This window comes from Ambystoma mexicanum, chromosome 7q (assembly GCF_040938575.1).
Source record: "Ambystoma mexicanum isolate Mex_15411 chromosome 7q, UKY_AmexF1_1, whole genome shotgun sequence".
Lineage (NCBI taxonomy): Eukaryota > Metazoa > Chordata > Amphibia > Caudata > Ambystomatidae > Ambystoma > Ambystoma mexicanum.
The window spans coordinates 94869979-94942067 of NC_090941.1; positions in this window are offsets into that span (position 1 = coordinate 94869979).

Here is a 72089-nt window from a genome sequence, read left to right on the forward strand (position 1 = left end):
ATTATATTAGAGCATGGGTATTTGATTATAGCTCATACACAAGGCCTTTGCTGCAAGCCCTGAAAAAGGCACAGGCGAATCAGAAAACATTGAATGGACTGAGGAAATGGAGGAGGGGTTTGATTAACTAAAAAGGTAATTTGCACAGCTCCAGTTTTAGGGATTCCCAATAATTCTGAGGATTTCTTTTTATTTTTGCACACAGTCATGACAGCAGTTCTCCCACAGAGAATTACATTGGGTTACAAGCCCTTAGCATATTACAGTGGGATTGTGGATCCAGTTATGAGGGGTCACTTCCCTTGCAAACAATCTTGGCAGCAGCCACATTTGCAATTGAGAAGTCTGCCACCATAGTGATGTGGTGTTCCATGATGTTATTTGATGAGCATGCTTTGTTTGCTAATTTGGAGAATCCTAAGAGTACACTTATGTCTCAAAGAGCTTCTGCTTATTAGGTGTTTATATGGAATCCAGCAATTAAAATAGTTAGGTGTAAAATGGTGAATCATGCCATGTTTGTAGCTGAACCACTGGCAGAGGATGAACAAGTGCATGATTGCTCAAACTATGAGGAGTTCTAGGACGAGATCCCGAGGGTAAAGGCGAATGCTCTAGCAGCTGGAGAGGTTCTCTTTATTGATGTTTTTTTCAAAGATCAATCGAACTGATGGAGAAAGGCATTCGGGATCAGTTGTGGTAAAACACAGAGCCAATGGGGAAGTTGAAGTGGTAGCAAGTGCAAGACTACCGTCTCATTTTTCAGCACTGGCTGCAGAATTGGTGGTGCCTATTGTCACACTCGAGAATCACGCAGGGCAGGAAGTGACAGGGTGCAGTGTCTCTGCCTATGTGATGTCAACTGTGCACGCAGCTTTAGCATGTTGGAAAAGGAGGGGCTACCTCCAAGTGGACGGCACTCCAGTGCAACATGCTGCGTTATTGGATAGGCTTATTAAAGCACTACAACTCACAGTAGCCATTGCCATAGTTAAATGCGCAGCACATACTAAGAGAGCTGACTTTATTTCACACGGAAACCAGGCTGCAGATGAAGAGGACAAAAGAGTTGCATGTTTTTCTGATATTTTTAGTTTTGAAACTCCTAATGTGAAAGAGAAAATGGTTGTGATAATGGTTGTGAATGAAAGCTTTAATCACTTATCAAGAACACAGTTAATGGAAGTTCAAGTTGGAGCTCCACAGGAAGAGAAAGAACAGTGGACGCAGAGGGGGTGTTTTTTATCCCCTTCAAAAACACTGTGTCGAAAAGATAGCACTGGTAAACCGGTGATGCCTGTAGACTTATTAAGGGTGACATTAGAACAGCTACACTACCCTTCACATGTCACTAGAGAGAGCTTTGCAGCAACCATTGCAGACGACTGGTTTGTTCTGAACCTGTTAGAACACGTTGCATTTTATGTAGTAAATTGCATCGTATGTCAAAGGTTTACTGCTGGGCACACGCTGCGAACAGTCAGCAGAGTAATTCCTCAACCAAATGGTCCTTTTCAGCATTTACATATCGATTATGTTGATATGCTGCTGGTCTGTAATGGATATAGGTATATGGTAGTGGTAGTGTGCCCTTTCTCAAGGTGGATTGAAGCTAGTCCATGCACACATTCTGACTCAATTTGCACTGCAAAGTATTTAGTCTGAGAAGTATTTCCTAGATGGGGAGTATGTGAGGTGCTGAGATTAGATAATGGCCCCCATTTTATGAATGAGGTATTTGAGCAAATTAGCTTATTGCTTAGCATTAAACAAAGTTTTCTTCTGCTTATCACCTGCAAGTGAATGGGATATGTGTGAAAATCAACGGTCTGCTCAAAGACAGCATAGTTAAGTTGGAACTGACACTGAAAAAGGGGTGGCTACATTGCCTGCCCTTTGCATTATATGCGTTGAGAAATCAGCCTGGCTCTGACCACCACCTCACACCCCACGAACTAGTCACAATGAGAAAGAGAACGCCTTTAAGTCCTCCATTGAGGACTAGGAGTGATGCCCAGACAACCACAGAATTGTTAGGAGATGAGTTGCGTGCGTACTTAACATGTATGACCACTAGTAGTCTGTCATTTCAGATCAAGTCAAGCGGACAGGGTGTCGGTCTCAGAATTCAGATGAAGACCATACAGCAATCGGACCTGAAGGACTATGTGTACCTAAACTTTTTGCTGGAGATAAGGTTTTAATCAGGAATTTCACAAGAAAGTGGCACAAGCCCCGATTCAGCGGCCCTCTCATTGTAGAGGATATTATTGCGTCAGCAGTCAAGGTCCTAGGGAGACGCGATTGGATACACCTAGAAGACATGACATTTTAGGCTGGATAGAGGACAACAAACTCCCAACCCATTCAGAAGCAAGTCAAGGTGAAGAAGTTCAGCACATGCAGACTCGGTCAATGACAAGGAAGAAGGACGCAAAGACTGTCCAGTAGACAGATAAAAGCGTTAATTTTGGACTGTGGCTCCCCTGAAACACTCTTTGTAGCTGCTAAGCAAGGAGTTAGCAAGTTACTGTTCTTGAGCCACAGGAGTTTGATACCATTGGACTGTAGAGTGTGGAAGTAAACAAAAAATGCAAGATTTTGACTTTCTGTTCGACGATTGGAAGAGGGAGCAGTTCCCCGACTCGTTTCTCACTGAGTTTCTCTTTGGAAGTGTCTATGGTGTTATCAGATGTTGACATACACAGACTTCTTCTTGCTGTCTTTATATTCAGAGCTTACCCTGATCTTGTTGGGAGGAGCACTGACATACATACTTTTATCCAGATCCTAAGAATAGCTCAACGATTAGACATTTATTGGCAGCAATTAGAGAGCACATCAGACTATAACCTGAACATCTTTCCGGACATACAGATGGTCCTATCTACCGACAATGCCCACAAACTACTTGTTATGATCTTTTACTATTTGCTTCAAGTACACTCTTATTTTGTTTGGAAAAACACCAACACTTTTGTGTTTATGCAAGATCCCATAAATCATTCAGCAATCAGCCAGCTACTTGTGGAGATCATAGGGCAAATTTGATAACTACCAGAGCATCTGACGAGTTTGCCTGAATAAAACAAGTTTTTCCCTCCTTAAAACTAATTACAGGCAAACATGTGGTCTATAGAGCATATTGCAGTTCCAGAAAGTGAGCAGAGTTAACGACGTATGGAAAGACATCGATGGTGGAGCCAATGTATTGGTGCATAATGTATGCCTGTTCAGCATCCGTCATTGTTTTCCTGTTTCTATTGAGTCACGCTGTTTACTTTAATGGTTCCAAAAGGGACGGTGTTCCGTTAATCCTTCCTACCCCAGTCACCTTGGTAGAACTAGACACTGTAAAAGGCAGAGGTCTTATGTGATTTTCCCTACTTCAGTAGCTCATGTGAAGTCACCTATTTCCCTAACGAGTGTCCCTATGATTCCTCCAGTAGGAAGAATGTATACTGATGTGTTTCATGAGTTGCTTACATGAGCTCATTGGCAAGAAAGAGACCCACAAGAAGTACAAGGGAGGATGATTATGAATTAAATAATTATTTAGACAGTACAGCACATTTGGGGAACAACATGTGGTATCAGCACATGGAAGAGTTTGGAAAGAGGACTTCTGAGGTGGATTGCTATGCATGTTCACTCCTGCTTTATGCTATGGGAAAGTCTAAAATATTCATAGCCATTGAAATAAATGTGCAGACAGCTCATTGTCTGACTCACCTTGCACTCTGCCATAAAAGAGGTCAGTTCCAGGGTCGAACGGCATCCTTGATTTGGATGACAGAATAGACAGTACCAGATAAAGATGATTATGTTCAACATATAAAAACAAGAGCGAGAGCACACACCAGAAATCATGTGCTAAGATATTAACAGCCTGGTATGAAGGGAGCAGGAATTAGATGGGAAGTAAAAAGAAGACTTAATTGTCAAGGTAAGACTGAAGAAGAAATTTGAAGCTGCAAAGAAATACGCCAGATGCAGATCTGGGGAACAGTGCTTTACCCAGACAGATGGGAGGAAGCTGTAGTCATATGCAGAGATGTGGCAGTAACGGGTCATCGCAAACCAGTTATGGAACGAGTGGAAAATGCATGCAAACCTCTATCGTTGAGGCTTGTAAAACCTCTGACGTGGGCGGAAAACAAACGAGACCCATTTCAGATAGTGCCTCTGGCTTGTGCAGAGCTATGTTTCAGAAACAATGGCACGAGAAAAGTTGGAGAGAATCAATGGTGCGGATGGATCTTTGATGTGTCAGAAATGAAGGATGAGACAGTAGTGATCGTTGATCACTACTGGGCATGTGGATCCAGAGCTTACATGAAGCTGCCCTGTGATTGGGGAGCACTATGTTCTATAGTGATTGTTCATGTTCCAGCTTTGGTGATTCCAAAGAGTGACCTGAACATTAGCGAGTTTATGAAAGCAGATGCTCACCTGAGGAAGAAGAGATCGTCTGAGCTCTTGAATCAAATGAAGAGAGAGAGCTATTTCTCAGCTAAATTGACAGAAGCTTTTGATGCCATTCCATATTAGCACCAATTGTTCAGTCAGACTTTAGAAATATTCACAATAATCTTTATATCCAGGTGATGTATGCCAAATGGTTACAGATAACCAGATGGGAGCTTTTACAGATTATCAACCCCACTATAAAGGTATTCAATGCTATCAAGGAGGAACAGGGAGCCATACGACTGATGACCCTCCAGAATATATATGTCTTGGATATGGTTACAGCTATGGATGGAGGTGTTTGTGCCAAAATCGGAGAATCATGTTGCACGTTCACACCATTTATTTATTTATTTGTTTATTTATTTATATAGATTAATAGAACGCGCAAACAGCCCATGGGCATTGAGGCGCTGTTACATGCTATGAGCTTAGTATGGGGCATCAGAGACGCCTTTGCAGTCAATACAGGTTAGTTACATACATTATACATTTTAGGCAGGCAATATATGTAACAGGCAGTAGCATGTGGTGGTATTTAGATGAAAGGTACCTTCTCACAATGACGAGAATGGCACCTTGACAGAGTCCATAAAAATGCTGACAAACCTACACGTCAAGATGGAAGACAAAATGGAAATCATTGCTGATGAGAGCTGGTTTGCGTCAATCTTCTCATGGGTTCCACAATGCATGGCGAATATTTTCAAACTCCTTGGAGACCTGTTTGAGATGATCATGTTTGGATTCTGTGGGAACAGGATAATAATCACACAATACAAGAAGACTGCAAAGAATGCAGTGAGAATGAAGATTGTGATTGATGTTGAATCAGGATTTCAACCTAAAGAGTTTACAGATGAAGAAATCAGAGACTATGTAAAACCCAGCATTCATGCACCTGAGGGAATGACGTTGCTGTACCCACATAACCACAAGATGCATGTGGGGAGATGGTTCTACTGCAGTCCCAATGGACAATGCAGCCATATGACCTAGAGTGTTTACGAGCATGTGAAAAATATGGGTCCCAAAGAAGCATTTCTTCAGACGAGGATGTCTTGATGTGAAGAGTGGTGAGAGAGTGGTCGATGAATCGCCCAGATGGGGGAGTGTAGAGGAAGAGCCAAAAGCCCCTACCAAAAGCTCTGCCCTCATGTTGCCTATATGTTGGGAAGCGGAAATTGCAACACATGCAGTAGCAGTGAGGATGCATGTACCGCAAAGAATTCTTGAAATAAAGTATCCACTAAGAAAACCCTCTATGCATTCACGAAGATATGATGGCCTTTTGGATAAAGTCCCGGAAGAAGTGTGAAAATGAGTGAGAAAGAACAATGGTGATGTCATGTGGAGAAGAACTGGCATGCCCTGAAAAGACATGAAAGACAAAAGACAAAAGAACATAGACATTCTATAGGATCTGAAGAGGAAGTTCGAAGGTGAGTAAAATTTCGGGCTGGAAATGAAGATGCATATGCAAAGAAACGCTGAAGAAAATGCAAAATCATTTTACAATTGTACAGATGCAGTACCACAAGTAGACAGAGTGATCTTAACACTGACTACGTAGTGAATAGATTGCAGCAATGCGCCAATGTATATACATAGGAATCTATAGAACCTGGATGTTCCACAATGCAATTCAGAAAGGCTTGAACCCCATGATTGGAGAGGGCTTTTAGTGTGGCACAGTTGAAAAACAGCTAGTGGCAAAGGAGAAATTCAAGAGCGGCTTGTCTGGCCAGCACCAAGAGTCGAGGCCACTGTGAGCTTGTTTGTCCATCCAGTAGTTACATGAACGTGAGAACGAAACAAACTTCTGTTTGAAGCGGAATGAAAAAACACTGAAGGCGTCAAGAGTTCAACATTTAATAATATTAAATAAAGCAATGAGATTTAAAACGTGGTTTCCAATCACATGGTCAGATTGAAACAGTCTTTGGGTCGAGCTACACCGAAACCAGAACATAAACCATGCCACACTCCCTTTTATTATCAGGCACAGAGATCTTGTGCAAGGCCGAGTTCAAAGCCGTAATTGAATGGCAGACCGCAAGAGTGATGATGGATGTCAGACTAATTGGGTGGGAAGCTATGGTCAAGAACAGCCCACAGGCACCTGGAGTACCAGCCTGCGTGTTGCTGGCATGTGGAATATTCCAGAAGGGTACAAGTGTGCCAACCAATTGTAGAGGGCCACGTATCAAAGAGCCCTATAGTTTGTATAACCAATAGATCATCGTGTATTTTATGACGATGAAGATGACTTGCACTAGAGGAGGGCTTAGCTGTCCACCTGATGTTAGAGTCCCAATCACTACACCCGTTGGTATGAAGCGTATACTCATATGTTCCCTGTAAGCCTATCACATCCCCAAGTAGGTTTCTGTGGTATGCCACGTAGTTTGACATCATTAATGATGAGTTTTGACTTTAAAAATTGGGTTTTTATGAAATGCGCTGAGAGAAATTGAGTGAATGTCCGTTGATGTCTGTTGTAACTCCCTGTTTAAGATAATTGCAAATAAAATAGCACCTTGTTTTGCCAACTTCCTAACTCGGGTTGATTATCGATGTAGGAGTATAATCTGCATCCCTATACATCTCTAAGTATTGCTACCTCGTCTTAAAGGGCCCTTGGTCTATGGGTTCAAATTGCTAATGGGTGATGATTATCGAGCAACACGAAGGGGCAGAAGTGCAAGATCTGGGCTACATTTGAGTAAAATAATGTTTTTTAAAAAATGTGTATTAGTGTATTTTCTTATACTACAAACCTTCACACACTTCACACAAAAATTCCAAAATACAACAAATATTACATTTCATGAAATAGATAATAAACTACAATAGGTTAGCACATTCCATTATTACAATAAGACACCCTCATTTGAATGTTTCAAATCCATTACATATACAAAATGCAGCAGCCATCACTACTAATGAATCACCCGAATAAATATTACTCCACAATTGTTCAGTACCGATAGACCTAAGGTCACTAACCAACCATGTATAGCTCTTAATATATTTATCATATAACAACGGACAGCCTGCAAAGACATATCTCACAGTTTCCACTTTAGGTTTACATATTCTACACTTCCAACAATCATACGGAATCTTGGACCATGCTCCCAAACCTTCAAAAGTGCCTAAAACATTATATCTCAAACTGATGATAATCCTCCTAAGAGAACCACAATGGGTTTTATATAATGTAAGAAAAAGGATACAGGGAAAGAAAACGTTGCCCAGCACATGTACAATACTTTGATTTATTCGAAAATTTCTCCACCAACCACCCTCTATCCCAGAGCCGTACTTTACATTTCATTTGTTTTAAGCAAACACCCAGGTTGAAATGTGTGTACTTCCTCAATAGAATTTACAATTACACCATTAGGTTTCAAAATGCCTTTCAACATCGGGGTAAACATACTAAGCAGTGAGTTTGAATCCTCTTGGTCTAACATTTTCAAATAAAGGGAACTATTCATCATCCTCCATTGAGTCAATAAGGAGATGAGTCCTAATTCACAGCAAATTGCTTCATAAGGTAAACCTAAATTACTTTTCCAGATGTTCCCTTTGTTGAAGCCATAAAACCTCCTGTTGCACAAATATCTCAAGTGCATACAAAATCGAGGGTACTATACTAGTTTTATACAAGGTTAAAAGTCCTTCTACCGAGTACCCTCCCTTAGTAGATATAAAGGACTTAATTAAACGTCAATTGTTGATGATTTTTGGAATGATCAGTCTAGATAATGCCATGTGAGACACTCGTAAATAATTAATGAGGATGCCCAGGAACATATATTCATCTCCAGTTTCCACCAGGACATCCTCGATTTTCCAAGTGATATTCGTGGGCTTCTTATGGCTGCCCCAATTACCATAACTTTCGCTTCTGAAGCATTCAATGGCAACCCGTTTTCCTTAGAACAACATAAAAGGGAATCGCTTCTCCATTGGAGCCCAATAGACGCTCTATCCACAAAGATGGTGTCATCAGCATAAGAAAGCCAGGGCACCATGTTGGCACCAATAGGAGGCAGAAAATCCATACAGCTAGTTAACCAATCACCCATAGCTGTCACATATAGATTATAAAGTGATGGTGCCAGCACGCCTCCCTGTTTTACACCATGATTCTTTTTTTATGTCTGCTGATAGACGCCCATCCAAATCAAGCTGAACATTAACAGATGTTCCCTAATGTAGTTGCTTAATAATATAGTATAGATCGATCAGAGCCTCAAGCTTCTAATTTGTTCCATAAACGAGTCCGTGAAACAATATCGAAGGCTGCAGCATAGTCTACAAGCATATATATAACTTGGAGCCCTTCGTTGCCAAGGTTTTTCTGAACAAATACTATAGGCTCCAAAGATTGTACACAGTTCCATGACCTTTTCTAAAACCAGTCTGTTGGCAAGATATTAAGCCTTTTTCAGCGACCCACTTATTAAATGTAGGGAGGATGCCAATAGTGAATATCTTAGTCAATGAATCAGTTAAGGCCAACAATCTATTATTACTGGGATTCCATTTATGTCCTTTTTTAAACAGTGCGGACAGGTTTGCTCTCTTCCAACTCCATGAAACAATACCCAATGCAGCCACATTAATACATACAGCCTGAAGAACATGAGCCGAATAAGATGCAAAATTTATAAACACTTGGTTTGGTAGGCCATCTGGCACCGGTGCCCTAGAAGGTTTCAAATTCAAAATAATTTCTAGCAATTCCTCAACTGTAAAAGAATACCAATCGCTATTTATTAGGTGGTATGTGGAAAATCAGCCGGGCTATCATAACCAACCACTTGCTGCTCTTTATAATAAAGAGATTTCACATGTTCGGCCCACGCGTTTTCTGTCTCAATGTTCATTTCTAGGTTCTTTCCACCCTTGTGTATTTATCAACAAAGTGCCAGAATGTATGTCTGTCGCAGTTTCTAAGCACAGCAAAGACTAATTACCAATTTGCATAGTGCATTGATATTTTATGCGATCAAACCAGCTTCTTATATTTGTTACGTGCCAACTTAATGGATCGTTTTATCAAAACTGGGCCAAACAACCAACTTTTATAATAGCTAACGAACTTCTAATCTATAATCACTTTTCCTTGCAGCAATAGCTGCATCATATACCAAGTCAGAAATTATATTACTATATAGTGCTCTATTTTAAGTTTTTCCAGTATTTAACCTCAATTCTTCAGTGACTGAGAAAAATTCCTTAAATTCACATTCACTGATCACATCGTCACCCCTTGAACCATCATCTAATGGAATATTGTTTTGCAACATCCGGATCAAAACATCTTACTGACCAACAAGGCCTATTGCCAGCGGAGTTACAATCCACATGAGTTCGTGTTTAATCACCTCATTGGAAATCTTAATCTGACATTTTAAGGCCACGTGGCCTTAGGTTCCACTGGAATATCATTTGGGAGGATCTAAAATCATCGGAAATAAAAATATAGTATTTTCTGGATTCGTGTTGACCCATTTTTCCACCAAATTATTATTGCCGTGCCCCCACTGAAATTTCTGTTGCTGGCACCGCTCAAATACAGTGAAGTATACTATTAAAATCAATTCCTGTACTCACTTTTTTATAGAGACTTGCACTTCCGGACATCTTTCAGGCTCCCATAAAACATAAACTTAGCATGTCCGTACAGCGTGTCATTTTAAAATGCATCCTTTGGTAACTGCATCTGAGGATTGAAGATTGGCAGTGGAAAAATTATTGTCAGAACACTTTTATTTTATTATTAGGCTTAATGAGTTACAAGTCATTCACATATAACTTGCATTTGATATCATCCTCCCTGACCATTATTTCACAAAGCAAACGAAATTGTGCAGCTTGTATATTTAGCAGCACTGCAAAAAGTGATTATCCACGTCATTTAATCAGCAGTGACCTTTAATTGGACGTTTGCGCTAGGGATCAGAACAACTATTTTGTGGAAATTGCTAGAATCAAAGTGCACCGTTCTTCAAGGAAATGCTGTTAAACATGTGGGCACGACAAATGCAGGATAGCCCATTTTCATGATTCTATAATGATGTTAATTGCATTGCTTAAACCTCGGTGGGGGCTTCGTACAAAATACCACGCAATCCTGCGGGAAGGGCCCGTAGCAGCGTTCGGCTTGGTTAGGCAGCAGAGGATACGAACATTAGCTCCATACCCACTGTTGGGAGCGATCACCGTCCGTTTGACCAATCATCAAGCCCGCTCGGAGGAGGGCAGTCTGAATAATGCAGATCATAACATTCCTCAGAGATGCTCAATAGGTTATCCCAGCCCTGTCATCCTTTGGAAAACATGGCAGATCTGAGCCCCGCTGCAACGTTCAACTTGTAATGCTAGATTTTAAAAGGCAATCAAAGCGTTGGTCTTTCATTTGAACATCACGGATGTTTCTAAATGCAGTCCTACACTTAAATCGATGCACAGCAGACGGCTGTATTTTAACCAGTAGGGCAGAGTGTCTTCCAAACAAATATGGGAACGATTTATAGCACTACGCTAGCTTGCGGTTGCAAAGTATGACTGCACATGGTATTCACAAAGAAGCAACTATAAGATATGCATACATTACATCGTACATACATTTAATGGGTTGCATAATCGTTACCTATAAAAGAGCACTTACATCTGAGTTGGAGACCCCATGGGCCCGATTCATGGAATCGGACGCAGAAATGGCGCATGGGCTGCGCGCCAAGGACCCTGCGCGAGCCGTGATGGTGAAAAAAAAATGGTGCTCCCCGCGTATTCATGGATTCAAAGGGTGCATTACTAGCCGTCGTGCAAGGTAAAATAAGCTGCGCAAGGAACGGCCACATTTTTGCTTGTTTTTGCTCATTCCGCATGTTCCTTCCCTTTTTTAGGTGACTGCGTAGGCACGGCCAACCCTCCTCTTGGAGTCTTGCGCAAGGCGTTTGTCGAGTCGCAGTGGTGTGGTGTATCGGCACGGATTCCTTGCAAGTCTCGGGTGAACCCCGCGCATTGCTATACATGAATCGGCGAACAGAACAGGAATCTTCACGCGATTTTGCACGCAAGCCTCATTCCATGAATCGGGCCCCATGTGTCTATGAATTCAATGAGAATGATATTCACTGCTAGAGATTCAGAAAAGTGAATTTGAGGTGCACACTTTAATTTCTTCTTTTTCTCAAGGTTTACATTTTTGTCCACGGTTATCCTTTTCTAGAACTAGTCAGTCCCAGGTAAATACCCTTAATATCACTGATATAGTTTTACAGGGGTCCCCTATACAATTCAGAAACACAAGAATATGTGTTGAGTCATTCAGTGGCTTCAAATGCTTATCATACATCTGTGGTAGAATTCACCCTCCCTCCTGCCTCTGGAATGTTAATTTTATTTTGAGCCCCATTGGGAGTTGGAGCTCATCTGTTCAGCTCTCCTTGAGGACGTTATTCAGTCAAGCCAGCAACACATTTGGTTATTCAGTCGCGGATCACTAGGAAATTCATTTGTTTGGCGGTTGGACCAAGATTGTGATTTCATTTTTAGAAATGTGACTGATATCGATGATAAGGGTGGTAGAAGTGTACAATGCATTATAGGTGATTGTAATGCTATGTTTGAGCATTTGTGTCGTATATGTTGGATCCTTGGCAAAGATGACGCATGCCACATCTCCAGACTACTTCTATCAATCATCAACATGGGAATGCTTTGCTGATGGGATTACTTGTTGCTGGTATTGGAATGAGAGCATGTGATGGACATCATCATTTTATTTTACAGAACATAATCCCACGAGTCATTTGGAGTACATGCAAGATATTTGGATTACTTTCAAATAGATTTGGCCCATTGGTCATTGGCATGTGGTTGCACCCTATGTTGAAAATGATCGTGACACAGTTGTGCTATATATGAATGTGGATGTAACTAATTGTAGGGGACCATTTACTCTAGTCACATTTTAGAAATTAAAAACGGCTGTATCATTTGCAATTTAAAATAAAACAAATTGATTATGAACGTCTGGCACCTACGAGTTGCTCCACAATGTTCCCATGATTATGTTTATACATTCTAATGATGGTACATGTAACAGAGAAGGGTGCACATTCTACCAAAGCATGGTACAAATCATAAGAACAAATGTAACATGAGTATATTAAAAGCCTCGTGTGCATGCAATAAAGAGCAACAGTGGTGATAACATATATTAGAACGTATGATAAAGAATGGATTCAATCAAAGAAAAAGAATGAGATATTATTAAGATGGCAACAGCTGCACACAACCACAAGGGAGCATAATCAGGCAGCTCTTGGGAACATTGTTGCTCATGGTAGCCCTAATGCATCATTGGTCCCTACGATAGAAATTTTAGATCACACACGGTCTGATTATTTTATGGCATATACAATATATAGGCCATCTTCTTGAACTACCTTGGAAGATTGCTGGATTGGTGAAGTGAAGGAGTGTTTGTCCATTTGACCCATTGAGGCAAGGAATGCACACAATCTCCTAAAATGTGGGAAGGCCATAGGACTGCCCTAAAACCTCCCAATTGACTTATTTAAGTATGAACCACTATTATGGATTCATGTCTTAACAAACTGATTTAAATGTATTTAGAGGATAGCTCAGGGGCACTGTGTTTGTCTTGGAAGCAAGACAATGCAGAGCAACACAGGTTCAAAAACCTGGTTATCTGCCTAGAGCAGTGGTATTCAAACTGTGGGGCGCGCCTCTGCAGGGGGCTGTGGCCGCCGCATCCCTGGGGGGCCGTGAGACCCCATCATGAAATGTAAAAAAAAAACTAGAAACCCATTTATTTATTTATTTTTAATCTTTTTTTTAGATTGGGAGAAATGGGCAGGGGCGGCTCACATGGTCGGGCAGAAGCATGAAACTGTCTCAGGCACTGATGAAAAAGTGGCCCGCAGTTTTAAATGGATATTCATTCCTTTAGTCACAAACTGTTTGGATATTACCCAAGGGGGTGCTTTGTGTTAAAATGTAAGTAAATTGTGATATTTAAAGACTATTTATTCAGCAACAATGGCCAAAATTACTAACTGCATAGTGAAGTAACTCATCAAACTGGCCCACATTGGCCAAAAAGGTGGCCCATTTTGACTGGCCCACACTAGCATTTTGCATTTTTGGTACAGTCATTGCTCTATAGGCCAGTCCGAGCCTGTCGGCTCATCCATAATGGCGAGGGGGCGCCCACCAGTGTCCCTCTCACCCATTATGGAGGAGCTAAGGAGCCAGCCCAGTGAAACAATGAGCATTCCCTTAGCTGCTTTTGCCCGCTGAGGGAATGCTCCTGGGCTGGCTGAACTGTCAAAGGGAAATACCATTTCCCATTGATGGTTCAGTTTAGTTACCCAGCCGCACATGCTCACTGAGCCATTCCAGTGGTGGGGAGTTTTGCTTCACCAGCATTTCATAGCTCATTGGAAATGCTGGCTGGGGCACTGCATGTTTGTATGTCCGAGGGGGAGTTCTTGCGCCTCCTCGCACATACTGACAGAGCAGCCTGGAGCAGGGCGTTTCAGCACCCACAAGCAGGCCAAAGCAGAAGGTACGTTTATGTTGATTTCTTTCTATTTAAACATGTGTATTGATGCATGTATGCTTGTGTTGTAAGTGAGTGTTTGGTGATGGATACTCGTGTGAATGATAGAGTGATTGCTGTATGAATGTGTGTGTGTGTTAGTTTGTTTTGGTCCATTCAGCTGATTTTGGCAAGTGGTGGATAGAGGGGGTAAGGAGGGTTGTACAACAAAGACATTTTAAAAATGCCTTAATGCCTTTGTTGCACAATCCCCCTACCCACCTGCCAAAATCAGCTCTCCTTCTGAGGCGCTGTGCAGCCAAGAGCACAGGGATGGTATTTATTTATGAAAATGTTATTTTAGATTATCGTATTAACAACTACAAAAATCCAAATAAAAACAGTTCACATAATAACTGGCACACAATATGCATAATATACATATTTACAAACCCCCTCCCCCTCCCATTCCCATGTTTCACATCAACAGAGAAAAATAATCAGTACATTGTGAGGAATTTCGCCCATATTCTCTCAAATAGAGTAAGCTTTCTGTTTCTCCGATAAATTACTCTCTCCATCTCTGCCAAGCCATGCATTTTATCAATCCATATTTCAATCAGAACAGGGTTCACCGTCTTCCAACCTCTTAATATAATTATTTTACCTACCATCGCACCCCGATAAATCAATTTTTTTCTGACATGTGGAAAGATCCTCAAAAAGAACATCACTACCGAGAATAAAGGTCTTAAAATCAAAGGCGATTTTTCATCTAACACAACATCACAGATCATACCAAATTCAAACCAGAAGCCCTGTAATCTGGAGCAAGTCCATAAAATATGTTCAAAAGTGCCAGTGTCATGAACACAAGCCCAACAATCAGAGCTATCAGCCATAGCTCTATTGAACAGCCTTTCCGGAGTCCAATAGACCCTATTGATGATTTCAATCTATCTGGACCTCTCCGTCAAACTTAAAGAGCAAAGCCTTATGTTTGAACACATACGTGACCAGTGATCTTCATCAATAGTACTCCCAATCCTTCTACTCCACTCATCCCTCAACAAAACATTGCTTTTAAATTCTCCTACAATCAATCCATAAACCCGACTTACTAGTCCACATCCAGCCAATTTTGGTTCTTGCCAAAGTATGTTAACATCAAGGCTTCTCTCCAAGTCAATATCGCCAATAGCTTTCTGAATTTTTTCACACTGAAATTCGAAATATTACATTTTGATTGCAGTCCTCTCGCACTCATCCACCTTCCATTTTCAAAAAGGTTGCTTAACCACTGTACGCCAGCCAGAAACCACTCTGATCAAAACAAGGACTCCCTTCATATTTGATACCCGGATTCAACCAGATAGAGGTGTTAGGATCCCTCAATGCATCATATCCCAAACAATTATTCAGACTCATCCAGGAATTGAATAGACATTTAGTCAACGGGTCATTAACACCCCTTTGTTTCAGTACAGTCATTAACAAAGCTCTGGGTTGTAAAGGACCAAAATGACTAATCTCGGCACACAACCATTCACTGGGATTCGGCTTCATAAATTCCATCAAGGTTTGTGACATAAAAGCCAATCGTACGCCCTATAATTTGGTACACCCAAACCAATTCTTTCCAGTGGCAACTGTAATTTACATATGTTTAATCTTGGTGGCTTCTGATCCCATAAAAAAATTCTGAGTAAGTCTATCCAATTCCAGCCAAAAATTCTTTCCAATATCCATTGGAATCATGTTAAGCACGTAATTAATTCTAGGTTTGGAGACCATTTTCAGTGCATTATTTTTCCCCATAAGGACACATGTAGTACATTCATCTCTCTCAATCCAATTTGTACATTGTACAAATCATATTCATATTTTCTTTTACAAAATCACTTATACTCAGCAAAATCCACACTCCCAAATACAGCAACTTTCTTGTACACCATTTACATCCCCATTGTGTAACGAATTTCTTATGACAGGACGGCACCAAGGTTAGAACCTCTGACTTGGCCCAATTTATCTTATATCCTGAGAATCGTTTAAAGGTTGATAAAATATCCATAAGAGTAGGTATAGAAAGTCTAAGATTCTTTAACACCAACAACATATTATCGGCATATAACCACACCTTTTGTTGCATGCCCCAACAACTCACATCCTGCAGATTTTTTTCTAACCTTAGTGCTATCGCTAACGGTTTTAAACCGATGACAAAAAGTAACGGGGACAAGGGACATCCCTGCCTCGTCTCTCTCTCCAATTCAAACACCTCAGATCTTAGGCCATTGGTATTCACATCAGCTGTTGGTTTAGAATAGAGCAGTTTTATCCAAGAAATGTATTTCAAACCAATTCTCATTTTCTCCAGGACCCTGAACAAGAATTGCCAATTTACCCTGTCAAAGGCTTTTTCAGCATCTAAAGAAAGGACCACAGGATCATCTATTGACTCAGTAGCCACAGATAAAGTACATAGCAGTCTCCTTATGTTACTTGCGGTACTCCTATCCTTTACAAAACCCGATTGATCAGGGTGAACCAATTTTGGCAACAGATTTTCAAGTCTTAAAGCAAGTATTGTGGCCAATATTTTATTATCAACATTGAGTAGACTAATGGGTCTGTAACCTGAAGCTAAAGTCTCATCTTTTCCTCTCTTCGAGAACACTGATATCATAGGGCCTCATTACGACCCAGGCGGAGGACCCTGGTGCTATTAGCACCATGGTCCATGCCGGTGTCCGCCATGGCGGAATGGGGAATTACCACCCCATTCCGAGGTTGGTGGGGCGGTAATTCCCCATGCGCCATGGCCCTTCCCCATTCCCATTTTTGCCCCATAGGGCTCAATGGGAATGGGGAAGGCGCTAATAACGGTACCGCAAATTGCGGTACCGTTATTAGCACCAAAGTCCCTTTGCGGGTCCCTACTTTAATGGCTGGAAAAACCAGCCGTTAAGGTCGGGTCCCGCAAAGGGACCTCGTAATCAGCCGTTAAGGGTTTAACGGTGCCGACACCTTTTACGACGCCATTAAACCCTTAACGCCAGGGTCGTAATGAAGCCCATAGCATGCCATGTTGTAGGGGGGAGTAAACCCTCCAAATGGGATGATCTAAACATGTTCAACAAGAGAGTCAGAGCAGAATTGGGTAACCATTTGTAAAACTTGACTGGTAGACCATCCGGCGAAGGAGATCTACCCGTATTTAGTTTTCCAATTGCACTCTTCACCTCGTCCAGTGTTATATCTTCATCCAAAGTATTTGATTCCACCTCAGAGATCTTAGGAAGTGGCAATCCTTCCAGGAAACCACCATCATCCATAGAAATATATTATTAATTCTTGTACAAATCTGAGTAAAAAGTCTGGAAAACCTTATTAATTTCTTTTGGTTTGAAAGTGATCCGGTTATCCTGCCCTCGGATGGAAGTAACTGTTCTTTTTGACTCTCTTTTCCTCAATCTAAAAGCCAGCCATTGATTGCATTTTCCCCCTTTTCAAAATATGTACATCTTTGTTGAAAGAACATCTTATCCACTCTATCTGAAATTAGATTTTTTAATTCCAGTCTCAAGTGTTTAAGTTTTTGAACCAAAGTTGAGTTTGCTGGACTAAACATCAAATCCCTTGTGGTATCTTTAATATTTGACTCCAATTCCAGATATCTACTGTTAGATCTTTTTTTCAAACCACTTGCTAAATTGATGAGCATACCGCATACCGTACTCTTGAATGCTTCCCAAACAGTACCAGGTCTGACTTCCCCTGTGCAGTTTTCCTTTACAAAATATTCTATTTCTGGGGCAATTTTATCCATTTCTTTTTCATTGTCCAGCACCCTGGTATTCAGCCTCCAAGTATAATGTTTGTTTAAAGCAAAATCCTGTTTCACATCCATGATGACATGGGCATGATCCATCAATTTATATTAATTTTGGTTGTTAAATAGTTTTCCGAAATTCTACCTGATGTTAATAACATGTCTAACCTTGAATATGTCATATGTGCCCCTGAATAGAAGGTATACTCTCTGGCCCCTGGATTCTCCATCCTCCATCCATCCTTCAAATTGTGTTCCTCCAAAAGATCCCTCAGAGCTCTGGAGTGCATGTCAGTAAGATTGCCACATCTAGAACCAGACCTATCTATACCCTGGTCCAGGACTGTATTAAAATCTCCACCCAAAACAATGTTCCTTGACCCTAGATCCTGAACAATTTGAGCAACCTTCCTGAAAAAAGAGCCATCATCTACTGTAGGGGCATATACATTACAGAAAATTATTTCTGTGCCCTGAATATTTGTCAGAATGTCCACAATTCTACCTTCACTTTCATTAATTTCTTTTATAACTTTAATCGGGGCATTTTTCCTAATCAAGATCGCCACACAAGGGGGTATACCAAACAGTACAATGTAGATGGAAAACACAAGAAACAGTGAAAAATATGAACTCGTATACCACATACCAAGATATCCGGCACCCTTGACACCTCTCCTAAAATTAATTGAACTCTAATATAATAAGAAACATATAGTAAGTGAACCATACCCTATACCTAAAACCATTCATTAAGAACCAATGTTATCCCCACTTCACTCATCTAAAATAAAATATCTACAATACTCAAATAACCCCTGTACTCACCCATACAAGTCAGTAAAATTTCAATTCCATTGAAGATAGGCGTGTAAAAGATATTTGGTCGAAAATAGGCAAACCTGAATCCCCTGAAAAGCTCTGCCGTTAGAGATTCCAGACATTATAGTGATCAAGTAACCATAACCACACACTATTTCCCAACCTGTTTCACCCAACTCTTCAGTCATTCATGCAAGTAAGAAACTATAAGCGCTGTACAACATTTCTATATATAAAGTACACGATATGACTACCATACCCTATTACAGTTCCATAAAATATCTCATAATAGTTATAGAAACTGAGCACATCATGAATACTATAACAGAAATCAAACAAACCAACACACTGTATAATTTCTTGAATTGACCATATTCTGAAAAATCACCTTATATCCCATCTAATATTATCAACCTAATTCAGCAATTGCAGACAGTATTTGCTCACATCTAAGAATCAGCCAACTGTTTCTGAACCAATAAATGAACAAATGAAATAGAGGGCAAATATTTAGACACTCTCATCCAGTAGTATTAATTAATTATTAAAGTCTAGTTGTAAAATTCTTCATCATGGAGCATATATCCCTAACTAGCTTCCAAAATTGACAAACAGGTGCATATTCCGCTATGAATTCACTTTGCATATTGAGATCCCAACTTAGTCATAAGCTAATAGATATCAGCATATGCAGATCAAATAATCAACGAAAAATACTTCCTCAATGCAATTAACCACCCATGAATGAACGCCCGTGTAACCCTATTCCATCCACTCAATTATCTCTACAAGTTGGCAGACAGAAGGGGGAGATGACCACATGTACCTTTTGGAGGACTGTAACAGATATATGTATCTCTCAGTAGGCTCTGATGTAAGTACATTGCACATCCACTAGAAAGAGCCCATTGTACAGCCATGCAGATGACCTTATTGACCATAATGTCACAAAGGTCTGTAACTGACCATAGCAAAATGTATGAAGTGCATATGACCATATGACCCACTGATTATAGGTATCCTGGGGGAATTTCCACGTACCAACTCTCAGCCAGCACTCAAAAGTAACCTCGTAAAGAACATCCACACTAAAAATATAAACAAGTGACATCTCAATGAAACCCTCCTTCTCCATATAGTACCCGCTACTAGAGTGTCACACCCACTTTCTCACACAAATTAAATATCCGGATTACCATACCCGAGTTCGACATGACCTTTGTGAGAGGGAGACACTATAAAAACATTTTTAAAATACTGCAATAACCGGTTACAAAACGCAAACCGGAACTTGTCACAAACGGAAATAGTCTTTCATTACCCTTCACCACATAGACCCAACATATAAATGAACATCTCAGTTTCCCGAGAACCAGCCAAGAGGAGCCGGTGAAACACAGTGCCAGCTCAGTGGAATGACAAGATGTATGGGAGAAATGATGCTTACATATGACGTCATAGATCATGCCCCTTTGCCAGACCACTTGGGCTAGACTATGCTAAACCAGTTTCACAAGTTAATGTGCACAAGCTAATCACATATGGAGTAATCAGACAAACTGCAGTCTGCCATGATTTCCGTAAATACAGTAAATATCAGTAAAATACACAAAGTCTGATAAATTGGTGATTCCAGATGAATATCCGCATAATTGCAATCATTTCAGACCTGTTACTTGTCTCCACTAAAAGAGTCTGTCCTCAATTTCCTTACTGCAAGTTCTAATGCTGAATATTCAGCTCATTACCTTCAGTACCCTGCGAGGAATAGCCATCAAACTCCAGTGCATCTTTGGCATCACATGACTTTGTGAATGGGGCAGATTTAGGGCGAGGTAAGTAGGCCGCTCAGCCAGTCAGGCAATGCTCACATAAATTCTCGTTTGGGTCATTGCAGCATTCTATAGCGCACTGCCACCACTTTCCTACACTCTTGGCACTTGTGGCCTGAAAGACATGGGTTTGGAAAGTAGGAGCAGAGGAAAAGTACCAAGAATGAATTCCGTTGTGTTGCGGAAGAGCCTCGGCTCTGGGTGCTGTTATGGCATGTGTTTTGTGTATCCAGAACAAAGACCAATGTAATGATATTGATTCTAGTGTGCCTCACGATGCGCGCCATGCGAGCAAGGCTTGGTTGCTGTTTATTGGAGGGCTGGATGATTGAGGCCGCAATGACGACTGATCTGATGGAGTCGCCTGCAGTGCGCAAGTAATCAGATAATCCATGGCAGACGATGGGAAGTGAGCACATCAACGAGGGCCACAGACACCAAGTCATACAAAACAGTCTAGGAAAATGAAAAGGAAGATACAAGCCTTATGCTATTCTTTCCATGTACTTATCAACACTCTGAGCTTCTCCAGATGGGAAATCTTCGTCGGTGGGGGGGCATCAGGTCTTGCAGTCACCTTTAGCAGCCTGCTTGTCTTTGCCGCCGTTCATTACACTACACCAGAACTTCCTGATCCGATTACGGCAAATGAAACACACAAGCTCGGATGAAGTCAGCTGACGGCCCCAAGCACGTATGCCCAACGTGCTAGGTCCTTTCCTCTATACATGAAGACCTTGCTGACGTGCAGATGAAGATGATGAATGGGAGCATTTTTTTAACCATAAATTTGTTCAACTGTTATGTTGACCAGGCGCCATTTTAATTTATAAAAACATGTATTTATATTATCTTTGAAGGGTTTGTAAATATAAAGTGCAAAAGTTTACCAGCAGAGATGACATTGGTATTGAAATAGGAAACAATCCATTGAATTAGAGGAATTTTTCAGCGTGTTCAGCCATTTCACAGCTTCAATAGGGATCACATGTTGTCTTTTCACCATCAGGAAACATCATTATTAACAGGTTCATCCTGTTTAAAAAGGCCTTCACGCATAAAGACCTTGCCAAGTCCTTGGTCCCTTAAAGGATTTCTTGACCTCAACACCTCCTTGGGGTAGTCTGGGTAGATAGAGACTTTGTTGCCTTTGAAACAAGCAGCTTCCTTACTCTTAGCAGCCCTCAGTATGTCCTCTTTGCTTCTTGTATTCATGAAGGAGACCAGAATCTGTCTTGCTTTGGGTCCCAATCTCCTACCCATTCTGTAAACATTATGTCACATTTGTAGGTAGTCTTTAACACTTCAATCACAGTTTGAACCAAATCCTCCTCTAATGATTCTTCAACACCCACAATTTGCAAATTCTTACTTCTAATCTTAAAATCAATCTCCATAGTCTTCATAGTCCTTTTGTGGAAGTCTTCCCTTAGGCTTTTGTATGCTCTGTAGCTGCCTGATATTTCAGAAGACATTGAAGCAGCCCCATTTTCTAGAGCGGAAACTCGACCATCAATCTGGGAAACTTTCACAGAGAGATCTTCCATAGAAGATTTGACAATATTTGACATCTCCTACATCTTGCGCTACTTTCCTCAAATCTTGCGCCACTTTCAGAAGGAGGGAGTACATTTCCTGTGGACTAGGTACTTCTGCCATCTCAGAGGCTGATTTAGGCTTCTTAGGGATAGGGTTATCAGCAACTTCAAACTTCTTTTTGTTGAGTTCATTGTCTTTCCTAATCCATAAAAGGAGAGGGCCAGGAGCTGGAGGATTATGCTGCTGCCTCCGTTGCCTGCATTCCAGAATCAGGGATGGTATTTATTTACTGGATTTCTATCATAGATGTCCAGTCAAAAATACCATGCTTTCCCCCTTGGCACCCAGGCGCCTTGCAATTACACATAATCATGTTGATTGTGTTTTTCCTAGTGGGGGACAGGGATGGTATCTTTTTACTGGACATCTATCATAGATGTCCAGTTAAAAATGTCTTGCCTGCCCCCGTGCCCCCCAACACCAAATGCAAACTGTTTAGCTATTTACCCATTTTTTGGTTGTTAAAGTATGCTCTATGCAACATTTTAACCCATTATTTGAAAACAAATTCACAGGGGGAAATCCCTCTGAACACTCCTTCATTGGTTCGGGCTACCTCAGTGCGCTCGGTCGCGATGGCATTTTTGGGGGAAATAGTTATGCCCTTCCACTTAAAAAATTTACCAGCCACCACTGACCCTCGGATTGTATTGGGAACAGGATGGGGGGAGCTCAGGGACTGTCGTGGAGCATGATGGGTGGGAAACCACGGTATAGTGGTGGGAGCAGGGTGGGGAGAGCCTAGGGTGTGTGATGGTGTAGGGAGAGCCCAGGGACTGGGTAGGAGTGGCCTGAGGGAGCCCAGAGCCCAGGGACTATACTAGGAGTAGGGTACGGTGACAGTGCGCAATAGTTCATAGCCATTTGTATCTACTGTCATTTGGCATTTTTTGGGTGGGGGGCTGGCCTGCCCAAATTTTGCTTGGGGGGGCCCAGGCCAAAAAAGTTTGAAGACCACTGGCCTAGAGACTGGTCTCCGGTATTAAGTGCGTTATAAAAGATTACTTAATTTGATTAATTAACATGGATGCAAATCCCAAAAGATCATGGATATCCACATGCACCACTCCTATTTTTTTTTAAAAACGGAATCCAGAATGCTTGAAGGTTTATGCAAGGTATATGGAAAGAGCTTAGATGTGAGACTGAAGCAACGGTTAATTGAGAAAGGTTTCCTGAGCCATGTGCAGGCAAGTTTCTGTAAAAGGGTAGGCACAATCAAACATGCCTTCTTATTGTCCTAGATCATGCAAAAGTATGAAGTTCAGTAGAAACTGCCTTTACATTTAATTTGTATCCCTCTCAAGACTGCATTCAACAACATAAACAACAGCCTACTATTGGACACATTAGATGTCTGTCCACGATAACTAAACAATGGTTAGGTGGGGCGAGAGAGGGGAAAGAATTCAAGTCTTCCCCGCAAATAAATGAGTATGCAATGGGTGCGTATTAGCCCCTTGATTTTCTCTCTTTTTATAAACAATATGCTAACCAAGCTCAACCAGTTGATGCTCCCTCTCCATAACGTGAAGACAAGTATTGTATTATCCATGCATTTCTTCTCCCATGACCACGTATTGGGTGATTTGGTCGAATTCAGATCACTCAGAAATACATTTGTTTCAAGATTAGACCAAATAATATCACTTGCTCCTATACTGCACCTGATCTTTGAGGTGTAGTATATGTAAGCAAATACATCTTTAAAATATATTGGAAAATGTTTGTGATTAAGTTGTGGATATCTGACTGTTTACCAGCATTGGCATTGGCCTTTCCATAATGGTAAATCTAATAGTGCTTAATTGTTGACTGTGCTGGTTTGACACCAAAAACGTGAGATCTTGAAAAACCTTTATATTTTATGATTTATGTATGACTCACAGGAACTGTGCCCTTCATGTTGATTTGGCTACTTTACAGCCCTGTGTTCTCACAGTTCATTTGTTCCTGGTCTCCAATTCTTTAGAAAATCTATTAACATTGAAAAGGACAGACCAAATATGAACACCTTCTATCTGGTCGTTTATTTCCGACACACAAGGGAAAATCATGTTATGCAAGCACAACTATAGGCTGGTCTTCGGAAGGAAGCTGCTACTATTGAGAGACTCCACATTTCGTTATTGATCAGGTGAACACACCCTAAGTTGACAGAGGCATGCCAACTGTCCAGGCTAATCCTGTGCCGGGGTAATGGGCAGCTTTGTTAAGCTCTATAGACATGTCCTAAAACATGAAAAGCTCCCAATATAACGTTTGTTAGAAGTGCTTAGAACAATATTCAATAGCAGCAATAGGGAAGGGGATGACACCAAACTTGAATGCTGCTCTATGCTGTTATGGCCATACTGCACAGACTGGCTCATGATTCAAATATATGTAATGTCATTTGCTTGTGTTGATCAGTAACTTAAACATAGCACATATTTTGCAAAAAGAGTCTTAACAATGGCTGTAAAGATGATATATGTACAGGTCTTTCAGAGGCTTACATATGCTCACACGTTTTAGTAAACCCAACATGTTTCTAAATGTGAAATTTTATATATTCATCAGGAATAATTAATTGGCTTCAAGCTAACATTCCTGCATGAGCTACATGACAACAAGTGAGTGTCCAGTGTAAAGGCACTGCCAGCATACATGAAGTTAGTAGTTTAATAGCACATGTCTCTGTCTATCAATAATTCTCACACTTTATGCCGAGACCTTCTACCAGATACTAGCATACCTTGCAAAAAGTAGGTGGATTGATGGTAGTTTCCAAATCAGCTTTGTGAAATCTTTTAATAAGATGAACATTGGGGAAAGGAGTGGCTCCAACACTGAATGCTGTGTACATGCATGCATAACAACATGTTCAATTCCAATGTATTCATCAGCAGTGTGCATCAGATCCTCCAGTCACCTCAATGAGTGTCTTCAATACAGACCCAAATCAAATATGTTCATGATCCCTGAATTTCTGGTATATGTTCTAATCAGCTTAAAATAGTAAATTAAGAAAGAATGTCTGTGTTGGAGTCCTACTGTATTCATCAAGGTACAACAGTGCGACTTAGGCAGCAGGTAGCAAAGTAGTGGTGTTTTTCAACAATGGAGATCTCTTTTCGACTTACCATATCAGATTGATAGGACCTGATTAAAATTGTGCTGGTGAAATGATTTTAAGCAATTCCCATGTTCAGGTTTTAGTATCCACGCTAAGGCCAATGTGAATCAAACATGTCCCGTTCAGGTGATCCTGTCTATCTGTCTGATCATTTCTTCCAGCAAAGCCAAGAAAGAAGTAACAGTAGCCTGAAAGAGTATGTATGACTATCAATGGAGAGTAGTATAGATAATATGCTCCTGGTCGTTCATAATCAGTGATGTGAAAGTGAATATAGATTTGTTTTTCAATATTGACTGCTTGACCAACATGCACTTCCATTTCATCATACATGTAGTTGTTCGGCCGAAGGATTTGAACACAAAGCCATTCATCTAGCAAATAGGTAAATCCATCACATCTGGCAAACAAGGACATACCCCAACCTAGTCTCTTTCTTGGCAGTTCTGAGTAGGCTATCATCCTTGGAAATAACAATGTACAAGTTCATCACTAATCTCGCAAACTTCAAATATGTTTGTCACTATTTCATCAACCTACATGTACCGGGAATGATCACATGACATATTTCTCAACACGTTCCAAATATTCATTAGTTGCCAATTTCAATTGGCTGCATTTTGGATACTAGTTAAAAGGCACATTATTAAGAAATGTATTTATTTATTTATTTATCTATTTATGTATTTATTTATATTGCGCACCCCGCCCAGGGGCATCTGGGCGCATATCTTACAAGGTTACAGGAAACAACCTCCAAGTAAAAAGCTTGGGGTACAAGTTACAGGTAATAATGGGACATTAAGAACAAAAAGCAGGCAAAACAGGCACATGAGCAATCACAATAATGGACACCAATATCTAGAACTGTCTAATACTAGGGTCTAGATGGTACCGGCTAGCTTTCGTGTGTCAGATGAGTAGGATCTAGCTATGAAGCATTGGCTCGGTCTTGCTCCGTGAGCCAGAGTTTGGCCGTTTTCTTAAATGTGGTGAAACAGTGTTCAGATCTAAGTGAGTTAGGCAGAGTATTCCAGAGTTTGGAGGCAAGGACAGGGAAGCTAGATCCCCCAGCGTTTTGTGCTTTGAATCTGGGTATAGTGAGTGAATGTGCTTTTGCAGATCCAAGTGCACGTGTGGCTGTTTGTGCAATAAATCGGTTGGCCAAGCATTCAGGGGCTTGTTGGGCTCGGCACTTATATGTGAGTGCAAGGGCTTTGAGCGAGATTCTGCTTGCCAATGGGAGCCAATGGAGATTCCGTCTGGTGTCAGAGATGTGCATTGTCCTAGGGATATTGAGGGCCGCCCTGATGGCATTATTCTTTTTACTTGAAGCGTGTTTAAACTATTTTGGCTAGTTCCAAGATAGAGGGCATTGCAATAGTCAATTTTGGCCATTACAAGGCTTCTGGCCAGAATGATGCAGTTGGGGGTGGAGATGAAGGGTCTACGGGCTGTTACAAGTTTTCAAGTTTATGCTGAATCTGAGACCACTGAGTTGATTTGTTTCGTCAAGAAAAGGTTGTGTCTAAATGGAAACCGAGGGTTATATAGTGGGGGGTACACACAGGACCCTTGTGGGACCCCACAAGTGACAGGCGAGGGATCAGCTGATGTGGTCGGGGAGAAAACGCGCATGGTTCTGTTTGCGAGGAAGGACTTGATCCAGGATGAATCCTTGTCTGAGATGTGGGCCGCAGTTTTGAGATGGTGAGAGAGAATTTGTTGATCGACCAAGTAGAACGCCTTTGAAAGGTCAAATAATAGTAATAAAGCTAACTTGCCTTTGTCTTTGGTGTCCTGAATTTGTGTTTTAAGATCTAGGAGGGCTGTCTCAGTGCCATATTTCGGGCAGAAGCCTGTTTGTCGAAGGCCAAGAAGGTTATTAACCTCATGGTAATACTGAATTTCTAAATAGGCCGCTCGGTCTATGATTTTCAGGAGGAAAGGCACTGTGGTGATTGGTCTGTAGTTAGATGAGTTGCTAGGGTCTAAAATAGGTTTTTTCTAAGAGGGGGATGACCCATGCATCCTTGAGATTGTCAGGAACTGTGCCGGTTTTGCAGGTGATGAAAGGGGCTAAGTCATGGGCAGCTTCCTAGATGACAGGTGCTAGACAAGAATCGCCTTGGCAGTTTGAAGGTTTTAATTTTTTAATGATATTCTCCACTCCCATGTATTTAAAGGAGAGAAGCTGAAGGGTTTACAGGAGTGCGTAGGTACTGGCGGTCTGATGGTAGGCAAAGGCGAAAGGGGGTCTGTCATCAAGCTATATTTTTTATTGTTAATTTTAATTTTCAAGTTTGCAATTTTGTCCATAAGTGATTTTTGTATACTAGAGCACCAGGCAGCATTAGTATCACACTTATCTGTTGGGGTAATGGTAGATTTGAGTTCTTTAAGGATCTTAAAGAGCTCTTTGGTATTAGATTCTTGCCTGAAGAATCAGTTTATTGTAGGTATCTTTTTTTGCTGCTATGATTGCTTCCTTATAGTTGACTGATGCAAAGATCAGTGAGTTTTTGTTAGAATCTGTAGGATGGCTTTTCCAGAGCGATTTTGCACTTCTTTTGGCTTTACATAGATCTCTCAACTGAGGTGTAAACCAGGAGTTGAGATGCACACGTTGTTTGGCTTTGTGTAATTTAAGTGGAGCTATGTGATTTAATGCTTTTAATATAGATTGGTGTAAGTATCTACAAGGACTGTAGGGTCGGAACAGAGGACTGCAGCTTTGTTATGTAGGGGGAGGATGAAGGGTAGTAATTTCTCCTTGGTAATGTCTTTCTCGTTGTGGGTTTGAATAGAAGGTGCAATGCTAGATTTGATGTTAGGTGGGGTGGCTTTGACTGAAAAGGTTATCTTGTGATGATCCAACCAAATGCAGGGGGTGACCGCTATCAGGTTGATGCTGCAGTTCAAATCAGCAAGCCAGTCAAGGGTTCTCCCTTTGGAGTGTGTGGGCTCATGTATGTGATGATTTAATCCTAGGTCAGTCAGTGAGCTAGCCAGTTCGAGGGCTTTGGTGTCATTAGGGTCTTGGAATCCAAGATTGAGGTCCCCTAGGAGTATTAATTTAGAGTTAGGCTTGGTATTGACGGTGAGGAAGTAGAGATATCCTCAAGGAAGGATGAAGTGGGACCAAGCGGTCAGTAGATAAGGTGCACTATGGCAGTTTGGTTAGGTGATAATGCAAATTTAACTGATAGTGATTCTACTGAGGCAATCTGGTTGTTTGGGATTTGTCTAAGCTCAAGGGCGTTTTTGAAAATGAAGACTACTCCTCTCCCCTTTGACTGATTGGAGTCTCTGTCACTTCTGATAATGGAGTAGTTCTCCGGTATTGCCAGGGCGAGGGAGGGTCCCGAGGCTGCGTGTAGCCAAGTTTCAGTGACGGCTAAAAAGTCTAAGTCCTCAGTTGTAATAAAATCAGCAATATCAAGGGCATGAGCTGGGAGTGATCGGGCGTTGACCAAGGCCCCTTTGAGCGAAGTGACTTTTTCTGCTGGGAGGCTTGAGGTCTGAGTAGGTGGTGTGTTTTTGCAGGGGGTGTTGTTGTTGTCAGTACCAGCAAAGGTGGTAGTCAATGGTGTGGTTTTTATTTTAGTGACAAGGGAGTGGGAAGTGTTTTTGGTGGTTCTGGAGCCAAGTCTGTAGTTTCTAAGGCTGATTGAGCAGGGTTGGTTAGGTTTGGGTTTGCGTGCAAAGTGTTCAAGCCAGAGTGCTGGTGAATCCAAGCATGGGTTAATACTATGCATGATGTGCTTTGACTCAGATCTATGTGATAGGGGACTATGTAAAGTACATATGAGGCGATCCAGTGGGGAAGAAGGGGAGTAAACAAAGTTGTTGTTCCCGGTTAGGGTTGCAGTGTGTGACAAGGCATGGAGGAGCACAATAACATTGATTCCTAGAGTTACAAAGGACAGGAGAGATCCTAGCATGTGGATGAGCCAACGCATGGTTGGGTAAGTAAGAACAACAGGTTCAGGCTTCAAGCAATGACAAAATCGGCAGATGCAACAGCTAGCAATAATGACTCAATGATAAAATGACTAAGTTACAATAAGCAATGAGAGTACATGTAGATATGTGAGTCAGGCAACTTGGTAAGTTTAAGTGTCTAGTACTTCTAGTGCAGAATAGTTATGTTAGGCTAGTTAGGATAGCCAAAGAATAGACTGGCTTGCCAAGCAGCTAGACATTCTTTATACCTGATAATACAGTTGCAAGAATGTAAAGAGTCACGAGTAGGTGGCTAGCAATGGTCAATAGTAGAGGGCGGCTAAGATAGTGAGTCTAATACTGTTGATCAAAATGGTCAAGGATAGAAATATGCCAGACATGATAAATGACCAAGATGGAGCAGAGGCGACATGTGGCTAGGAAAGAGACAATAGCATACACAAGACAAAGCGCAGTACAGTGCGTGCATAGAAATTCATTTTACAGGGTACTATGTTACGGGTCAGAGAGTGGTAGAGACAAGATGTTTTTGACAGGGGCTCATGAAGGCAGCTTACCCGCCAATATGCATAGCAGTTGAACAGTGTTCTTACTCGTCAAATAGTTCAGGTGCAAATCGCATAATGTTCTCAGGAGGCTGGATGTTGGGGGCGGTTTACAACATCCAATGCAGGAACAGAGGAGGTCCAGGGAGTGTCTGGTGTCCCGTCTAGGCACAGACAGGCAGCACCCTTTGTAGTACGCCCTTCGTAGGGCAGCCGGCTCTCGCCTTCCGGTGACCCAGCATCACTGAAATGAGTCGGGCGGCCTAACGGCTTCCTGGAGGGTTGCTAGGCAACGTAGATAAACATACTGGCGGCGGCCATTTTAGAACTCCTCCACAAGGAATGGCTGCGATCGAGGTAAGCAGGCCACAATGGAGGTGCTACAGCCACAGGGGCAGGCTGGTGCTGGTGGATAGGCATAGTAACAAAGTGCAGGGGTCTAGATGGGTCCGCACTCTTGCCCAGAAAGTGGGCCAGAGCGGGAAGCCTTGCACGAAGATCAGCTGTGTGGCTCCTGGGTCTGTAGAATGATGCAGGGGGCTCCAGCCCACCTGAGGCACATGATCAGAATAGGCACAGACATGCAGCACCCTTTGTAGTATGCCCTTCTTAGGGCAGCCGGCTCTCGCCTTCCGGTGACCCAGCATCACTGAAATGAGTTGGGCGGTATATTGGCTTCCTGGAGGGTTGCTAGGCAACGTAGATAAACATGATGGTGGCCATTTTAGAACTCCTCAACGAGGATAATGGCTGTGATCGAGGTAAGCAGGCCACAATGGAGGTGCTACAGCCAAAGGAGCAGGCTGCTGCTGGTGGATAGGCACGGTAACAAAGTGCAGGTGTCTGGATGGATCTGCACTCTTGCCCAGAAAGAGGGCCAGAGGGGGAAGCATTGAGCGAAGATCAGCTGTGTTGCTCCTGGGTCCGTAGGATTATGCAGGGGGCTCCAGCCCACCTGAGGTACACGATCAGATACTCCATCTGTTTATGACTGAAGGAAAGAAAATTGGGAAGCAAAGCATGGGTGACCTCCAGAACAGTGCACATTTAAAGGATAAGAGTACTAGGGGATCGATGAAGAGTGTGCCACAGTAAGAAAGCAGTCACAAGACAGCCATCAATATTACCGCCCAAGATCCCACCAGAATTTCAGCAGGCAAACATAGTCCAGTTTTGATGATGAGAGTCTGAAGGAAAGATCTTGTGATGCAATGCATTTTTCTGGACATGTTTACACGCATAGTAGCACACAAAGGAATACCATACTAATTTTTTATGAATCAGCATACCGAAGCACTTTTAATTATCATGGGACACGAGTTGACAAGTGGCATCCTCACCCGTTGGATGACATAGGGGCACTCCTCAGATGATGAACATATTCAGTAAGCATAAACTATAAGAAATGCAATGGCAATGTTCTACTAGAGACCACTTGCTAAACCAGAGGGAGAGAGAGAGAGACATGGAGTAAGGATCCTCTTTTTCCAACATGGTGGACAAACTTTGAAACTCTCAACCAAAGGAAATCAACACAATCCAGGGTCACCTTAGGTTCAGAAAAGTACTGAAGACCTGACTTTTCAGGTTCATATCAACCCTAAAACTGTCCAAAACATTGTGTGGCTATGTCACACTAATTAACAGATTGTATGTGAACTGAGAAGCCACCCAGCAAGAGGAAGCCCACTAGCATTTCAAGACTGCCAACAATTCAGACTAAGAACAAGGGAGCTACTCAACTTGGCCCTTGACTAACGTATATGGAACTTGATACAAGCCTCTATTAACCCAAATCCCGGGGGATGCCATAATAGCTCTTACACCACCTCTATGTAACTCAGACAAACAACTAAACTCTAGTCCATTGCTTCCTAATGAATATCATACTTCAATCGTGCCATAACAAGTGTAAAATTCTCTCTACACAATCTCAGATATGACACTTGCCAAAGTGCCATTTTATGTCCTCCTTCAAGTCCTGCCGTGTGCCTGGGGAACCCTGCAACACTGGCAAAGAACCCACATGCCTTCTCTTATTTCTCACTTCTTCCTCTGCTAACCCTTTGCACTATCCACTCACAAAATCGACACACGAAAGCCAACTGAGAAAATCACATACAGTGTCTTAATATTCCCCTCACCAGGTGGGAAACAACAGAAATGTACACCTCTACAAACGGATGTATGTGATTTCACCGGATCTACTTCACCTTCACCGTGATACCGAATAATAATCAAATGCAATAAATAAAAATAAAGGTGACATCTCCGAATTTTATTTATACACATGTTTTTTATTTTGCGGAGGGAGACCCTACGCAACCCCCTACATCCTCCTACCTTATCCTATCCCCTTACCCCACCCCATCTATGCTTTTACACTGTACCCACTTACCGAACCAAATTCAAAGAAAAAATAATTTCGAAAAGGTCTCATTAGGTGAAATCGGACTCTGTGAAATGTAGGTATCCCTCTACAAACAGCTAACATGGCAGAGCCTCTGTCTATAAACTCTTGCCCTATGGGCACAGGCAGAAGTACTCTTTTCTGGGCTCCAAAACCTTGATGCTCTTACCATAAAGCACCTAGAAACTCACACACACAGGGTTCAGGGTACTCTGCAGACATCAAGACACAAGGACAGCAATCTTAAAAGTTTCCCTGTACTCCACACTACCTAAATAGAGTGTCTAGAGACCATGCTAGTGGCAGTTGTGTGCAGTATTAATCCCAATCATATCACATGACCTCATCATTGTAATTAATATGGTGCGTTAGTATTACTGTAGAACAGTTAGTTTGGTTGTAAGGGATCGTCAGATTCAATTGGTCCACCATCATTTTGATGTCAGGCTAGTGTTGTGGGAGGCAGGGTGCATAGCCCAAAGCATGTGTCATTTCTATTCAACACTAGCCATAGCATATTTCTGCCAGTGTTAAAAGGAAGGGCGACCTACATACGAGACTGACAGGTAGCCCTGTGAATTAGAGCTATGCCTAAATTCAAGTGCAATGTGAAACAGCACATTGAAACTATATTGAAATATGTAACATACTCATTTGTGTTCATAGCAGCAGCCTGCCTTGGCAATCATGTTGGGATAGCTGTTTTTGTCAGCTTAGAGCAATTTATTGAGTTTACAAAACAAATATCAGTACTTACATATCGAGATTTACTTTGCTATTGAAGGACAAAGGCAGTTGATCATTCAAATGACGTTCATCATTATTGTTAAATATTCGTAAGAATTGTTGATTTCACTGATCCCCGTCCTCTGTCTCCAGCACATAGCCGCCACATGTTTGGCTCTTTAATTTTTTTTTGGAATGGTAGTAGGTATTTATTCGCCTGAGCTGGCTTCTGGGCAGAAGTATAACAATAATAAGTAGCATTAAATGAAACAATCAAACATTTAAACATGAATTTACATTAACAAGAAAAATGCAGCACCTAACCATTGAATTAAAGTATCCCGAGGCGACAGCTTTAATTATTGTCACTATGTATTATTTCTATTAATATGGATCATGGGTTATGAACAGCAGGCGTCATAGTGATTCTATTTAAGGAATGTGATCGTTTGGAAAGAATTTATCTGGGATTAATGCCATGCATGTTTTTTGCTCTCTGAATCGAGGTTACCAGGGTGTAGTGTTGTTTAAAGTAAAGGGGTCTTGTATAGCACAATTCCACGTGGGTGGGTGTTATTAGGATAGAGGGCGAGGTAGGTGCAAAGCCTGAGGTGTACTTTATTGCCGGCTACAAATAACCAACACTTCAATAAATTGACGTATATTTCGGATTGTGGAATTCATAACAGTCAGCCCACATCACAATGCAACAATCAAACAACTCTGTAAATAATAAATCAATATATATGCAATCACTTTGTACGACTAGGCTAATTATATTTACTAACAAAAGTGTACAATACAGTTCTCTCTATCGAGCTTGGCAATTGTCCATTCACTGCATAGAAAATATAAAATACATATCATGCACATAATTGATATTTCAACAGATTTAACAAAATTAAAATAGCAGCAACGGAACAAGCAATTCCAGAAAAGAAGCTAAAAATCACGGCACACTGTATAATCTCTGGCTGATTCCACCCACGCTCTCCTTATGCTAAACACTCTCCTCTCCTGATCACAGTTCTTTTGTTGCTCTCAACTCAGCGTATGACCTCTCACTATTGGCTGCTAAAAATGCTGCTTTTCAGATCTTACTATTTCTCTATCACATCACCCTCACCATCTCTCCCAACCTCTCAATAATATTCTCTCTCCGCTTTCACCTGACCTCTCCTTATCTTCCCCTCTGTCTTCTTCTGATTTGATGGATTACTTAATTTCAAATGTTGCCTCATGACATTCCTCATTCCCTTGAATCTTTCTCCACCTGCTCCACTTCTGTTCCCTGTGTCTTGTCTTCCTCATCCCTTGTCCTACTCTCTGATTTTGACACTGCTGGTCTCCTTACTCACCCCAGAGCCTCTCCTCAGGACCCACTTCTAGCTTCTTTTATTCCTTCTCTGTATCCTCATCTTATTCCCTATTTCATCAGTCTTCTCAATACGCCTCTTACCACCTCGCACTTTCCTGCTCTATGTATACATTCAACCATTTTACCCATTCTTAAAAAAGCCATCCCTTGATTCGACATCAACTCGTAAATTCTGACCCATTTCTCTTTTTCCATTTATTTCTAAACATCTAGAGTGTGCCATCAATCCCCAGAACTCTTCCTACTTGAATCTTCATTCACTCCTTCCTTCTCTTGAATATGGTTCCGTCCATTGCATTCTACTCAGACATCGCTTTTTCACGTAAAAAAAACTCTCTTCTCTCTGCCGGCCATGGTAGGCAACACTTCATTCTTATTCTTCTGGATCTGTCAGCTGCTGTCTACGGTGTTAATCATGCATTCTTAACATATTTGCTGTCTTCTCTTGGTTTTTCTGGCTCTGTTCTCTTCTGGTATAAATTCTATATGTCAGACCGACCAATCCTATTCTGTCTCCTGGTGTGGTACTATTGCTTCCTCCTGTCTTCTAATTCAAGGGGACTCCAAGGTTCTGTTCTTGTCCCTCTACTGTTCATTCTTTTTGATTTTCCTGTAACTGAACTTTTCTCCTCCTAGGACATGTTGAGACACTTCTATGTGGATGACTCACAACAATTCTTCTTATTCTTTTCCTTTGCTGACTCTCTTCCTACTACTTCATAGTAATGTTTCAAAGTGCCTCTCTGCCATCCAATCTTGCCGGGCTTCCCATTTTCTTCATCTTAAGCCTGTTGAAACTGAGCTACTCTTCTTTCCTGTAAATACCTGTCCTCCTCCAGTCCCCCCTTTGCTCTTGCCCCCCTCTTCCCTACCTTTTTCAAAAAAGTCTGGATTTCATCGTTGACTGTTCTCTAGCCTTTATCTCTCACATATGTAATACTGCTTGCAACTGTCTCTTTCATCTCTACAATTCTTGGTGCCCCCCCTTCTATTTTTCTCTATTTTCAAACTTCTTATTTCACCTCTTATCTGTTTTAGTCTTGACGATTGCTCTGTTGTTTGGCCTTCATATCTCTTACGTCACCGCACCTCACTACACTTTCTTACTATTGTCTACAAACATTTCTATGTTCTCATCCGTGTTTCTATCTCCTCCCATATTTATATATATATTCCTTCTCGCTCACTGAAGATGCAGTCTAATTCTCCTGTCCCTCCTTTTGCTCCTTCTCATTTCCGCTCTTTGGGCTGATTCACTGAGCGTTTTACTATGGGATTGCACCATTGTAAAATGCTTCTCTAGATCAGGCTCATTCTCTCTTCGAGCTCCTAAATAGTGGAACTCTTGCACTGTCTATCCACTCTGCTTCTTCTCTCCATCTTTACGGCACTCGTCTTAAATCCCACTTTCTCTCGACTCTTTCAGACTCATTATTTAATTGCTCGTTGATTCATGTGCACTGATTACTTGATTTTGTATCTTCGTTAAGATATACTGTGCTTTAGCTAAAACAGTTTATGAATGCAAATAAATGAAAAACTAAATATAAATATGTTCAATAAAATCCAGTTCTAATGTGCTCCTCCCACTTATCCTCCAAACAATTTAGCCCATTTTATTGAAGCCCTCCTCAGATTGTTTGCAAAATTAAATGTAATCTTCACCTCCGGTGAGCACAGCAAAAGTATTAGAGCAGGTCTAAAATACTTTAGTCCACTCCCCCTTAATATTCCCAATAGTAAAGGTTTCCCAATGTCTGAATATAAGAGAATATACAGTGTGGGGGTGGGTACGTTCTTTCAGTTCGTTTGTTAGGAATAAGGAATGCCACTTTAGTTATGTTATGTCATTTTGCATTTATATAGCGCCTTATGTACTATTGGTATAGTCTTAAGGCGCTGGAAGGTTGAATGCCCTCGGGAACTGAAGTTCAAGTCAGTAGAGAGAAAATAGAGAGAGGCAAAACGTACGTGTGAGCACCTGGTCTGTGTGCAGCTGGTGTGGCATTCATGTGATAGGTGTTTCTTAGCGGTAGGTGTGGTGGTTGAGGGATCAGGCGTATGTGTTCGTTCTGGCAGGTTTTATCCAGACCAATTCTAGCTGCGTTAGGCTTGTGGAGAAACGCCTAGGCTGGAGGGTGTGTAGCCAGCAGTGTTTAATTAGGGTGCTGGGGAGTATGAGGCAGATGATGGTATGAGGACAGCTATACCGAATGGTGTCATAGTATCGCTGTGTTCGAGTTGAGTGGTGGTGTAAAGAGGAGAGTAAGTGTGGAGATGTGATATGGTGGTTTAGCTTAGGTGTTTAAGGTCGGGCCCACTCCAATAGTTCCATGTACTTCATCCGTTCCATGTACTCCAATTGTTCCATGCATTACGACCCTTTCAGCACTCAAAACCAATCACTTCCATGCTCTTTCAAACGTTCCATGTATTCCAAACATTCTATCCCCCACATAAAACACCCGCATGCTCCATAACTCGCTCCTACGCGCTGCGCTCTACACCTGCTCTGGACTCTACACCCGCTCAGCACTCAGCACCCGGTCAGCATTCTACACTCGCTCAGCACCATACTCTACATCCGCTAAACACCATACATTGCCTCAACACCACTGCACCCTACATCTGCTCGACATCCAACGTCTGCTCCGCACCGCCACGTCATACATCGGCTCGACACCCTAAATCTGCTCAAAACTCTCCATCCGCTCCTTTCTATTATCCATTTATACAATCTACAACTGCTCCACGCACTCATCTGTTCCACGGTCTCATCTGTTCCATGCTCTCATTCATTTTGTTCACTCATCCGCTCTACGCACTCATCCGCTCTATTCGCTCTACGTGCTTGTTCATTCTGCGCACTCACCTGCTCTACGCACTTGTCTAGTTTATGAATGCAAATGAATGAAAAAACTAAATATAAATATGTCCAATAAAATCCAGTTCTAATGTGCTCCTCCCAGTTATCCCCCAAACAATTTAGCCCATTTTATTGAAGCCCTCCTCAGATAGTTTGCAAAATTAAATGTTACCTTCACCTCCGGTGAGCACAGCAAAAGTATTAGAGCAGGTCTAAAATACTTTAGTCCACTCCCCCTTAATATTCCCAATAGTAAAGGTTTCCCAATGTCTGAATATAAGAGAATATAGAGTGTGGTGCTGGGTACGTTCTTTCAATTCGTTTGTTAGGAATGAGGTACACCACTTTAGTTATGTTATGTTATTTTGCATTCATATAGCGCCTTATGTACCATTGGTATAGTCTCAAGGCACTGGAAGGTTGAATGCCCTCGGGAACCGAAGTTCAAGTCAGTAGAGAGAAAATAGAGAGAGTCAAAACGTACGTGTGAGCACCTGATATGTGTGCAGCTGGTGTGGCATTCGTGTGATAGCTGTTTCTTAGCGGTAGGTGTGGTGGTTGAGGGATCAGGCATATGTGTTGTTCTGGCAGGTTTTATCCAGACCGATTCTAGCTGCGTTAGGCCTGAGGAGAAATGCCTAGGCTGGAGGGTGTGTAGCCAGCATTGTTTAATTAGGGTGATGGGGAGAATGAGGCAGATGATGGTATGAGAACAGCTATACCGAATGGTGTCATAGTATTGCTGTGTTCTAGTTGAGTGGTGGTGTAAAGAGGAGAGTAAGTGTGGAGATGTGATATGGTGGTTTAGCTTAGGTGTTTAAGGTCGGGCTCACTCCAATATTTCCATGTACTTCATCCGTTCCATGTACTCCAATTGTTCCATGCATTACGACCCTTTCAGCACTCAAAACCGATCACTTCCATGCTCTTTCAAATGTTCCATGTATTCCAAACATTCTATCCCCCACAAACAACAACCGCTTGCTCCATAACTCGCTCCTACGCGCTGCGCTCTACACCTGCTCTGGACTCTATGCCCGCTCAGCAATCAGCACCCAGTCAGCACTCTACACTTGCTCAGCACCATACTCTACATCCGCTAAACACCATACATTGGCTCAACACCACCGCACCCTACATCTGCTCAACATCCTACATCTGCTCCGCACCGCCACATCATACATCGGCTCGACACCCTAAATCTGCTCAACACTCTACATCCGCTCCTTTCTATTGTCCATTTATACAATCTAGGACTGCTCCACGCACTCATCTGTTCCACGGTCTCATCTGTTCCATGCTCTCATTCATTTTGTTGACTCATCCGCTCCACGCACTCATCTGCTCCACGCACCTACCCGCTCCACACACCCGCCCCCGCTCCACGCACCCGCCCGCTCCACACACTCATCCGCTCTATTCGCTCTACGTACTCGTTCATTCTGCGCACTCACCTGCTCTATGCACTTGTCTGCTCTACGCACTCGGCCACTCTACGCACTCTTCCACTCTATGCACTCGTCCACTCTATGCACTCGTCCGCACTACACACTTGTCCGCTCTACGCACTTGTCCGCTCTACGTACACGTCTGCTCTAGGCACTTCTCCACTCTATGCACTCGTCCGATCTACGTACTCGTCCACTCCATGCACGCTTCTGCTCCACGCACCTGTCCGCTCCACGCACCCGTCTGCTCTACACACTCATCCGCTCTACGCACTCATCTGCTCTACGCATTCATCCGCCCAATTCGCTCTACACGCTTGTTTGTTCTGCACGCTCACCTGCTCCACGCACTCGTCCACTCCATGCACTCATCCGCTCGATGCACTTATCCGCTCCACGCACTCATCCACTCTATGCACTCACCCGCTCTTACCCACTCACCCGCTCTTACCCACTCATCCGTTCTTACCCACCCATCTGCTCTACACACACATCTGTGCTACATACGTATCTGCTCTAGACACTCGTCAGCTCAATGCACTCATCCGTTCTAAACACTTGTTTGCTCAACGCACTCATCCACTCAACACACTCATCTGTTATATGTGCTTCATCCACTCCAATGACTTCGTCCGCTCCACTCACTTCATTCCTGCATTATCATTTAGCCCATGTCACTTGTTGTACACACTCGATCCCTCACATGCTCTCCATCTGTCCCATGCACTACTCTATCCACTCTATGCACTCATCCGCTCTATGCAACCATCTGCTCTACACACTCAACTGCTCTATGCACTCAACCCCTCATACACATTCATCCATTCATACACATTCATCCGCTCATACACACTCATCCGCTCATACACACTCATCCGCTCTACACACTCCTCCGCTCCACATACTCATCTGCTCTACACACTCATTTGTTCAACGCACTCATCCGCTCAATGCACTCATCTGCTATACGCGCTTCATCCACTCCAATGTCTTTGTTCGCTCTACCCACTTCATTCATTCATCCTGCATTATTGGTTCAGACCATCTCACTTGTCGTACACACTTGATCCGTTACGTCTTCTCCGTCTGTCCCATGCACTATACCTGTTTTATGTACTCAAATCGTCAGTTCTGTACTTTCCGTTTATACCATGCACTCATACATTCCATGTATTCATCTTTCCATCTTCTTCAGTTTATTCATTACATCCATTTTGTTCCTTTCGACCATTGCAATCATTACATCCATTTCATTGATTTCACCCACTTTACTGTTTTACTGCTTTCGGTCAATTTATGATTTTTATCCACTTCACTCTTTTAGTTTACTTTACTCATTCTATTCAGTTTGTCCTTTTAGTTTACAATAGAGGCTATACATTCTCAAATTCTCACTTGGATCTTGATGTTGTAATGTTATTTATTTTATTGTCATTTAAGATCTGGTAGTTTGGGTTAGTTGGATTGTGTTGTACACTTTATTCCTCATGTACACATTGATCTTGAGGTCCATTACATTTATTTTGTCAATTTCCTTAATTTCAGCCACTTTACTGCTCTCGAACAATGTATTCACTTTACTCATTCTATTTTGTGTGTTCTTTTTAGCTAACCAATAGATGTTAGTTCGTTTTCGATTTCTCGCTTGAATCTAGATGCTGCATTGCTATTTACGATCTAGTATTTGGTAAAGTCATTGAGATGCTGTTACCAGATTTAGTTAGTTTGAGTTTGTGGACCATTTTAGCGTAAGAGCCAAGTTTTCAGTAGTTTGCAGAAAGACATGAGGTCTTCCGTGAGTCAGATGTGGGGTGGGAGTGCGTTCCACAGCGTAGGGGCCATGGCTGAGAATGATGCTCCGCCTAACCTGAATGAGTTTGTTTTAGGTATGGCTAGGAGGCCGGCAGAACTTGATTTTAGCGTACGTGGAGGGTGATAGGGTTTTAGTTTGTCTTGCAGATATTGAGGTCTGGTTTTATTCAGTGCTCGGTGAGAAATGCATAGGGTTTGGAAGGTCACCCTTCGGGCAACGGGAAGCCAATGCAGAGTTTTGTGGGCTGGGGAGACGTGGTCTCTTGGGCCGAGCGCTAGTAGCAGTTTGGCTGCAGCATTTTGTGCTCTTTGTAATTTAGTAAGTTGGTAGGTGTGGACTCCGAGGTAGAAGGGGTTAGCGTAGTCTAGTCTTGATATAACAATTGATGGAACGTGCAGAGTCTGTTGGAAAAGGAGAGGTATGGGAAGATGCGCCTAAGAGTTTTAAGGTGGTAGTGGCAGGACTTTGAGACGTTGATTTGGCGTGAGAGCATTAGGTTAGAGTCTAGGGTGCATCCAAGGTCTTTTTACAGTATTAGAGGGGATCGGTGAGTTGCCCATGGCAGATGGCCAGGGTAGTGGGTGTGGAAGAAGTTTGGAGATGCCACATAACATAACTTCGGTTTTGGAGGGGTTTAGCAAGATGTGGTTTGTGGTCATCCAGAGCTCTATGTCGAGGAGGCAGGAGGCGAGGTCAGGTCGGCCGTTGGGTTTTGAGTTCAGGAGTTTTAGAATTAGTTGGGTGTCGTCAGCGTAGTTGTAACAGATGATGTTGTGTGAACAAATGATTCGTGGGAGGGTGGCCATGTAGAGATTAAACAGGAGGGCTGATAGGCAAGCTCCTTGTGGGACTCCCGTGTCGACTGACCGGGCTTGGTAGGAATAGGTGGAGAGTAGGATCATTTGGTTCCTGTTTTTGAGGAAGGATGCTATCCATTTGAGAGTTGTTCCACGAATTCCTAGAGAGTTGAGGCGGTCAAGGAGGATTGAGCGATTGATTGTGTCAAATGTGGCGGATAGGTCAAGAAGGATTAATGTGGTGCTTCTGTCCGAGTCTGCTGTGTTTTTAAGGTCATCCCATATGGAAGTTAGGGTGGTTTCCGTTCTGGGCTCTGAAACCTGATTGCACGGGGTCTAGGAGATTGTTGGCTTCGAGAAAGGCATTTAGTTGGGAGTAGGCAGTTTGGTCGATGAGTTTGGCAAGGAACCTGGTGTTTGAGATGGGGCGGTAGTTTTTGGGCTCGAGAGGGTCAAGGGAATGTTTTTTTAGAAGAGGTTTGACATGAACCGTTCTGAAAGCGTCGGGGAAAATTCCTGAGGAAAGGGAGTCATTTATGATGGATCTTGCGTGTTCTCCTGCGCAGATAGAAGTGAACATTTCTTTGAGGGTTGTGGCCGGGCAAGGGTCTAGCAGAGAGCCGGAAGGTTTGCAGGCAGAGAGAAGTTCGAGAAATTGGTCGGATGATATTGGACTGAAAGAGTCGATCGTTGGTTGGTTCGTGGTCTGAGGGGGTGGGTTGGTCGGTATAGGGGGTGGGTTGCCCGGTGGGTGTAAGAGAGCTATTTTGTTGGTTAGAGCGTTTGTTCTTTCGAGAGCTACGGTGTAAAAGTGGAGAGAGAGTGAGTCTCACAACGAATGTGAGGAGGTCAGTATGGTGGTGGTGCATGATGGTTTCGTGAATTCGGTGATGATTTTGTGAAGTTCTTTGCTGGGGTTTTTACAGTTTAGGATTCGGGAGTTGTAATGGGCTTTTTTTTGCTTTCCGGATTTTGGCCTTGTACTGATGAAGGTGATGGGCTAAGGTTGATCTGCTCAGGGGAGTTTTGTCTTACCACCATTTGCGTTCTAGGTAGTTATATAGTTGTTTCCTGGGCTTCAATTTGGGTGTGAACCATCTAGGGAAAAGGCCACTGTGGGCGGATGGCTTGCAAGAGGGTGTGAGCCGCATTAGTGGGGCATTGAGCCATGAGTCAAAGGCGTCGGGGCTTAGTTGGATATTAAGTAGACTGGTAGGCGGGGAAGACTGGAGGAGTGCGTCGGCTAGGTCAGGACAGATTATTAGTTTCTTCCAGCATTTGCGTAGATTCGGGGCTTCAGGTTCGGGTATGGGAAGTGGGTCGGGTGAGCGAATGGAGAAGGAAACAATTAAATGATCGGACCAGATGATGGGGGTGGAGGGTTAAGATGTATCAGGTCATGGGAGGTGAAAATGGCATCAAGGGTGTGTCCTTTATAGTGAGTTAGGTCGTTTATGTGGGGTTGGAGGTTAATCGCATCTAGGCCGTCAACCAGAGAGTGTGTCATAGGGTTGGTGGGAATGTCGAGCCATATGTTGATGACTCTTAGAACGGTGAGGCTGGGTGGTTTGGTTGAAGGGTGGCAATAGAGTGGCAGAGGTTGTTTGAGAATTGTCTATCATAGCCAGGGGGTCTGTAGATTATTAGGAAGCTGTGTGAGAAAGAAGGGGAAAGGGATAGTTTAACAAAGAGTGTTTCGCAGGATGGAATGGAAGGTTGATTGTCGATTATTGAGGCGAGGAAGTGAGACTTGAAGGCAAATGCAATTCCTCCTCCTCTTGAGGGTTGGTTCAGAGGGATGAGGGTGTAGTCGGGGGGAAGGCTTCATTAGCGATAGGGGCAAAGTCGTCAGAGAACCAGGTTTCGGTGATGAAGACCAGGTCTGGTTTGTCAGAGGCGAGGCGGTCAAAGATGCTGTGTCTGTTTTTTGCTACGGATCGGGCATTAAATAGGATGCAATTAACTTTGGTAGATGAGGTTGGTGTGGGAGCTGCAGAGACAGGGGTGGGGCGGGAGAGGGTGGAGACTGGGGGGCGAGAGGAGTGGGGTGGTTGCTGGTCGATGGGAAAAGTGGGCGGGCAGAAAAGTTGATGGGTTTTGGGTGGGAGTGGGGGGACGCGTGTGTTCGGGTGATTGGGTTTGGTATGGGGGATTTGAAGGTGGGTGTGGGGGCTTAGGAGTCTCAGCTGTGGTCGGTGAGAAATCGAGGGAGAGGGGTTTCAGGTAGGGTGAGGCGTGGGGGGAGGGTGGTGATTGGGGGGATGAGATGGAGGGTTGAGACAGGAGAGGCAATGAGTGCTGAGAGATTGAGGGAGGCCAGGTACGTTTCCTCTTTAGTGTTTTTATTGCGATTGGTGTGTGGGAGAGGCTAGAGGGGTCAGAGGGGGAGAGGGATGCGGCTTCTGTTCTTGCTAGGGCTAGGCGTGCAGTTTTTAGGGAAGGGAAGGGGTGGGGTTGGGGGGATGATGGTGGGGGTTGATGGGAAAAGCAGTGGGTGAGTGGTTAGTGGGTAGGAGATGTCTGGGAGGCTAGTGCTAGGAGTGGGTGTGATCATGGTAGGCTGATCGGTGGAGGGGTTTGGAGGAGCGGTGGTCTTAGAGTGGTTGGCTCTCCATCGTGCCCCTCTGGCTTGGTGTTTGGAAAGGGGATGGGTAGGAGATGTGGAGGAGGGAGGGATGCTTTGGGAGGGGGCGTGGGAGGGAGAGCTGGCAGGACAGTGGGGGCAGTGCACAGGGGTCGTTTCGGACAGACTTTGATGGATTGGGTGCACTCATTGTTAGTAACTATGACATAGATTCCACTTTATCTAAAACACCAGATGTTAATTGTTCACTTTTTCTGCGTGTAACAGTACCAGTAGTAGTTAGGAATGAGGTACACCACTTTAGTGCAGATTCCTGAATGCCAAATTCCATCAATCTTTTTATTAGTGTTGCATGTTTGATTGAGTCAAATGCTACTGATTTGTCCAATAGTATGAAGGCTGATTGAGCATCGTCATCAGCGTTTATTTTCCAGCCGCCCATATCGATAGGAGTGCTGATTCTTTTCTTCTCATTGGTCTGAAGCCAACCTGTGCCCGCTCGAGTATTCTGACTGTTTTTACATATTTAAGAAGAATTTTATACACATGGTTCTCCAGGATCATTGCTGGGTAGGGCAGATTGGATATCGGTCTATAGTTGCTTAGGTGTTCTGCACTTTCTCATTCCTTGTATATTAGCTATTTAATGTATGTTGATTTGAAGGAGGATGGTACTATTCCTCTTTTGAGTGATAGATTCATTAGGCTCTGGAAGTGTGTCACCAGAGTTCTGTGGTTGAGGATTCCTTTGAAGATGTCAGTGGGCAGAGGTCCCATAGGGATCCTATAAGGTTGGTGTCCTAAATGAGTGTGACAAAGTTTCTTCTGTGATTGGTTCTAGGTAGGTGAGTTTTGCTGTGATCTGTGTTTCTCCCAGTGTCTGTGGTCAGGCAGTCATGGTTCTATTTGCCCGGGCCAGGTTGGTGGTCTTCTGCATTGTATCTATTTTTGATCTCAGGTATTTGGTGATGTTGTCACAAAGTGCTTGTGTCCGGATAATGGAATTCTTGCAGGAAGAAGGTTTTTTTTTATCTCTTTGATGATTTTGAAGAGTTCTTTCTGTGGATTGTTTGCCGATTATATTATTGTGGCTTAGTAGTAATTTCTTGCTTTTAGGACTGTTGCTTTGTATAGTTTGAGTTATCTTTGGTATTTTATTTTGTCTTGTTAGGTGTATTGTTCTCTCCATTTATTTTCCATTTAGCTGTTGTTTTTATTTTTGTTCTTTGAGTACATCTGTGAACCATTTTGCTGCCAGTTGTTTTGGTGTTGCCTTGAATGTTGTTGCTGGTGTCAGTTGGTGAAGAGCCTTGGTGATCCAACTGCTGAGTGTGTCTTCTGCTGGGTCTACGGTTGTTTCAGTGGGTTCTGTTTAACCTGGGAGGAATGAGTTTAGAAGGTTTAGAAAGCAACCCTACACCTAGGACTCCTGGATAGAAGAGGGGGCACAGCCGTCAGCGCAGTAACATCAAGCCTTGGGACACCAGGATAGAGGAAGAAGGGCATACAGAGGGGCACAACAGTCAATTCAATAACACTTCGATTTGGGATACATGGATAGAGGGACACAACAGTAAATGCAGCAACCTTAGACTTGGGACACCTGGATAGAGGGAAAAAGGTCTATATTGGGGCACAACAGTCAACGCAATAACACATCGACCTGGGACACCTGTATATAGGGCTACAATAGTAAATGCTGCAAACCTGGACCTGGGACACCTGGATAGAGGAAGAAAGGCCTAAGGAGGACACAACAGTCAACACAATAACACTTTGACATGGGACACTGGATGGAGGGAACACCATTCATTTCAGCAACTCTAGACCTGGGACACCTAGATAGAGGGAGATGGGTCAAAACAGGGGCACAGCTGTCAGTGCAGTAACACCTATACATGGGACACCTGGATAGGGGATGAAGAGCCGAAAGAGGAGCACATCAGTCAATACAAAAACACTTAGACTTGGAACACCCGGATAGTGGGCTACAACCGTAAATGCCGCACATTTAGAGTTGGGACACCTGGAAAGAGGGAGAAAGGCCTAAAGAGTGGGCACTACAGCCATTGCAATAACAGGTATTTGGTGATGTTGTCACAAAGTGTTTGTGTGGGGATAATGGAATTCTTGCAGAAGAATGTTTTTTTATTTCTTTGATGATTTTGAAGAGTTCTTTCTGTGGATTGTTTGCCGATTATATTATTGTGGGTTAGTAGTACTTCTTGATTTTAGGACTGTTGCTTTGTATAGTTTGAGTTATCTTTGGTATTTTATTTTGTCTTGTTAGGTGTATGTTTCTCTCCATTTATTTTCCATTTTGCTGTTGTTTTTATTTTGTTTTCTTTGAGTACATCTGTGAACCATTTTACTGCCAGTTGTTTTGGTGTTGCTTTGAATGTTGTTGCTGGTGCCAGTTGGTGAAGGGCCTTGGTGATCCAACTGCTGAGTGTGTCTTCTGCTGGGTGTACGGTTGTTTCAGTGGGTTCTGTTTCACTTGGGAGGATTGAGTTTAGAATGTTCGTTAGGGCCTCTAGGTCTAGGTTATTCCAGTTTCTTTTATTGCTGGTATCGAGTATTTCCTTTGCGGCTGGTAGACGAGTTTGGGATGTGATGTTGAATGGTATCAAGTAATGGTCGCTCCATACCATTGGTGTAGGTGGAGCGGATGCGCATAGTCCTCCCCTACAGAACATTGCTTCCAGGGTGTATCTGGCATCGTGGGTGGATCCATTTACTATTTGCTTGAAATGTAAAGTTTCCACGAGTGTGCAGAGTGAGTTTGCAGTGGATCTGTTTTCTTTTTCAAACTAGATGTTCAAGTCTCCCAGTATGCGTAGGTTGTTGTAGTAGATTGATAAAATGGCAGCTGTATCTGTTCATTTTGTTGCAAAGTTGGGGTTGTAAGAAGGTGGTCTGTAGATCAGGAGGAATGGTCATTGAGTTTTATTTTGATGAGGGGGGATTCAGAGTTTCTATGTCGGTTGTGATGAGTTGAGATGCTTGGATGGGTTATTTGTGTATGATTGCGATTCTGTTTCTGTGTATTAGTTTAAAATTGTCTGGTATCCCTGCGTTTGCGATGGCTGTGTAGTTGTCTGATAACCAGGTTTCTGTAAGAAAGACCATGTCTGGACCTCCTTCGCTTAGAAGGTCTACTATTGAGTGGTTTGCCATGGATTGAATGTTGAGAAGGATGCAGTGTAGTTTGTTTGATTTTGCTTTCAGGTCGTTGTTTGTGTTGTTGGTTGGATTTCCGATGCTGGTGGTTTTTTCTTGGTTCAACCTGTTGGGCGGCATGGGTCTATATTGAGTAGACATATAAGGTTTATGGCGGATTTGGTTGGTTTTGGTTTGTTATGGGTGATGAATTGTGCTGGTACCCGTCCGTTGTTTCAGTCTTTGGTGATGTAGGGTGTGTAGAGGGTTATGAATTTGAGTTTGTCCCTGATTTAAGTTGGGGTATTGTTCATGGTGTAGACCAGGTAGCAATTGTTTATTACTTGTCTTGTTATATTTGGTGTCCTGGTGAACTCTTATTTGTGGTGCTTATTGCCTGTCGGTTCATTGTTTGTATTTGTATTTTATTTATTTCTATAGCGCACCAGGCCCAGGGGCAACCGGGCGCTTAACTTAGTTACAACAAGATGAAAGCATGACAAGGCAATGTGACAGAGTATTACAGGAGAATTTACAGAATATACATTCAAGCGAATATCGATAAGGCAGTGATTTACAGGGTAGTTAATAAGGGATGCAGAGTAGGTCAAAGTGCGAGTAGGGCAGTAAACTAGTGTTAGCTGTCTTGGGCGGATAGCCAGGCTTTGGTAAGGTGTTTGAATTTCAGGAAGGAAGGTTCTGCTCTAAGGTCATTGGGGAGTGAGTTCCAAAGTTTGGCTGCCAGGATGGGGAAGCTGGTTCCACCTGATCTTTGGAGATTAAAACGCGGGATGACAAGGCAGTTGGCTTGGGCCGCTCTGCGAGGTCTGGTGGAATTGTGGAGAGAGAATCTGTTTGCCAGGTAGCGAGGGGCTTGGTTGTGGAGGCATTTGTGTGTGAGAGCCAGGGACTTCAAGGAGATGCGATGTGGGATAGAGAGCCAGTGCAGGTTGCGCCTGGTGTCAGATATATGCTGGCGCCTAGGAATGTTAAGGGCCGCTCTGATCGCATTGTTTTGGACAATTTGTAGCTTGTTTAGATTGCGGAGATTAGTACCTAGATAGAGGGCATTACAGTAGTCGACCTTGGATAGTACGAGGGTCCTGGCCAAGGTTACGCAGTTGGCTGTGGTTAGGAACGGGCGACAGGCGGTGATGAGCTTGCAAGTATACGCTGCTGCAGATGAGACTGCGTTGGACTGTCTAGTCAAGGATAGGGTTGAGTCAATGTAAATCCCTAGGGTTTTCGAGTCCTTAGCAATAGGGATGGTGTTCCCATCAATGGTGAAAGACTTGAAAGCAGGGTCAAGTTTAGTGAGTTTTTGTGGTGAACCAAGAATGAGGAGCTCTGTCTTTTCATCATTTAGGCAGAGGCCGTGTTGGGCCATCCACGCTTGGATGACCTGGTAGATGGCGTTGATGGCGAGGGAGTCAGTTGTGTAGTCTCCTGTGATGGGGATTAGTATCTGGGTGTCATCAGCGTAATTAGTATACGTGACGCCCAAATGGTCCAGAATATCAAAAAGGGGTTTGGTAAACACGTTATATAACGTGGGCGAGACACAAGACCCTTGAGGCACACCACAAGAAACCGGAGCGGGTGGTGCGGCCGCAAGTGGGGAAAACACACGCATTGATCTATTATCAAGGAAGGATCTGATCCAAGTAGAGGCATTTTCTGAGAAATGTGCGGCTGATTTGAGGTGATGGCAGAGAATTTTGTGATTGACAAGATCAAAAGCAGCAGAGAGGTCCAGGAGAAGTAATAACGCCAGTTTGCCTTTGTCTTCGCGATCTTCGATCTGCGTTTTTAAATCGATAAGGGCGGTCTTAGTGCCATGGCGAGTCCGGAACCCTGATTGCCTGAGTCCCAGAAGTTTATTTGATTCAAGGTATTCCTGAATTTGTAGGTAGGCCGCGCGGTCAAGGATTTATAGTAAAAAAGGTACAGTGGTAATTGGACTGTAGTTTGTGGGTATGCTGGGATCCAGGGTAGGTTTTTTCAGAAGCGGGATGACCCACGCATCCTTAAGATTGTCCGGTACAATCCCAGAGCTAAAGGAGGAGTTGATGAGCGTAGTGATGAATGGTGCTAGGTCGTGAGCTGCTTCCTTAATAATAGGTGCAGGACAAAGGTCACCCTGACAATTGGACGGTTTAAGGCTAGTGATGATCTTTTCCACTTCGAGAATGGAGAGTGGAGAGAAGCTAAAAGGAGTCAGAGAGTCTGTGATAGAGAGGTTTATGGTAGGTATAGGGATCTGTAGAGGGTTAGATTGAAGGCTAGATTGTTTGTTGTTGATTTTAATTTGGAGAGTGGCAATCTTACCTAGGAGAGCTTCTTGGATTTTGGAGCACCAGGTGCTATCTTTGGTACAGGTGTCAGGTGGAGTAACAGGAGTTTCAAGTTCTTTTAGGATTTTAAACAATTCTTTGGTGTTAGATTTGGCTTGTTCGATGCGTTTGTTGTATGTGTCTTTTTTTGCCTGGAATATAGCTTCCTTGTAGTTAAGGGTGGCCAGGAGTACGCATGATTTGTTAGCTAGAGAGTGATTGCTTCTCCAGTGGGATTCTGCAATTCGTTTTTCTTTGCGTAGAGCTCTGAGATGGGGTGTAAACCAAGAGTTTAGGTGGGCTCGAGGTTTAGATTTTCTCAGTTTCGAAGGTGCAATGGTGTCTAAGGCTATAAGCATGGCCCGGTTGAATGTGTCGACCAGGGCCGTAGGGTCAGAGCATGAGGGATCCCGGTCATTGAGAGCTGGAAGGAGGAGGGGGAGGAGTCTATCGCAGGTAATGTTGCGTTTGTTACGGGTGGCCATAGCCGGGGCAATGCTGTGAGGGAGGCTGATAGGTTTGGACTCAATATTGAATGTAATTAAGTTGTGGTCTGTCCAAGCGCACTGTTGGTTAGAGGTGATGTTGATGGGACAGTTGAGGGCGGCTAGCCAGTCAAGGGTTCTGCCCTTGTTGTGGGTGGGTTGGTTTAGGAACTGAGTGAATCCAGCATTAGTGAGGATGTTGTCAATAGACGAAGCAGCAGTGTCCTTGGGGTCGTGGAGACCTAAGTTGAAATCCCCCAGTATCATGACCTGGGAGTTAGCTTTGGTGTTGTGTGTGAAGATGTTAGAGAGGTCCTCCGCGAAGGTGGATAGTGGGCCGGGTGGCCGGTAGAGTAGATGGAAGGTGATAGAATGGTTAGGTGTGACAGCTAGTTTAGCTGTCAGTGCTTCCAGAGTGGAGGAGTGATGTGTGGCTGAGAGGTGGAAGTTCAGAGCGTTTTTGTGGATGATGGCGATGCCACCTCCTTTAGATTGGATGGAATTACGGTCATGTCTGATAATGTTGTAGCCTGGAGGGATAGCGAGGGAGAGAAGAGGACCTGAAGCTGGGTGGAGCCAGGTTTCAGTGATTGCTATAAGGTCGAGGTCAAGGTTGAGGATCAAGTCAGCTACTTCTAGGGCGTGAGCCGGGAGTGATCTGGCGTTGATTAGCGCGCCTTTGATATTATTTGAGTTAGGGGAGTTGGAAGATAGTGGTAGATTAGGTGTAAGTGTGGGTGGTGACAAAGGGTGAGGCAGTTTGATGCGGTGAGCTAAATGATGGGAAGCGTGGGTAAGACGCGAGCCAAGTCTAGCATTTCTCAAGGAGATAGAGCAGGGTAGGTTAGGTAAAGGTCTGGTGGCGAACTGCTGGATCCAGAGGGCTGGGTTGTTAAGGTAAGGGTTGGTGTGGTGAGCGTGGGATGGCATAGTTGAGGTGTGATGCAAGTAAGAGTGGTAGATAGGGGTGGTGGTATGGTATAGTGCAGTCCAGCCAGAGTGCAGTATAAGGAGGAGAAAGATGGGCAGCAGTCTGGTAAGTAGGGTACTGAAAGAGTACAGAGGAGAGTTTGCAGTAGTTAGACTGTTGGTGGGGGGCATGTTGACCTAGTAGAGTCTAAGAGCGCGTGGTCTGGTAAAGATCGCGAGGGCGACCATATGACACTTACACAATTACAGTAGTCTGTTAGTGACCAAAGGCACAACACAATTGCAGTGGTCCGTTAGCGACCATAAGGCACAACACAATTACAGTGGTCCGTTAGCGACCATAAGGCACAACACAATTACAGTGGTCCGTTAGCGACCATAAGGCACAACACAATTGCAGTGGTCCGTAAGCGACCAAAGGGCACAGCCAATAGCAGTCATGAGGCATAAAGCACTAGGGGCTGACAATGACTGTACTATTAAGAGGTGGCAGCAGTAACGCATAGAGGCGGTGGAGTTGAAGGCATAAGCGTATGCAGCAAACAGTTATCGAAGGTGAAAATAACCGAGTTCAAATGTTTATGATTGCGGAGTAGCAGAAGACATACCAGAAAGCACAATAGTGTAGACTGAGGGTATCCCTCTACTCACAATGGATTAAAGGTCCGAGTAGACACTGGCTCCAAGGCTCCGGAGGCGAACAGGGGCCTTAGTGCGGGCCTTTGTTGAGAGGCCGGCGTTCCCGCCTGCCGGCGGAAGGGGATAATTATGAATGGGGAGGTCAACAGCTGATTCGTGCGGCCAGAGCCTCGCTCTGGTGCCGCGATGCGCCCGCCATTGCTGGGCCAGGCGGAAGAATCTGCCGAAGTCAGGCGATTCTCACGAAGCGTTGCGCTTCAGAACTCGTCGTGCAGCTGGAGATCAATAAATATGCACGATGGGCATACCTGACTGTGATATGATGGCAGCCCTCGCCCTTGAGGGAATTCGGTGAGGCAGGGTGATCCGAAGCACGGCCGAACCGTGTGTAGCTGAAGATGCTCCTCGGCTCAGGAGGCTAGGGCTCCTGCCCTCCTCCGTGGTGTGCTGCTGTTGCTGGTCCATCTTTGCTTACCACCCAGTCGTACGTGGCGAGGTAGCAGGTGATGCAGTCTATCTTTGCACTGTTGATTGTATGTATCTTCAGGGCATCTCGGCTGTTTTTGTCCAGTTTTTCTGAGTTGTGGGATCTTGCTAGTTGGCACCTTCTAGCGCGGTTTGGGTTTTCTTATCATTTCTGTTGTCCGTTCTGGCTTCTTTGTCTTTCTTGTTGCGAGGTATGGTGTTTGAGTTGTGGGTTGTATTCCTATGAGTGGGCATCCTCTTTGGATTGGTGTGTTTCCTGGTTCTTGGAGTTTATTCTTTGTTGTTTGTGGTTCATTGTTGCTTCTAGTTGGTGAGGTAGGGGATTGTTCAAACATCGGTTGAAGACCTTTGTGGTTCAGTTTGTTCACTGTTCTTTCCTTTCTGGCTCCTATGTGATTTTTGTTATTTATCCTAGGTGTCCAATGGTTGTGGTTGTTGAGACAGCGGTAGTAAACCCTTGTGGTTCAGTCGTCTAGTGGTATTTTCTTTCCAGCTCTGATGTGCGAACCTGTAGTGGGTGGAAGTGTCTGAGTTGGAGACATAGCGATTGTTCAAAGGGCACATGTACCTTAGCTACTAGGGATTATGGGCACCTGAACCTCATCTGAACCTTAGCTACCAGGGATTGTTTGGAGGACCACAGTCAATACAGTAACGCCTGGACTCAGGACACCTGTATAGAGGGAGAGGGGCCTAAAGAGGGGGCACAACAGTCAGTGCAGTCACACCCACATTTGGGACACCCAGACATAGGGATATGGGCCCAAAGAGGGGGAAAACAGTCAATGCAACAACACCTTGACTAGGGACACATGGATAGAGGGCACAACAGTAAATGCAGAAACCCTTGAGCCTTGACACCTGGATAGAGGGAGAAAGGCCTAAAGAGGGGCCACAACAGTAAATGCAATAACACTTTGATTTGGGACACCTGGATAGAGGACACAACAGTGATTGCAGAAACCTTACACCTATGACACCTGGATAGAGGGAGAAGGGCCTAAAGAGGGGGCACAGCCGTCAGTGCACTAACACCAAGCCTTGGGACACCTGGATAGAGGGTGAAGGGCATACAGAGGGGCACAACAGTCAATTCAATAACACTTCTATTTGGGACACATGGATAGAGGGCCACAACAATAAATGCAGCAAACTTAGACCTGGGACACCTGGACAGAGGGAGAAGGGCCTAAAGAGGGGGCACAACAGCATATGCAATAACATATCAATGTGGGACACCTGGATAGAGGGCCACAACAGTAAATGCAGCAACCTTAGACTTGGGACACCTTGATAGAGAGAAAAAGGTCTAGATTGGGGCACGGCAGTCAACTCAATAACACTTCGACTTGGGACACCTGGATAGAGGGCTACAATAGTAAATGCTGCAACCCTGGACCTGGAGGGAGAAAGGCCTAAGGAGGACACAACAGTCAATGCAATAAAACTTTGACGTGGGACACCGGATAGAGGGCACACCATTCATTTCAGCAACTCTAGACCTGGAACACCTGGATAGAGGGAGATGGGCCAAAACATGGGCACAGCTGTCAATGCAGTAACACCTAGACATGGGACACCTGGATAGAGGGTGAAGAGCCTAAAGAGGGGCACATCATTCAATGCAACAAGACTTCAACTTGGGACACCCAGATAGAGGACTACAACTGTAAATGCAGCAACTTTAGAGCTCGGACACCTGGAAAGAGGGAGAAAGGTCTAAAGAGTGGGCACGACAGTCAATGCAATAACACTTTTTTTGGGACACCTGTATAGAGGGAACAACAGTAAATGAAGCAACCCTAGACCTGAGACACCTGGATAGTGGGAGAAGGCTTTAAGAGGGGAACAACAGTCAATGCAATAACACTTCGATTTTGGACACCTGGATAGGGGGCACAACATACATTTCAGCAGCCCTAGATCTGGTGCACCTGGATAGAAGGAGGAGGGCCTAAAGTGGGGGCACAGGTGTCAGTGCAATAACACTTTGATTTGTAACACCTGGAATGAGGAGCACCACAGTAAATGCAGGAACCTTAGACCTGGGACACCTGGACAGAGGAAAAAGGCCCCAACGAGGGGGCACAGCTTTCAGTGCAGTAGCACCTAGACTTGGGACACCTCGATAGAGGGATAAGGGCCTAAAGGCAGGCACAACAGTCAACACAATACCACTTGGACTGTGGACACCTGGATTGAGGGCTACAACAGTAAATACAGCTATTTTAGACCTGGGACACCTGAATAGAGAGAGAAAGGCCTAAAGAGGGGGCATACCAGTCAATGAACTAATACTACGATTTGGGACAGCTGGATAGAGGGCACAACATTAATTGCAGCAACCCTAGAGCTGGGACACCTGGATAGAAGGAGAACGCCCTAAAGAGGGGGCACAACATTCAACGCAATAACACTTCGATTTGGTACACCGGGATTGAGGGGTACAACAGTAAATACAGTAAGACCTACATTTGTGACACCTGGATGAAGGGAGAGTGGCCTAATGTGTGAGCACAACAGTAAGTGCAGTGACACTTAAGACTTATGGTTTGCCAAAGCAATCAGGCTAGATGCAAAATATAGCTACCTAACACAATCAGGCATAAATGCGAGATATGGCTATCCAACACGATCAGGATAGATGCGGGATATGGCTACCCAACACAATCAGGCTAGATGCGGGATATGGCTACATAACACAGTCAGGCTAGATGTGAGATATGGATACTAATAAAAATCAGGTTAGATGCAAAACATGGCTACCAAACACAATCAGGCTAGACATGAGATATGTCTCCCTAACAGAGTCAGGCTAGATGCATGGCATGGCTACCTAACACAATCAGGCTAGATGCAAAATATGGCTACCTGACACAGTCCGGCTAATTGTGAGGAATGGCTACCCAACACAATCAGGCTAGAAGTGATATATGGCTACCTAACACAATCAGGCTAGATGCGGATATGGCTATCCAACACAATCAGGCTAGATGCAGGATATGGATACAATCAAAATCAGACTAGATGCGAAATATGGCTACCGAACACAATCAGGTTAGACACTAGATATGTCATCTAACACAGTCAGGCTAGATGCAAGACATGGCTACCTAACACAATCAGGCTAGACGTGAGATATGGCTACCTAACACAGTAAGGATAGATGAGAGGCATGACTACCCAACACAATCACACTAGATGCGAGAAATGGCTACCTAACATAATCAGGCTAGATGCAAGATATGGCTACCTGACACAGTCAGGCTAATTGCAAGGAATGGCTACCCAACACAGTCAGGCTAGCTGCGAGATATGGCTACCTAACACAATCAGGTTAGATGTCAGATATGGCTACCCAACATAGTCAGGCTAGATGCGAGATAGAAAGATAGAATTACTATACTAACTGTGGGCTGAACGTATTGGACTGCATGTTAATTTAGAGTAAAAAGAAGATAAGTTATGGCTGTGGCAGTGGACGTGTTCTACCAACTATTGTGCTATTTATTTTACCACAGACTGTATTCACAGTCTCGGTTATGCACAATAAGGTCACCTATGTTCTAACGTGGTGGCGCCTTTCTTTTTTTGCCATTTATCATGTGTTTGTCCTTTGTTAGACTATCTTCTACCATTCTGGGAGGTCTTTGTGTGTTTTCTGCCTTTGGCGGGATCCCTTGGGTCTCCACACCAAGGCTTCAGTGTGTCTATGAAGGCAGAAAGCAGGGAGGAGTTTAACACTCCCCTATCCTTTGTCTACCAGAGTGCCTGAATGGAACCAGTTCCCAATGGGGGTCTGGCTGTCCTGACTGGACAACCACCCACCCCTTTCTGTAAACTGCTGAGAGTTTACAGAGGAGTAAATGGGAAATCCAAATATAAGGTGTGGTTTCTGAGGTAGAAGGCAAGGGGACCACTGGAACAGAAGATCTGAAGCTGAAGATGACCATGGACATGTGCAGACCTTTCCAATAACCATGAAGTGACCACTGCTGTCCTAACCCCATTTTCTTATCGACAGCAGAGCTCCAAAGAGGATGACTCCTTCCCTTTCACTGGTGGGACCAATCAGCCACAAGACTAACTACAAATCGAGCCATATCTGGAGGTGCTGTGATCTTCCAGGGCTGCAAACTGTAAATACCAGAATTACCTTCCATCCATTGGCTGTGCAACGTCTTGGCGTGGACAAATCTGCCAAGAACTTTGGTGATCTCCAGTTCGACCACCAAAGGCAGAATCCCTCTCATCCAAGTCCCCTCATCAGAGTGCAGTACTGAAGAACAGAAGTAGACCAACCGTGCGATAACCGTCCTTTGTTGGAGCTGATAAAAACGGGTCAAAACCACAAACCTACGTGAGAGACTGAAAAAATCAAGCTGAGGGTCCTTTCTCAGGACTGCTGTGACATCCCATTCAGAGTCCTCTCTTTCACCACCAGACCGATGAATCAGGAGACTACGTCTGTTGTTGCTGCACAGGAAAGGATCCAGCTGCTTTTACTTGTCCTAACATAGGGTTCTGTGGGGATCAAGGTAGAGCTTAACTCAAGCCAAAGAGTAGCTCCAGTGTGGCTGAAGTGCGTTACAAGGTGTTTGGGTGTCCACTTATACCTCTGGCCCAGGCTTAACAGCTTTTGTCCTTTTAGGGAGTCCTTTATAGGGTCCCTATAACTTGTGTTATCTTGCTAAGCATTTTTATTTTAATGACTAAAGTATCCTGAACTTTGCCTTTCCTGCAGCTAATAAGACATTTTGTTCAACTCCTACACAGACTTTTGGATTGGACTTACAAAACATTAGAATCTTTGAAAAGTGTTGCTATACCGTAAAGTAACCTTCCTACAGTCTTTGTCTGAAATGACTTTACTAACTGAATGCAATTACTGTTTACCTGTAAGCAATGCGAGTGCGCGGCAGTATGAATAATACGCTAGAACTGTCATTAGTGTCATTCTCTGTAAGAATTGTAACCGCAAGCAACTACAATTGAAGCAGTTACCTTTCAACAGCATTGTGAATAATTCCTATGTGTATTTGTTAGTCTAGAAGAGTACTTACTTACCTTCCGTGTTTAAGAGTTTCTTTGGACTATTGTATTAACTGGGTTCAGTGTATTTACCTACAGCTCACACCCTCTTTCTAAGATAAACCTGTCTGCTCTGACATTCTACCAGATCCTTTGGGTAGTACAGATTTCTACTAAGAGTTGGGGACTTGTACACCAAGGGATAGTTTTTGAGTCTTACCTCCAAGTGGACTTTAGGAAAACTCATGAAACAAAAATGTAGAAAGGATAACGAGGTTCCCACTCATCCAGGAACCGGAACAGAAAATCCACAAGTCCAGCAAAAAGTGCTTGGGGTCTCGCAGGTGAAGGAGATTTGGCATTGAAATGGAAAATCTACCTAACATGAAGCCTTGATGCAAATGAAGGGGGTAGGAGAGAGGGAAGAGCTGGATCTAGAAATATGAGTGAAGGCAAAGCAGAGAATATCTGGTGGGGGTATGCAGAGGGACAAGCCATACAGTTCTCAAAGTGCTAAATCATAGGGACTCATGAGTTAAACTAATAATCCTACAAATCACTGGACTTTGTCTCTCATCAAACAGATTTTTCAGAGCTCAGTGTCCCAAATGACCACACACTCTTTAGCCTTTTCGGATGCCACCAGTGCACTGATAATCTATTACTCTTCCTCAAGTCCCATGGTCCCTGCTTTCACAAGGGTTTGCAGCACTTGCATACAAAGCCCTTTGACTGAATTGCCTTTCAACGACTTAAAGTTTGGCGTCCAGCACACTTTGCCCTCCTCAAACTCTGAAATTTACCACCAAGCCTTTGGCCATCACCAGCACATCTATCCATCATCAACTGGGTCACACATTTCCAAATTACCTTCTTTGACTCCTTATGCAGCTATTCATTTAGTTCAGGTTTCTCATTCTCTACATCAGAGTTGTTTTTTTTTTTTTTGCTTTGTCCTCAGATGCTGGTGCTGCACTGTTTAGCACCTTCTCAGGATAGTGTTAAGGTCCACTAAACTGAATCATAGTGGGACAATTCATACTAAATAGAGCCTTAAAATTGGTAACCCAATCCCTCTCTGAAATACACACTTTGGGAACTTCAGAACACCCCATGCCCATCCTGTTAGCCACACCTCAGAAGGATTTGACTCTGGCTGTATTGCTAATTCGCATAAATCGACCACATTTTTATTGGCAACCTCTTCACTCCTTTTTGACCTGAAATGTACACTTTCTGAACTGGGAACTTTTAAGGTATCAAGCAGATCTCTCTTTTATGGCCCTACAAATGGCAGACAGCCACAATTTGTTACCTCTACAGTGGGCCCTTTTAACTGATGGAGTGATTCTGAAAATGTTTTCAGAATTCTCAGTGAACTGCACAAAGGCCATGACAGAGCTGTGGGTTGAGTGTGACTGTTTAAACATAACATAACAGCCTGCCATTGTCCCCCTTGGAATGTTTGATTTGCAGGTGAGACGCATCCCACATGCACTCCCTTCAAAGGTCCACTTATGATAAAGGTTTGTGATCACTCTCATACGTTATGTTAGCCTCAAAGCCATAAATACAGCTGCACTACTTCATAGTATGTGATGCATAGTCAATTGTGCTCACAAAACTCTGATTTAGAAATGTGAAGTTACCAGCTGTTTCTGTGCCATACCTTCCATTGGCAGTTCTATCACTTCTTCCCGTGAGTTTTTTTTCCCACAGGCACAGAGCAATATTAGAGGAAACAGGGTCAGACAAATGGGGCATGGGGACACAAAGGGCCCTGTCCCCACCGCTACCAAGAAATAGATGTACAACCTGTACTGAGTCTGAGATTAAAATCTCCCTCCACAATTACTGGGAAGTCACATCAATCAGAATCAGGCCATTTGCCATGATATATTTCAGTAATGACAATATGACTACAGACCCTTTGCATATTATATCATTATAAAAGTTGACAAGGCTAAGATTCCTGTTCAGACATAAAATGTTAACATTCGACTCAACAGATTTGCTGACTGCCCAGCATAGGTTAACTGAAATATACCTTGCTAACATGCCCAAAGGCCGTCCTTTGAAACCAGTTCTTAAAATATTTTTTTGAAAAAACATGTGGATGAATTGGATTGATCAACCAAGTCACCTAAAAACAGACATGAACGCCTTTCATAAACTCCGACCAATAATTATCAGGCCTCTTACTTTAAAAACCTTCAATGTTCTACACAAAGAGTTTGATAACTGTGGGGCTTGCTGATATAATAGCGGATGCCTTGACCCAACCTTCTCTCTATACTGTCCCCTGTACCACTTGTTCCTGTCAATCCACCCATGTACAACAGAAATCCTGTCTCAGGAGAGCTGCTGGCCTTGATCAATACCTACACAGGGTTTTGCATGGCCTTTGGCAGTCATATCTCAAATTAATTTCTTCTTAAATAAGCTTTTTGTCAATATGTGTCCTCTAAATTCCCCATGCAGGTATATATATATATATATTTTTTTTTTTCCCATAGACTGAATGGGAAAAAACTTTGCGCACGGCAACAGCCCGAACCGCTGGACGGATTTACACCAAATTTGCGGCAGGAGTGGCGGCCTGGTCCCGAAAGCGTGCTTTTGCAAATTTGGTGTAAATCTGTACAGTAGTTTTTTAAAAAAATACCAAAATGGAAGGCAAAAGAATTAGTGATATCTGTGTTCGCTTCGCGGACGGACTTCCCTGTTCGCTCCGCGGACAGCACCCCGATTGGCCCATGGCCTTGCATCATGTCTGCGGACATGTGACGTGTTTGCTGATTGGACGGCGAGGGGGGTGGAGCGCGTCAGATTTTCTGTGGCGCCCGCCATCTTGTATTCGCCGTCGACCGTGTACAGCGCGGTGAAATGTGGATAAAAAATTGTATTTAGTGACCTGTGTTGGTGTGTAAGAGTGTTTGGGGAGGGTGGGGGAGTATGAGATAGGTTCAATGTTTTGTTTTTTTATGTGCTAGACGTTTTTGTTGCGTTCGATTTGTCCGCGGAGAACACGGCTGTTCTGACATTTTGTAAATAAACTAAATGGTGGGGTGTTTAGAGGACGGAGTATGTGTCATTTTTGTTTGCAAGGAAGGTAAAAATGAGCTATGAACACTCGCGGTGTACTTAATTGTTCGTGAATACACAAACTGGGGGTGTCCTCAGGACGCTGTCCGTATTGTAATCTGTCTAGTTGAATGTGTTCTAAGAACACTCGCGGTATCCCGAAATGGTTGCCATTACACAAAATGGGGGTGTTCTGAGAACGTTGTTTGTATTGTTCGTTGTCAGGGTGAAAGTGTTTTAAGACCACTCCTTTTTTCCGCTAATAGTACATTTTCCTATGGGCGTCAACCGATTTTTTGTCCACTAAAGAAACGATAAATCCGGCTGGTGTGCGCCGACATTATGTGATAATCCTATGACTGGCGCTATTGACCTGGCTGACTTGCTTTTGCGACACTAAATCATATCTCCCGCCCCTAAGCCTGATATTATCAAAGTATTCATATTCCCCGCCTCTCTCTGTGACGTTACAGGGTGCGTCATCAAACGAGCCCAGTCCTCTCCAGTCCTAAGTGACTTTACACAGAACCCGGAAGACAACACATATTATGTCACAACACAGCGCGCCACATTTCGGAATATGAAACAGTGATTTAAAAGCAAACAGCAAGATTGTAAATTTTGTAAAGTACATTTATTTGACATCAAATGTTTAGAGAATATTCAGCAATTTGCATTTGTCTTTCTTGTCGATCCGCAAAAGTGCATGTTGAGGCACGCGATGTTCCTTTGCGGTACAGAGGGTGTTAGATCAGCTTACAACTCAGTGCGCCACAATTCGGAATATGAAACTGTGGTTTAAAAGTAAACAGCAGGATTGTACATTTGGTAAAGTACATTTATTTCACATGAAATGTTTAGTGAATATTCAGCGATTTGCTATTGTCTCTGCTGTCGATCAGCAAAAGTTTATTTGGAGCCACGCGTTGTTCCTTTGCGGTAGATAGGCTGTTGGTTTATGATAAAAGCAGTAAATGGTCGCTCTGATAATCGGACGGTTGCTCCAAAAACGAGCCATTAGACCACCCTATTGGTTGGTATGTTGTTTGTAGCGCTAGTACTGCGTAAGGGCATATTGGTCCTTGGCGATTGTCCCATAAAATGGTGAGGGTTATGAAGTTGCAAATTTGGACCTGAACCTGGCAGTTGAAGACCCCATCCGCTGGAGTCTGTAAATCGTGACATAGGCAAAATGGGGCCACATACCTGTTTTAAAAAACATAAATTAGTCTCACCAGCCGATCTTCATTAAAAATCATCATTTTATTTATTAGGGTGTGAAACTATTTGCTATCGAAGATAGTGCAACGGAGTATGTTAATAATAAAATAATAATGTTTTCCCATTCATATAGCGCTAAGAACCGTGAGGTATCTAAGCAGTGCTTATTATTAACCACGGTGTGTGGTGCTCATTTATCAACCACAGAAGGATGAAAGGCTGAGTTTGGCCTTGCCAGGATTCGAACTTGCGTTAGCAAGCTGTGCACGGATGTCAAAGCGAGCGCTGTACTCGCTGTGCCACTTGACAGGCTACAGTGAAGTGGCACAGCGAGTAGAGCGCTTGACCGCCTATAGACCGGTTAAATTATTTATATTAACCCACCCTGTGTCGTCTGCCTTTTTCAGAGCCCTCTAAACAACAGGGGATCAATTCGGCGGTGATAGTGCGCGGTAGAAAACATTACGCCACTTTCAACGAACAAGTTTAAATTGAGCAGTCTTTAATGCTACGCTATTGTAATTATATTTGGTATAAAATAATCTAAAGGGTTACTTACAGTACAATTGCAATTTCCATTGTCTACGAGTGGTGCAGTCCCAAAATACGACTCTGCGAGTGCCAACGATCTTTCGCATAGTGATATAATATATAAAAGTGGTTTTGTTTCATGAATTTCATCCTTATCTTCTCTTACGTTTTAGCAACACTCCTTCAAGAGAAGTCTTTCATCACAATCTCTGTCTGTTAAGGTCAAAACACAATACAACCTTATAGTCTGCTTCGTGAGCCTCTCCGGGGCCCGAGAAAAAAATGGAAGCAACATTCTATGTAAAGCCATCTGTGAGAAGTTGGTTTTTGCACGCCATGTTTGTATATTGTTTGCGTGATATTAAAAAAGTTTGTTTAAGGGACGTTATGGTTCTAAGTACAGCCGAAAGACCCCTGAAAATTGCAAGTTATGGTAAGCTATGAAAAATAACTCACGCCACCACAGTGCACTGCTAAGACTAACACCCAGGACATCATATATGACATTGCAAATGTCATTGATGAAATCACTGATGACATCACATGTGTATGTACTTTTCATGGAATTTGTATACTAGGGATTTTTATTATAATGTTGCGAAAAAAGTGTCAAGGATATTGCAATAAATATCATACCGTTATTAGTGCTTTGAACGATGCATTGATATAAATAGCATTGTGTTATGGGATTCTATCTAGTATACTGAGCTACTAATGGAGAAACATAGCATTGTGTGCAGAGTACAAGATGAAAGTATAATATTTGCAATGTTAATATGTTGAATAATGAAATGATAATTGTCCTGAAATGTTCGAAAATTCACAAAATGGGGGTGTTCTGAGGACGTTATTCGTATTGTGTGATTGCTTAGCTGTATGCAATGAGGGAATGGCACAGAGAGTAAAGTGGACGCCGTCCGCGGACACCACGGCTGTTCGTGGACAGGGCGTGCTACATCCGGGTTTTTCCAGGAAATCCAACATGGAAAGAAGACTGTACGGATCAGCCAATCAGATGTCGAGGTTGTGGATTTGTGTTGAAAGAGACTGTGTGTGGTGAAGCTGGCAGAAGTGGAGAAAGTCAGGGTGTTGGTGCTCGGAGATATGTTTGTGCATGGTTTACAGCAGTACGCTGAATGCGGGCATCTTGCAAAGAACTTTGATGTGAAAGGAGTGGAGGTGGTATGGAGCACTGTGCCTGATTGCAATGTACAGGGAATTGTACAAGTTTGTGAGGATATGGCCACGATGAACAGTCCGCATGTGGTAGTTTTGCACTATGGTGCTTTCCATTTGGGCAACGCCAGTGCCCCTACTTTGTTGGCTGATTTGGAACGCTTGGTTCAAGCCGTAATGAAGATCCTTCCAATTGCAAAAGTAATTTTTTCTGGATTACTACCTAGGGCAATATGGACAATAGTTCAGTTTTTTGTCCTCAGCAAAACATTGCTAAGTGTGTCATCAACCGAGGCATGTGTGCCTTCATGCTTAGAGCTGGTATGTTCTTCTGTAACAATGAGCATATTGATGCCAGTAATGCTGTTAATTTTAAAGAAGATGGCATTTCTTTATCTTTTACGGGAAATGCCTTTCTATTTTGGAATGTAAGGGTTGCTTTGGAGAAGGTTATGTAAAGATTTTAGGAGTAAAGTAAGAAAAAAAAACAAGAAAAAAATACAAAATAACAGGTGTCTATCAAGCATCTGTAAAAATAAAAAAAAACGTCTCTTTTCAGAGCCAACTTCAAAGGGGAAATGGGGCACACTATTTAAATTTACATTCACCACGCTCAGATTTTCGATGTGTCCGCGGACATGGCGGTAGTCCGCGGACATGAAAATCACTACGAGGGGGTTAGTATGCTCTATGTTACATGTATATGAAGTCAGGGATATTATGGTTAAGTTGCGCTACTAAAAACCTATGAAATTCAGTAAAAAAAACGTTGTTAAAGGGACGTTATGGTTAAGTTGCGCTACTAAAAACCTATGAAATTCAGTGAAAAAACTTTGTTAAAGGGACGTTATGGTTCAAAGTAAAACCGAAAACCCCCTGAAATTCGGCAGCTATGGTAAGATAAGCAACCATAACTCGCGCCGCCACCGTGCACTGCTAACACTAACATCCAGGACATCAAAGATGACATCACAAATGTCATTGATGACATCACTGATGACATCACATGGCTGGCTCTCCCTTTTTTTACTTTCCTGACATATCTAGGCCACATGATTTTCTTCAGTAACAGTCAGGAACTAAACATTGTAAATTATTATATTCGTAGACTTATCCTTCAAGTATGTTCTTAGAATAATTCCCTTATGGTCCAGTCATATCATATGAAACATATACATAGGAGAAGTCACAACCTTGAAAGACAGCAATCCTTTTTGTGCATTAAAATTATCAGTAGATTTATCAGCACTTTCTGATACTTTTGATGTTTTTTTATTACTGTACTTTCCCTGTATATGCTCATATTTTTATATGTTGTACTCACACTATTTTCCTTAGGGTCCAGACACATCATGTGATATATATAGTAGGGGTAAGTAACAGCTTTGAAACAGAGCAATCATTTCTCTCAATAAAGGTAATCAGTTAGGTTATGAACACTTTCTGCTACTATTGCTGTTTCTTTTTCCTACTTCAATTCCCTTGTATATATTCATATATGTATGTGGTGTTGTCTCTTTGTGATTTGTGTATAATAAAGCAATTATGTAGTAAGTGGGTTTTATTACCTACTTATCACAAGTTTCACTGTACGCAAAACTCTAATATGAAAACAGTTATCATTTCAATATTCAACATGGCAAGCTTATGAATATTGCACCTCCATCATGTATGCTGAACACAATGCCTATGTTTCTACATGAGTACCTTAGTATACTGGATTGAAGTTAATAATAGAATGCTATTTATATCAATGCATAGCTTAATGCACTGATTAGCACTTGATATTTATTGCAATAATCTTTGACACTTTTTTAATTCACATTACACTAAGAATCCCTTGTACAGACTTTTCATGAAAGGTAAATGCACATGTGATGTCATCAGTGATGTCATCAATGACATTTGTGATGTCATCTTTGATGTCCTGGGTGTTAGTGTTAGCAGTGCACGGTGGCGGCGCGAGTTATGGTTGCTTATCTTACCATAACTGCCGAATTTCAGGGGTTTTTCGGTTTTACTTTGAACCATAATGTCCCTTTAACAAAGTTTTTTTTTACTGAATATATATATATATATATATATATATATATATATATATATATATATATATATATATATATATATATATATATATATATTACATGGCCACAGTAGTGGCCATGTAGTTATGGTTAAGTTGCTGTTTCCATAGGAAGCACACTTTTTGGGTGGCTTATAACTTCGCTCCCCCTGGACGAATCCTCACCAAACTTTGCAAAAAAAGTATATGGGCCACTCTGAATTTCTTTGCAACGTTTGGTGAGGATTCGTCCAGGGAAGGCAAAGTTATAGGGGGGTCTCAAAACTTTTTTTTTCCCATAGACTGAATGGGAAAATGTTTTTGCTTGCGCCTACAGCCCAAAACAGCTGGACGGATTTTCACCAAATTTGGACCAGGAGCAGCGGCTTGGTCCCGAAAGAGTGCTTTTGCAAATTTGGTTAAAATCCATCCAGTAGTTGTTTTTAAAATGACCAAAAATTAGGTCAAAAACAATTAGCGATATCTGTGTTCAGTCCGTGGACACACTTCCCTGTTCGCTCCGCGGACAGTGTCCTGATTGGCCAATCGGCTTGCATGATCTCCGCGGACATGCAACGTGTTCGCTGATTGGATGGTGTTAAGCGTGAAGCGCGTCAGATTTTCGGTCGCACCCGCCATCTTGGATATGCGGACGTCTGCGGACAACGCGGTGAAAGTTTGTTCTAAATGTGTATTTAGTAGAGTGTGTTGGTGTGTAGGAGTGTTTGGGGAGGATGGAAGGGTATGAGATAGGTAAAATGGTGTGCTTTTTTATGTGGTAGATGTTCTTTTTGTGTTCGATTTGTCTGCGGACATCACGGGTGTTCTGAAATGTTCTAAATAAACTGAATGGGGGGTGTTCTGAGGACTCAATATGTGTCCGTTTTGTTCGCAAGTAAGCTGAAACTGTTCTAAGAACACTCGCAGTGTCCTGAAATGTTCGCAAATAAACAAAATGGGGGTGTTCTGGGGAAGCTGTCCGTATTGTTCTGTGGCAAGTTGAATGTGTTATAAAAACACTCGGGGTGTCCTGAAATTTTCGCAAATAAACAAAATGGGGGTGTTCTGAGGACGCTGTACGTATTGTTCTGTGGAAAGTTGATTGTGATCTAAGAACACTCGGGGAGTTCTGAAATGTTCGCAAATAAACAAAATGGGGGTGTTCTGATGACGCTGTCCGTATTGTTCGTTGTCAAGTTGAAAGTGATCTAAGAACACTCGCGTTGTCCTGACATGTTTGCAGGGGGTGTCCTGAAGACGCTGTCCGTATTGTTCGATGGCAAGTTGAAAGTGTTCTAAGAACACTCAGGGGTGTCCTGAAATGTTCGCAAATAAACAAAATGGGGGTGTTCTGGGGACGCTTACCGTATTGTTCTGTGGCAAGTTGAATGTGTTCTAAGAATACTCGGGGAGTCCTGAAATGTTCGCAAATCAACAAAATGGGGGTGTTCTGATGACGCTGTCCGTATTGTTCGTTGTTAAGTTGAAAGTGATCTAAGAACTCTCGCGTTGTCCTGACATGTTCGCAGGGGGTGTCCTGAAGACGCTGTCCATATTGTTTGTTGTAAAGTTGAAAGTGTTCTAGGAACTCTCGCGTTGTCCTGAAATGTTCATACATAAAAAAATGGGGGGGTGTTCTAAGAACACACACGTTGTCCTGAAGTGTTCTAAGAACTCTTGCGGTGTCCTGAAATGTTCGTAGGGGGTGTCCTGAAGACGCTCTAAGAACACTAAGGGTGTCCTGAAATGTTCTCAAATAAATAAAATGGAGATGTTCTGGGGACGCTGTCCGTATTGTTCTGTGGCATGTTGAATGTGTTCTAAGAACACTCGGGGTGTCCTGAAATGTACGTAGGGGGTGTCCTGAAGACACTGTCCGTATTGTTCGATGGCAAGTTGAAAGTGTTCTAAGAACACTCGGGGTGTCCTGAAATGTTCGCAAATAAACAAAATGGGGGTGTTCTTAGGACGTTGTCCGTATTGTTCGTTGTGAAGTTGAAAGTGTTCTAAGAACTCTCACGTTGTCCTGAAATTTTCATACATAAACAAAAAGGGGGGGTGTTCTAAGAACACACGCGTTGTCCTGAAGTATTCTAAGAACTCTCGCGGTGTCCTGAAATATTCGTAGGGGGTGTCCTGAAGACGCTCTAAGAACACTCGCGGTGTCCTGAAATGTTCGCAAATAAACAAAATGGGGGTGTTCTGAGGACGCTGTCCGTATTGTTCGTTGTCAAATTGAAAGTGTTCTAAGAACTCTCGCGTTGTCCTGAAGTGTTTTACGAACTCTCGTGGTGTCCTGAAATAATCGTAGGGGGTGTCCTGAGGACGCTATCCATATTGTTCAATGGCAAGTTGAAAGTGTTCTAAGAACTGTCTCGGTGTCCTGAAATGTTCGTAAATAAACAAAATGGGGGTGTGTTCTAAGAACACACGCGTTGTCCTGAAATGTTCGTAGGGGGTGTCCTGAGGACGCTGTCCGTATTGTTCGTTGTCGAGTTGAAAGTGTTCTAAGAACTTTCGCGTTGTCCTGAAATGTTCGTAGGGGGTGTTCTGAAGACGCTGTCCGTATTGTTCGCTGGCAAATTGAAAGTGTTCTAAGAACACTGGTAATGTCCGCGGACATTAAATGTTTCCATAGGCCATAGTTGAAATGTTTTACTCTATGGGTGTGATATGCTGCGGTGGTTGTGGCCAGGGCATAGAGTGTTGGGTGCATGGCCATTTGGCCATGCACCCAACACTCTATGCCCTGGCCACAACCACTGCAGCATATCACATTTATAGTTGCTTATAACTTTGGGTCAAAAACAAATTTATAAGGAACAAAGTTATAAGATACTATGGGTGTGATATGCTGTGATGGTTGTGGCCAAGGCATAGAGTGTATAATATACTTACTGTTTGGTTTAGTAACTGGAGTACATGTATTTCTTGTTAATTTCTGTGATAAAAGAAAATAGCACTGGTATTAGTATTTTGTAATGACTTTTTACATTGTATAATCAAAATGTTTTTTTTGGACCCTCATATTTAGTAGATTACAAACTAGAGTACTGTGCAATTTGCTCAGTTTCTGTGTTCGTTGCTAAATTCATTGGGTCTGTGGGAGAAAAAAAAATCCATGTTGGATTAAAAAAAAAACCTTTTTCTGTTATGCTACAGTTTATTTGTTTGTTTGTTTTCAGTGTTCATTTGTTGTTTCTGGCTAATGCTTTATACATTGGGTTGTTGCACTTTTTTTGGAGCAGTAACATATTATTTATTTGTTTGGATATTATGAAATTTTGGAGCAGTTAGATATCAGTAGGCGTATTCTAACTGTCTATTTTTTTATATATTTTAGTGGTATTGATTTATCTGTTTGGATATTGTTAAATTTTGGGACAGTTAGATACCAATTGGCGTATTCTAATTGTCTATTATTTGCTCTAATTTAGTGGTATTCATTTATGTGATTAATGGTTGTAGAATCTTTGGGCAGTTAGATAGCTTTTGGAATATTCTAACAGTTTATATTTTTTACTACAAGTTTACTTGAGGTTTAAGTACAGTGTAGTTATCAAATTCTGGTTTTAAGAACATTAAATAAGCGTTTATAAGATTTTCTGGTAATCTCTGCTTTAGAGTAATGGTACTATCATTACATTGAAACCATCCACATTTCTTTTTTATATATGCAGTGTAGTGCCCTGAATTGGTTGTGGCTCCTGCGTGGTAGATTATACCTATTGTTGTGAAGGTTTTCTTACCAAGTGATATTTGACCATGTGTGAATCCAGTCAGCTTGCAGTTGTTTTTGGTACCATCTGCATTGTAACGTAGAAGCATTAGTATTACGTATTTACTATGTGTTTGTATTAGTAACGTGGAGCGATAATCTGAATTGCAGGTAGAACATAATCTACCATGGTTTGCATTTTGTACAAGTTGCTGAAATGGAATGGATTCACAATTAGGTATTGATATATATATGAAGCGTTCATTGGGGATTTCTTCTTGTGTCACATTGTTGCAGAGAGTGCATGTATGTTTCCACATGTATGAAATCTGGAAGATTTCATTCATAGGTATGTTTTTGTTTTCCAGTACTTGTAGTAAGTACATTAGAAATTCTTGTGGATCTTCCTGTGAGTTTATAGTGAATTTCACCATTCCAAAACAGTAGTCCAATTGCTGTCTTATTCCATAAACACTATACGTGTTGTCAGGATTGTTTGCTGCATTTCTGTGAAGTACTAACATTTGCAAACACAATGGGTCTGTACTGTGTAAGTAAATGTTCTCAACAATTGGTGGTAATTGAAATAGAATATTCATTGCTACATTTGCGTAGCAACTTACACCAACTATATTTGAGAGTTTAAATGGACCAGGTAGTTCTGCATCTGACTGCTTTTTTTGGAGTTTGTCTTCCTGCTTGGAAGAAGTACCTGGTTTACTTTCCCTAATTGATTCTTTTTTGATTGTGGTACTTGATGAAGTATTACTTTCTTGGTTTCCTGTTACAGAAGGTTGACTACTGTCAGGAGTGTCATTATCTAGTTGGGCCTGGAGTTCTTCTTCGTGTTGCTGTTCATTGGGCAACATTGTTTTGTATTGTGTAAAGTTTACATCAGTTATAGTGCTTTCATTTGCTTTGAAAGCATCTTCATATGAGTCATAGTTTTCTAGTATTTCTTCTTCTTTTCTCCATGGTTTAAAGAGTTGTAGCAGGGGCATGTAATATATTTCTTTATGTTGAGGAGTCTTCAATGACAATTTGATATGATTAATTAAATTTGGTTTAGTGAGTTTAACTAAGCTGCCTTCACAGTTTGTCACTCTGTATTTACCTTTTTTTTCATCAGGTTTTATATTATTTTTGTATGTGTAGTTTTGGGCTATGTGGTATAGACACATGGTTTCCAAAGTATTACTTCTGTTTGGGTAGTATGTGTCAATAAATTGTTTTTTAAAATGTCTTGGCTGTTGGGATCATGTTTGGCTATTGCTTCTATATCTTCGTATGTTTTTAGAACTCTTTTTCTAGATTTAGCTGGACCAAGACATAGCCATACTATATTTTCAGATTAACCATACAATGCAGTACCAGTTAAATGATCAGCTGCTTCATATGATCCACATTCTCTATGGGAGAGCATTTTTATGCCCAACTGTATAATTTCTGAGACACTGTTTTATCTGATGACAGGTCATTCCAGAGGTCTTGGAGCTCTTTCTTTTCTGCTTTGGTTAAGTATGCTGTGACATGTCGTGCAACTGCAGTAGAATTGTCTGCAATGTACTGCACATCTATGTTTGCATTCCATAAGTGGGCAATGATTGCATTATAATCATTGATATATTTTTCTTCTTCTTTTCTTTTTATGTAATATGTATTTTTAGGTGACTTACCTTTAACACTATGTCTAACTGAAGACATGAGGTTGTTCACTTGACATGTATTTGTAACTGGTCTAGGGAAACCAAATCTGCATTTGGTGTAGTATTTCCCTTTGTTTTTGTATTTGCGACTACAATATTTTCAACATTTGTGTCTTTGAAAGTGTAAAATGTGTGCATGAAGATCACTATTTGTGGATTCTGATGGAATTTCACAAGTGACATATTTTTCAATAAACTGTAAAACAGTGGCATCACTGTCTTGACCAAATTTAGGAGCATCTTTAATCCATAAAAGCATGTGGATATGTGGTGCTCCTCTGGCTTGGTATTCTTTTCTCCAAAAGAAGTGTTGCACTTCTCCAAGGGGAGGAACAGTTTTATTACAAATAAAATGTAGCATAGCAATGAAGCGATGGTGAAAATATCTTGAAACATTTTATTTTTATTTATAAAGCGCTCACACAGCCCTCAGGCATCGAGGCGCTGTTACAGGAATTGTTTGTTTTTCTTAGTTGCGTAATTGTGTGTTTTTTTTTGTCTTAGTGTTTACGTATTTATAACGCGCTTAAACACCCAGAGGTTTCTATGCGCGGACCAGGGGATCGAACCTGTTGTAGCTTCATGTCGTCTTGCTTCCAAGACGCGCACGCTGCCGCTGAGCTATCCTCCCGGGACATTAACAGGATTCAAAGAACAAAGTTCTCCAGATGTTAGTATATCTATGTTTGTTTTGTTTTTGTTTGACATGTGTAGGAAATCAAGTATATCTTCCCATGCATATTCTGCACAACTTAATGTAACAAACCAAGTCAGTGGCCCAAGGTTTCTGATCATGCAACGTACATCTCCATGATGTCGAAACCAGTACTCTTTAGTACCACGCATATTTGCTAATAGTTTTGTAATATTTGATTGTAAAACCTCATTCTTTTGTTGCACTTTTTGTAATAATTGTGTAGCTGTCATATTTTGAAAGTGTGATCCTGATTTTAATATGTGTGCAACTCCGTAACATAAAGTTGCTAGTTCACTTTCAAAGAGTAGGTGGTATATGTATTCCACATTTTGTCTAAATCTGGGATCTTCAGAATACATCCGTAATGAGCGGTATTCTGAAGCTGATATTTGCCAGTAGGAAAGAGTAGAGAAAAAGCACATGCTTCTATACTTTTTTCCCATATACTGATTGGTGATCCTTTTGTTTGACGCATTTGGTATGTTTCCAGTGCATCTTCTATGGTGTCATTAGAGTGCAAAGGATGAATTGTATAATGGTCTAAAGTATTTGATATTGTAGCAGGATCATGGAGCTCAAATTGACCAGTTTCTTGTGTTTCTTGAATTATTTCAGTTGTATCCTTCAGGTTTTCTTCAATATTAATTTCTTTGTAATATTCATTATTCGCTTTAAGATATTGCAACACTTGTCTAACTTTATGTAAATCTACCAGCTGTTGCCATATTTATTTGTCTTTGTAGGTACTCCATTTACTAAGATAATTACAAATTGCTGCATTGGACGTTGCACTCCTAGAGTATGCACATTTTCTTTTAGATCTAATGGTAAATAAACTACTTTTCCATGAATGCCTTTTACCAATTCAGAGGGAGGTAATTTTGCTGTTTTTGGTTGAAGGCGTATTATTGCTTGAAATGGGTGCACTGTTTGAATTATGATGCTCTCGTATAAATTAAGTTGTTGTAGGGGTTTTGGTAGTGGGTATAATTCCAAATTATTTGTGATAGCACGTGAAGGAGTTTGGTTG